A 72089-nucleotide genomic window follows, 5' to 3' on the forward strand; every position below is an offset into this window, starting at 1 on the left:
AATGGAAATGTTTTATTTATTACAATTCTAAATCGAGTCATAATTTTCGAGAATCAATTCAGCAAAAAACTCTTAGTTTTTGCAAATTAAAAAAAAATAGAGTGCTTCACAAAAATCGATTTATATTCAAATTGAAATGTTTTCGAGTCATAATTTTCGAGAATCATTTAAAAAAAAAATAATAATAATTTTGCCAATTTTTACCAAAAAATTTGTGTACTCCCAAAAATCGTTTCATATCCAAATTGAAATGTTTTATTTATTTCAATTCTAAATCGAGTCATAATTTTCAAGAATCAATTCAGCAAAAAAAATGTTTTTTTTGCCAATTAAAAAATAAAAATTGTGTGCTCACAAAAATCGATTCTTATCCAAATTGAAATGTTTTACTTATTTCAATTCTAAATTGAGTCATAATTTTCGAGAATCAATTCGGCAAAAAATAATTTTTTGGCCAATTTAAAAAATAAAAATTAGTGTGCTCACAAAAATCAATGCATATCCAAATGTATTTTATTTTATTTTATTTCCATTCTAAATCGAGTCATAATTTTCGAGAAGCATTTCAGAAAAAAATAATAATAATTTTGCCAATTTTTACCAAAAAATTTGTGTACTCCCAAAAATCGTTTCATATCCAAATTGAAATGTTTTATTTATTTCAATTCCAAATCAAGTCATAATTTTCAAGAATCAATTCAGCAAAAAAAAAAAAAAGTTTTTATTATTGAAATTGAAATGTTTTACTTATTTCAATTCTAAATTGAGTCATAATTTTCGAGAATCAATTCGGCAAAAAATTATTTTTTTGGCCAATTTAAAAAATAAAAATTAGTGTGCTCACAAAAATCAATGCATATTCAAATGTATTTTATTTTATTTTATTTCAATTCTAAATCGAGTCATAATTTTCGAGAAGCATTTCAGAAAAAAATAATAATAATTTTGCCAATTTTTACCAAAAAATTTGTGTACTCCCAAAAATCGTTTCATATCCAAATTGAAATGTTTTATTTATTTAAATTCTAAATCAAGTCATAATTTTCAAGAATCAATTCAGCAAAAAAATTAAAAAAAATTGCCAATTAAAAAATAAAAAATAGTGTGCTCACAAAAATCAATGCATATCCAAATGTATTTTATTTTATTTTATTTCCATTCTAAATCGAGTCATAATTTTCAAGAATCAATTCAGCAAAAACTTCTTTTTTTTTCCAATTTAAAAAAAAAATAAAATGTGTGCTTACAAAAATCGATTCATATCCAAATTGAAATGTTTTATTTGTTTCAATTCTAAATCGAGTCATAATTTTGGAGAATCAATTCAGTAAAAAACTTTTCTCCAGCAACTCAAAGCGCTTTACAAAGTGAAACCCATGATCTAAGTTCCATTTAAAGCAGTGTGGGTGGCACTGGGAGCAGGTGGCTAAGTGTCTTGCCCAAGGACACAACGGCAGTGACTAGGATGGCGGAAGCTGGGATTAAAACTGAAACCCTCAGGTTGCTGGCACGGCCACTCTACCAACTGACAGAGGTGGGACCAAGTCATTGTTTTGCAAGTCACAAGTAAGTCTCAAGTCTTTGCCCTCAAGTCCCGAGTCAAGACAGGCAAGCCCCGAGTCAAGTCCAAAGTCAAGACTGGAAAGTCTCAAGTCAAGTCCTAAGTCCTGCATTTTGAGTTTCGAGTCCTTTCAAGTCCTTTTAACCACAGACTAATATATTAACACAGATTGTGTATGCTTTTCAAACGCTGTATTTATTTATTAAAACAAGTGCATTTTAAATTGCAGGAAAGAAAATTGTGCTGACATTGCACTTTATAATAGCACTATTAACCAGTCATTTTAAACATTAACTCATTCCTTTACAGAACAAACACATTGAAAAATAAAGTGCAAATGTACTTATTTGTACAAAAGTGTTAACATTGAAAAAACATGACATATACGTGAACATAACAAAAAAGTTGTACTTTTTATATGTCAGGGCCCTATGCTGCATTGCATTTGCAAAAGACCAAATTAGCCAAGAGTCTGTCAGTCATTTGTGCACGATGGGGGCGTAGTATGATGCCACCATGGCTGAAAACTCGCTCCACTGGAGCACTGGAGGCAGGCACTGCCAAGACTCTCATGGCCACTCGGAACAGTGAAGGAAGAGTCTTCATGTTCAATGCCCAGAACAAAAGGGGGGAGAGAGTTGTTTTGGGTTGGTGCACTACTTGTAAGTGTATCTTGTGTTTTTTATGTTGATTTAATTAAAAAAAGAAAAAAAAAAGAAAAAATTCTTGTGTGGCCCGATACCAATCGATCCACGGACCAGTACCGGGCCGCGGCCCGGTGGTTGGGGACCACTGAGGTAAACAACCAACAGTATGTCAGAAAGCTAGCTAAAACGGTACACATATTCATAATATAGTATACATTTTAACTGACCTTTATTTGACTATTTTTGTCTTTTTTTAGGTGGCTAAAATACGCGGTGCTGCTGACCGCCGTCTAACGTTACGTGTGATATATTGACTAACGTAACCCTGCTTAAAAAAAAATCACTGAACAAAAAGTATGAATAAGGTAGTGAACTGCAACAGATTCCCGTGTTTGCAATAACGTTATAACGTTAGCAGTGAGTTTACAGCCTCACTGATTTAACTACACAGCAAATAAAAGTCACGTTACTTAGCCAATAAACGTTATCTTACATTCAAAACTTACCGTTCTTTGTGCAACTTCAAATGCCGGACGAAGTTGGAAGTTGTTGCCTCTCCATCAGTCATTTTCGAACCGCATGTGTTGCATACTGCAAACCGTTTTGTGTTGACCACCTCGTAATTTTTATACCCAAACAAAATTATTTTAGGTATCATTTTTTGTTCACTGGCGTGTGGTTTGGACATGTCTTCTTCGTTGGTTGTCCTGCAATTTGATTGGATGAATGCTGTGTGATGAAAACAAAGTAGATCTAATTTGATTGGCTGTTGTACTGAGAGCACACCAGCTGACACACGCAACGCTGATAGACAAGTACACAATGAAAAATACGGAGCGCTCCCGAATAACTTTTTCATCTTTGGGTTTTGGGGAAAGTAGCAAGTCATGTCAAGTCATGTCAAGTCAAAAGGCTCAAGTCCAAGTGAAGTCACAAGTCATTGATGTTCAAGTCTAAGTCGAGTTGCAAGTCTTTTTACATTTTGTCAAGTCGAGTCTAAAGTCATCAAATTCATGACTCGAGTCCAAGTCATGTGACTCGAGTCCACACCTCTGCCAACTGAGCCACAACCAGTTTTCTTTGAAGTAACACCGAGAGTCATGTTGAATTGAGATTGGATTCCGGGCCGAATTGTCGCCTCAACAATCGAATGGAATCTTAAGGTGCCCAAAGATTTCAACCTCGACTAAAAAACCTCCCAACATGCGTACTGGAGCTAATCTACCTGCTTCTCTATTTACCTTTGCAGTATCTTATCAAGGTAACTGCTCTGAAGGGACTATTGTGTACGTCAACTGAGAGTGTGAGCCTATGACCAGGAGCTAACCGTGTGTGTGTGTGTGTGTGTGTGTGTGTGTGTGTGAGGGCCAGAAAAACACTTGTAAGTCACTGCAGCAACAGGTCAGGTGACCATGTTCTGTGACATCAAGAAGCATTGATCAAGACTGGAAGAAAGCTGAGAGGTGCTGGACATTGAGGCCGAAGGATTGTCGTATTGTGAGGAAGAGATTGTGTTTTGTTAGGTTGTGTTGCAGAACAAAAAGGCTTTTCTCGCTGGCACTCATCGAAGGCGGACGCTTTCCCTTCCCCTCTCCTTTAATATGTGTATGTGCTTTGCAATGGTTTTTTTTTCCTGGTCTCTAACTAACCCCCCAACAATTATCGTTATGGCAAACCAGAGTACAATTTCCCGAAGGTTAGTACTCTTTTAAATTGTAATTATCGTGAAACCGCACTTTGATAAAACTTTTGGGGATATTGCTCATTTACTTAAGGAAGCAATTTAGCGCGCTAATCGCTAGCTAGCTTAAATGCTATTATGAATTACATTCATACGTTACGTGTATCCCCATTCCAAAATGCAGCCCGTGGCTAATTTTTTAACGTTATAAAGATACCATTACGAATAAAATATTTAAAAAAAAGTGGAATACAAGAGAAAATAGGTGAAATGTAACGAGAAAAAGCGATTCACATTCACATTTATTTTTGTATTTATTACGATAATAAACCAACTAATTTTTGATAATCGAAAAAGAAACTTTTATTTTTGCTAAAAAAAATTTTTTAAGAATTACGGCCCGCAAAAATTCTATTCGCATCCAAATGGAAAGTTTTATTTATTTTGATTCTAAATCGAGTCATTATTTTTTAGAATTGATATTACAAAAATAACTTTTTCTGGCCCAATTTAAATGTTGTTTTTTTTATTATTAAGGTGCCCATAAAAATCGATTCACATCCAAATGGAAATTTGTATTTATTCCGATTCTAAATCGAGTCATAATTTTTTAGAATTGATATTACAAAAATAACTATTTTTGGCCCAATTTAAATGTTGTTGTTTTTTTTAATTATTATTAGGGTGCCCATAAAAATCGATTCACATCCAAATGGAAATTTGTATTTATTCCGATTCTAAATCGAGTCATAATTTTTTAGAATTGATATAACAAAAATAACTTTTTCTGGCCCAATTTAAATGTTGTTGTTTTTTTTTATTATTAGGGTGCCCATAAAAATTTATTCACATCCAAATGGAAATTTGTATTTATTCCGATTCTAAATCGAGTCATAATTTTCGAGAATGGATTTTACGAAAAAAACGTTTTTTATTTTATTTTTATTTTTTTAAGATAGGGTGCTAACAAAAATCGGAATAAATATACATTTTAATTTGTATTCATTCCGATTTCAAATGGAGTCATACATTTTGAGAATCGATTTTTAAAAAGCCATTATTTTTGCTAAATACAAAAAAGTGGAATAATACAGAAAACAGGTGAAATGAAACGAGAAAAAGCAATTCACATTCAAATTTATTTTTGTATTTATTACGATAATAAACCAACTCATAATTTTCGATAATCGAAAAAGAAACTTTTATTTTTTCTTTTTTTTTTTTAAAGAATTACGGCCCTCACAAATTCGATTTGCACCCAAATGGAAATTTGTATTTATTTTTATTCTAAATCGAGTCATAATTTTTTAGAATTGATATTACAAAAATAACTATTTTTGGCCCAATTTAAATGTTGTTGTTTTTTTTTTTATTATTAGGGTGCCCATAAAAATCGATTCACATCCAAATGGAAATTTGTATTTATTCCGATTCTAAATCGAGTCATAATTTTCGAGAATGGATTTTACGAAAAAAAGTTTTTAATTTTTTTTAAGATAGGGTGCTGACAAAAATCGAAATAAATATACATTTTAATTTGTATTCATTCCGATTTCAAATGGAGTCATACATTTTGAGAATCGATTTTTAAAAAGCCATTATTTTTGCTAAGTAGTTATTGTTTTTAAAACAATAAAGGTAACAAAAAGCTGCCATGCAGGCTGTTTTTTTTTCTTTAAAACTGTCATTGCCCAAAAAATAATAATGAATCAAAATCAATGTTTTTATTCATTATTGACATATTGAATGATAAACTTTGAAATATTTTTGGGAGCAAATATTGCATATTTCTTGTTTGCTTTAAAAACACTATGTTTTATTTGACGAAAAGTGCATAAAATTAACAAACAAAAAAATCTTTAAAAAATGTAAAGATGTATAATCGACAGATAGATCTGAAGTTGATCTACGTATTTAAGTGTTGAAAAATAATAATAATGTATGACCTATTTTTAACACTTTTATGAAAATGTGTTGATTTTTGTTTTTGCCGTAAAAAAACTGGATTTTCTTTAACAAAATGGCATCAAACATAAAAAAAACTATTAATAAAACGCTATAACAACAACTCGATATGAAGTTGATCTAAAAAATTTAACCTGGGACAAAAAAAAAATTACTATATGACTTATTTTTACCATTTTTATGATTGAGACATTTCGGGGATCAAACTGGATTATGCAGTGCTAAAATAAATGCATTACAATTCATTAATTATAAATATGTTTCTTAAATCAATAAAATTGAAGTGCCAATGAAAATACAGCTTTATCACATTAGTCATATTTTTGGCGCTTAAGAAGTTTCTCTATGACTTCCAGACTTCTTCTGTATGTTTGAGAATGTCATTACTGCCACAAGTGGTGGACAAGTGTATTACAGCTGAGTACAACGGCCCTCTAGGGGGCGCTCGCGGCCCAATAATGGTTAAGAAACACATTTAATTTGGACATATTTGTTCATGTTTATATATTTTTATGTGTGTATAAATGTTTATGTTTATTAGGGCCCGCATGGCCCATTGTATAAGGACTCCCAAAGGGAGTCCTTATGCAATGGGACATAAGGACCTATTGAATTTGTAAGGTTTTATTCTTTATTCTTTATTCTTCCGCCGGCACATTAAACTGTAATTTGACCCACTTAACATGCTTCAAAACTCACCATATTTGACCCACACATCAGGACCTGCGAAAATTACCTTTTTAAAAAAAAAACAAAAAAAACTCAAAACTCAAAATTGCGCTCTAGCGCCCCCTAGGAAAAAAAAAAAACTAGACTGCCTATATCTCCCACTAGGAAGATCGGAGAGAGATGAAACAAAAACCTGTATGTAGGTCTGACTTAGACCATCATAATTGTACATCATCGGGCAAAAATCAACAGGAAGTTGGCAATTCCCCCTTCAAAACAAAAAAGTACTAAAAACAGTCACTTTTGCCTCTTTGAGCTGTAATTTGACCCCCTTAACATGCTTCAAAACTCACCGAACTGAACACACACATCAGGACTGGCAAAAAATTGCGATCTAATAAAAAAACCTAACCCCAAATCTCAAAATTGTGCTCTAGCGCAATTTTTTAATGAAACGCACAAAAAACTGCTCCTCGGATGAAAAAACTGACAAAACTGCCTGTAACTCCCACTGGGAAGGTCGGAGAGACATGAAACAAAAACCTCTATGTAGGGCTCATTTAGACCTACATTTCATAAATTGACAACCCCCAGCAAAAATCAACAGGAAGTTTGCTATTCCCCCTTCAAAACAAAAAAGTACTAAAAACAGTCACTTTTGCCTCTTTGAGCTGTCATTTGACCCCCTTAACATGCTTCAAAACTCACCGAACTGAACGCACACATCAGGACTGGCAAAAATTGCGATCTAATAAAAAAAACCTAACCCCAAATCTCAAAATTGTGCTCTAGCGCAATTTTTTAATGAAACGCACAAAAAACTGCTCCTCGGATGAAAAAAATGACAAAACTGCCTGTAACTCCCACTGGGAAGGTCGGAGAGACATGAAACAAAAACCTCTATGTAGGGCTCATTTAGACCTACATTTCATAAATTGACAACCCCCAGCAAAAATCAACAGGAAGTTTGCTATTCCCCCTTCAAAACAAAAAAGTACTAAAAACAGTCACTTTTGCCTCTTTGAGCTGTAATTTGACCCCCTTAACACGCTTCAAAACTCACCGAACTGAACACACACATCAGGACTAGCAAAAATTGCGATCTAATAAAAAACCTAACCCCAAATCTTAAAATTGTGCTCTAGCACAATTTTTTAATGAAACGCACAAAAAACTGCTCCTCGGATGAAAAAACTGACAAAACTGCCTGTAACTCCCACTGGGAAGGTCGGAGAGACATGAAACAAAAACCTCTATGTAGGGCTCACTTAGACCTACATTTCATAAATTGACAACCCCCAGCAAAAATCAACAGGAAGTTTGCTATTCCTCCTTCAAAACAAAAAAGTACTAAAAACAGTCACTTTTGCCTCTTTGAGCTGTAATTTGACCCCCTTAACATGCTTCAAAACTCACCGAACTGAACACACACATCAGGACTGGCAAAAAATTGCGATCTAATAAAAAAACCTAACCCCAAATCTCAAAATTGTGCTCTAGCGCAATTTTTTAATGAAACGCACAAAAAACTGCTCCTCGGATGAAAAAACTGACAAAACTGCCTGTAACTCCCACTGGGAAGGTCGGAGAGACATGAAACAAAAACCTCTATGTAGGGCTCATTTAGACCTACATTTCATAAATTGACAACCCCCAGCAAAAATCAACAGGAAGTTTGCTATTCCCCCTTCAAAACAAAAAAGTACTAAAAACAGTCACTTTTGCCTCTTTGAGCTGTCATTTGACCCCCTTAACATGCTTCAAAACTCACCGAACTGAACACACACATCAGGACTGGCAAAAATTGCGATCTAATAAAAAAAAAAACTAACCCCAAATCTCAAAATTGTGCTCTAGCGCAATTTTTTAATGAAACGCACAAAAAAACTGCTCCTCGGATGAAAAAACTGACAAAACTGCCTGTAACTCCCACTGGGAAGGTCGGAGAGACATGAAACAAAAACCTCTATGTAGGGCTCATTTAGACCTACATTTCATAAATTGACAACCCCCAGCAAAAATCAACAGGAAGTTTGCTATTCCCCCTTCAAAACAAAAAAGTACTAAAAACAGTCACTTTTGCCTCTTTGAGCTGTAATTTGACCCCCTTAACATGCTTCAAAACTCACCGAACTGAACACACACATTAGGACTGGCAAAAATTGCGATCTAATAAAAAAACCTAACCCCAAATCTCAAAACTGTGCTCTAGCGCAATTTTTTAATGAAACGCACAAAAAACTGACAAAACTGCCTGTACCTCCCACTGGGAAGGTCGTAGAGACATCAAACAAAAACCTCTATGTAGGTCTAACTTAGACCTACATTTCATAAATTGACAACCCCCAGCAAAAATCAACAGGAAGTTTGCTATTCCCCCTTCAAAACAAATTTTTTGTAAAAACCGGTCACCTTCCTTCAAAAACGATCTCCTCTGAGCGCGTTTGTCATTTCGGCTTCAAACTAACACAGGAGAGAGATTAAACCCTTGTGTATAAAATAACAGAACAGCATTTTAATACCTGCTCCGGTTTTGATTTTATGACCCTTCAAAGACCCGCTGCGCTGATGCTGCTGTTTTTTTAAGATGGCTGCTTAAAAGTAGGAAGCACCAGCGTGCCCACACAATGCAGACAAGGTAGGTACACTAGACTAAAGTCTTGGGACACTTCAGACTAAAAGTAGACAAAAGTATTGGGACACTTAGGCCGAAAACTGGACAAAAGTATTGGGACACTTAGGCCGAAAACTGGACAAAAGTATTGGGACACTTGGGACTACAACTTGACAAAAGTATGGGGACACTTAGGACTACAACTTGCCAAAAGTATTGGGACACTTGGGACTAAAACTGGACAAAAGTATTGGGACACTTAGGACTAAAACTGGACAAAAGTATTGGGACACTTGGGACTAAAACTGGACAAAAGTATTGGGACACTTAGGCCGAAAACTGGACAAAAGTATTGGGACACTTGGGACTACAACTTGACAAAAGTATTGGGACACTTAGGACTACAACTTGCCAAAAGTATTGGGACACTTGGGACTAAAACTGGACAAAAGTATTGGGACACTTAGGCCGAAAACTGGACAAAAGTATTGGGACACTTGGGACTACAACTTGACAAAAGTATTGGGACACTTGGGACTACAACTTGACAAAAGTATTGGGACACTTGGGACTAAAACTGGACAAAAGTATTGGGACACTTAGGACTAGCACCTGCCAAATACGCGGGCCCGACCAACGCTGTTGTCCCATTACTTGTCATTTTTTTTTCTCTTCACCTATTTTTTAAAATAATTATTGTTAATTTCTTTAAGGAAAACAAGGAGAAACATTAAAGGAAAATATATTGTATCATTTCATGAAACCATTGCAATAAATTAATTTTAAAAAAGGGTAGTATCAATACATAGTTGATACTAGAGTAATTGGACTGATATTGTTCATTTTTGCAAAATCATTTTTTTCTACCTATTTCTTAATGTTGACATATTTTCAAGGCACAAAATTATTTAAATGAGTTTTGTTTATTTAAACTTAGAGAATAGTACAAATAATGTCATTTAAATATTGAAGTGTGATTGGAATGTACTGTTTGGGATCGATATCGGCCAATCTCACCGTATCGGCACATAAAACCGGATCGGAACCCCCCCCCCCCTAGGAATATTTGGATGGTGTTGGGAGCTGATTGGTCGCTGCTGGCAGACGCTCAGAGGAGACAAAACCAAAACCAACAGAATTCTTTGTTGACTCGGGGGTCAGGCCGGGGTCGGGAGCCGGGGCGGCGGTGTGGTCTCTCAGCGCGAGCACGCCGCCGACGGCCCGCGCCGAGGTGCCCTTTGAGGCTCTCAGTGTGGGGCGGCCGTGTTTAGTCTGCGAGCGCCGTCGCACACCGCGTCCATTTGTTTCGACAAGACGCCACCAGCTGCCCGGCCCACCAATTAGACCGCCTTGGCGGCCATTTAAATATTAACCCTCTATCTTCATTTCTTTGGACGATTGTTTGCTTCCGACTTTGTGGGAACACTTTGGGGAAAGCCTCTCTGTTCCCGGGAAGTCTCGCAAAAAAATATTTTGGGGTGAATAAGTTATCGTCTTCTTCGTCTGTTTGTTGAACCGATACCAAAATGTATTCCGATACTTTTTCAAATAAAGGGGATGACTAAAATATATATCACTATTGGTTGTATTTTAATAGAAAATCTAATGATACATTAAACATAAGTTTCTTTTTGCAATCCAAGTACCAACATTTAAAATATAGTAGCATAGTGTGCTTAAGTATTCATTAAAAACAAGGCAGATGTTTTATTTAACAAGGATATTTAATATTTTGACCATTGTAACATCACACGCAGTTTGAACAGTAACACTGTGTTTGAATATTTGATTATTGATTCTATGGCGTACCACTAGTGGTCCACGTACCACAGTTTGAGAATCTCTGAACTAGACAATGTCAATTTTTTCGGGGTTACAAAGGCTCCTAATTTCCCTGCCCACGTATGCAGTAACATATTGTTATTTCATATTCTATTATTTTGTCAAAATTATGAGGGACAAATGGTAGAAAATGGGAAAAAAATGGGCCCTCCAAGTACCACCATAATGACCAACATTTATTTAAAATATAGTAGCATAGTAGGCTTAAGTATTCATTAAAAACAAGGCAGATGTTTTATTTAACAAGGATATTTCATATTTTGACCATTGTAACATCACACGCAGTTTGAACAGTAACACTGTGTTTGAATATTTGATTATTGATTCTTTGGCGTACCGCTCGTGGTCCACGTACCACAGTTTGAGAATCTCTGAACCAGACAATGTCAATTTTTTCGGGGTTAAAAAGGCTCCTAATTTCCCTGCCCACGTATGCAGTAACATATTGTTATTTCATATTCTATTATTTTGTCAAAATTATGAGGGACAAATGGTAGAAAATGGAAAAAAAATGGGCCCTCCAAGTACCAACATTTAAAATATAGTAGCATAGTGTGCTTAAGTATTCATTAAAAACAAGGCAGATGTTTTATTTAACGAGGATATTTAATATTTTGACCATTGTAACATCACACGCAGTTTGAACAGTAACACTGTGTTTGAATATTTGATTATTGATTCTATGGCGTACCACTAGTGGTCCACGTACCACAGTTTGAGAATCTCTGAACTAGACAATGTCAATTTTTTCGGGGTTACAAAGGCTCCTAATTTCCCTGCCCACGTATGCAGTAACATATTGTTATTTCATATTCTATTATTTTGTCAAAATTATGAGGGACAAATGGTAGAAAATGGAAAAAACTGGGCCCTCCAAGTACCAATATTTAAAATATAGTAGCATAGTAGGCTTAAGTATTCATTAAAAACAAGGCAGATGTTTTGTTTAACAAGGATATTTCATATTTTGACCATTTTAACATCACACGCAGTTTGAACAGTAACACTGTGTTTGATATTTGATTATTGATTCTTTGGCGTACCACTAGTGGTCCACGTACCACAGTTTGAGAATCTCTGAACCAGACAATGTCAATTTTTTCGGGGTTACAAAGGCTCCTAATTTCCCTGCCCACGTATGCAGTAACATATTGTTATTTCCTATTCTATTATTGTGTCAATATTATGAGGGACAAATGGTAGAAAATGGAAAAAAAATAGGCCCTCCAAGTACCAACATTTAAAATATAGTAGCATAGTGTGCTTAAGTATTCATTAAAAACAAGGCAGATGTTTTATTTAACAAGGATATTTAATATTTTGACCATTGTAACATCACACGCAGTTTGAACAGTAACACTGTGTTTGAATATTTGATTATTGATTCTTTGGCGTACCGCTAGTGGTCCACGTACCACAGTTTGAGAATCTCTGAACTAGACAATGTCAATTTTTTCGGGTTAAAAAGGCTCCTAATTTGTCTAACCACGTATGCAGTAACATATTGTTATTTCCTATTCTATTATTTTGTCAAAATTATGAGGGACAAATGGTAGAAAATGGAAAAAACTGAGCCCTCCAAGTACCAACATTTAAAATATAGTAGCATAGTGTGCTTAAGTATTCATTAAAAACAAGGCAGATGTTTTATTTAACGAGGATATTTAATATTTTGACCATTGTAACATCACACGCAGTTTGAACAGTAACACTGTGTTTGAATATTTGATTATTGATTCTATGGCGTACCACTAGTGGTCCACGTACCACAGTTTGAGAATCTCTGAACCAGACAATGTCTCTTTTTTCGGGTTAAAAAGGCTCCTAATTTTCCTGCCCACGTATGCAGTAACATTGTTATTGCTTATTCTATTATTTTGTCCAAAGGATGAGGGACAAATGGTAGAAAATGGAAAAAAACTGGGCCCTCCAAGTACCAACATTTAAAATATAGTAGCATAGTATGCTTAAGTATTCATTAAAAACAAGGCAGATGTTTTATTTAACAAGGATATTTAATATTTTGACCATTGTAACATCACACGAAGTTTGAACAGTAACACCGTGTTTGAATATTTGATTATTGATTCTTTGGCGTACCGCTAGTGGTCCACGTACCACAGTTTGAGAATCCCTGAACCAGACAATGTCTCTTTTTTCGGGTTAAAAAGGCTCCCTAATTTTCCTGCCCACGTATGCAGTAACATATTGTTATTTCCTATTCTATTATTTTGTCAAAATTATGAGGGACAAATGGTAGAAAATGGAAAAAAAATGGGCCCTCCAAGTACCAACATTTAAAATATAGTAGCATAGTGTGCTTAAGTATTCATTAAAAACAACGCAGATGTTTTATTTAATCAGGATATTTAATATTTTGACCATTGTAACATCACACGAAGTTTGAACAGTAACACCGTGTTTGAATATTTGATTATTGATTCTTTGGCGTACCACTAGTGGTCCACGTACCACAGTTTGAGAATCTCTGAACTAGACAATGTCTCTTTTTTCGGGTTAAAAAGGCTCCTAATTTGCCTGCCCACGTATGCAGTAACATATTGTTATTTCATATTCTATTATTTTGTCAATATTATGAGGGACAAATGGTAGAAAATGGAAAAAAATGGGCCCTCCAAGTACCAACATTTTAAAATATAGTAGCATAGTGTGCTTAAGTATTCATTAAAAACAAGGCAGATGTTTTATTTAACAAGGATTTTTAATATTTTGACCATTGTAACATCACACGCAGTTTGAACAGTAACACTGTGTTTGAATATTTGATTATTGATTCTTTGGCGTACCGCTAGTGGTCCACGTACCACAGTTTGAGAATCTCTGAACTAGACAATGTCTCTTTTGTTGGGTTACAAAGGCTCCTAATTTGTCTGCCCACGTATGCAGTAACATATTGTTATTTCCTATTCTATTATTTTGTCAAAATTATGAGGGACAAACGGTAGAAAATGGAAAAAACTGGGCCCTCCAAGTACCAACATTTAAAATATAGTAGCATAGTGTGCTTGAGTATTCATTAAAAACAAGGCAGATGTTTTATTTAACAAGGATATTGAATATTTTGACCATTGTAACATCACACGCAGTTTGAACAGTAACACTGTGTTTGAATATTTGATTATTGATTCTTTGGCGTACCACTAGTGGTCCACGTACCACAGTTTGAGAATCTCTGAACTAGACAATGTCAATTTTTTCGGGTTACAAAGGCTCCTAGTTTGCCTGCCCACGTATGCAGTAACATATTGTTATTTCCTATTCTATTATTTTGTCAATATTATGAGGGACAAATGGTAGAAAATGGAAAAAAACTGGGCCCTCCAAGTACCAACATTTAAAATATAGTAGCATAGTATGCTTAAGTATTCATTAAAAACAAGGCAGATGTTTTATTTAACAAGGATATTTAATATTTTGACCATTGTAACATCACACACAGTTTGAACAGTAACACAGTGTTTGAATATTTGATTATTGATTCTATGGCGTACCACTAGTGGTCCACGTACCACAGTTTGAGAATCTCTGAACTAGACAATGTCTCTTTTTTCGGGTTAAAAAAGCTCCTAATTTTCCTGCCCACGTATGCAGTAACATATTGTTATTTCATATTCTATTATTTTGTCAAAATTATGAGGGACAAATGGTAGAAAATGGAAAAAAATGGGCCCTCCAAGTACCAACATTTAAAATATAGTAGCATAGTGTGCTTAAGTATTCATTAAAAACAAGACAGATGTTTTATTTAACAAGGATATTTAATATTTTGACCATTGTAACATCACACGCAGTTTGAACAGTAACACTGTGTTTGAATATTTGATTATTGATTCTTTGGCGTACCGCTAGTGGTCCACGTACCACAGTTTGAGAATCACTGAACCAGACAATGTCAATTTTTTTCGGGGTTACAAAGGCTCCTAATTTCCCTGCCCACGTATACAGTAACATATTGTTATTTCCTATTCTATTATTTTGTCAAAATTATGAGGGACAAACGGTAGAAAATGGAAAAAACTGGGCCCTCCAAGTACCAACATTTAAAATATAGTAGCATAGTGTGCTTAAGTATTCATTAAAAACAAGGCAGATGTTTTATTTAACAAGGATATTTAATATTTTGACCATTGTAACATCACACGCAGTTTGAACAGTAACACTGTGTTTGAATATTTGATTATTGATTCTATGGCGTACCACTAGTGGTCCACGTACCACAGTTTGAGAATCTCTGAACCAGACAATGTCAATTTTTTCGGGGTTAAAAAGGCTCCTAATTTTCCTGCCCACGTATGCAGTAACATATTGTTATTTCCTATTCTATTATTTTGTCAATATTATGTGGGACAAATGGTAGAAAATGGAAAAAACTGGGCCCTCCAAGTACCAACATTTAAAATATAGTAGCATAGTGTGCTTAAGTATTCATTAAAAACAAGGCAGATGTTTTATTTAACGAGGATATTTAATATTTTGACCATTGTAACATCACACGCAGTTTGAACAGTAACACTGTGTTTGAATATTTGATTATTGATTCTATGGCGTACCGCTAGTGGTCCACGTACCACAGTTTGAGAATCTCTGAACCAGACAATGTCAATTTTTTCGGGTTAAAAAGGCTCCTAATTTTCCTGCCCACGTATGCAGTAACATATTGTTATTTCATATTCTATTATTTTGTCAAAATTATGAGGGACAAATGGTAGAAAATGGAAAAAAATGGGCCCTCCAAGTACCAACATTTAAAATATAGTAGCATAGTGTGCTTAAGTATTCATTAAAAACAAGGCAGATGTTTTATTTAACAAGGATATTTAATATTTTGACCATTGTAACATCACACGCAGTTTGAACAGTAACACTGTGTTTGAATATTTGATTATTGATTCTTTGGCGTACCACTAGTGGTCCACGTACCACAGTTTGAGAATCCCTGAACCAGACAATGTCAATTTTTTCGGGGTTACAAAGGCTCCTAATTTCCCTGCCCACGTATGCAGTAACATATTGTTATTTCCTATTCTATTATTTTGTCAAAATTATGAGGGACAAATGGTAGAAAATGGAAAAAAATGGGCCCTCCAAGTACCAACATTTAAAATATAGTAGCATAGTATGCTTAAGTATTCATTAAAAACAAGGCAGATGTTTTATTTAACAAGGATATTTCATATTTTGACCATTGTAACATCACACGCAGTTTGAACAGTAACACTGTGTTTGAATATTTGATTATTGATTCTATGACGTACCGCTAGTGGTCCACGTACCACAGTTTGAGAATCTCTGAACTAGACAATGTCAATTTTTTCGGGTTACAAAGGATCCTAATTTCCCTGCCCACGTATGCAGTAACATATTGTTATTTCCTATTCTATTATTTTGTCAAAATTATGAGGGACAAATGGTAGAAAATGGAAAAAAAATGGGCCCTCCAAGTACCAACATTTAAAATATAGTAGCATAGTGTGCTTAAGTATTCATTAAAAACAAGGCAGATGTTTTATTTAACAAGGATATTTAATATTTTGACCATTGTTACATCACACGCAGTTTGAACAGTAACACTGTGTTTGAATATTTGATTATTGATTCTTTGGCGTACCACTAGTGGTCCACGTACCACAGTTTGAGAATCTCTGAACCAGACAATGTCTCTTTTTTCGGGTTAAAAAGGCTCCTAATTTTCCTGCCCACGTATGCAGTAACATATTGTTATTTCCTATTCTATTATTTTGTCAAAATTATGAGGGACAAATGGTAGAAAATGGAAAAAAAATGGGCCCTCCAAGTACCAACATTTAAAATATAGTAGCATAGTGTGCTTAAGTATTCATTAAAAACAAGGCAGATGTTTTATTTAACAAGGATATTGAATATTTTGACCATTGTAACATCACACGCAGTTTGAACAGTAACACTGTGTTTGAATATTTGATTATTGATTCTTTGGCGTACCACTAGTGGTCCACGTACCACAGTTTGAGAATCTCTGAACTAGACAATGTCTCTTTTTTCGGGTTACAAAGGCTCCTAGTTTGCCTGCCCACGTATGCAGTAACATATTGTTATTTCCTATTCTATTATTTTGACAAAAGTATGAGGGGAAAATGGTAGAAAATGGAAAAAAAATGGGCCCTCCAAGTACCAACATTAAATACAAAATTAATAAAAAGTACCGGCATTTTTCAAAAGCAGCATCGCACCTTTTTTCCTTTGTGATGTACCTCTGCAGCATCGCGTGGACATCGGGGGCGGTGCCTCTGGATTGGCAGACCGGGGTGGTGGTTCCTCTCTTTAAGAAGGGGAACCGGAGGGTGTGTTCTAACTATCGTGGGATCACACTCCTCAGCCTTCCCGGTAAGGTCTATTCAGGTGTACTGGAGAGGAGGCTACGCCGGATAGTCCAACCTCGGATTCAGGAGGAACAGTGTGGTTTTCGTCCTGGTCGTGGAACTGTGGACCAGCTCTATACTCTGGGCAGGGTCCTTGAGGGTGCATGGGAGTTTGCCCAACCAGTCTACATGTGTTTTGTGGACTTGGAGAAGGCATTCGACCGTGTCCCTCGGGAAGTCCTGTGGGGAGTGCTCAGAGAGTATCGGGTATCGGACTGTCTGATTGTGGCAGTCCGCTCCCTGTATGCTCAGTGCCAGAGCTTGGTCCGCATTGCCGGCAGTAAGTCGGACACGTTTCCAGTGAGGGTTGGACTCCGCCAAGGCTGCCCTTTGTCACCGATTCTGTTCATAACTTTTATGGACAGAATTTCTAGGCGCAGTCAAGGCGTTGAGGGGATCTGGTTTGGTGGCTGCAGGATTAGGTCTCTGCTTTTTGCAGATGATGTGGTCCTGATGGCTTCATCTGGCCAGGATCTTCAGCTCTCGCTGGATCGGTTCGCAGCCCAGTGTGAAGCGACTGGGATGAGAATCAGCACCTCCAAGTCCGAGTCCATGGTTCTCGCCCGGAAAAGGGTGGAGTGCCATCTCCGGGTTGGGGAGGAGATCTTGCCCCAAGTGGAGGAGTTCAAGTACCTCGGAGTCTTGTTCACGAGTGGGGGAAGAGTGGATCGCGAGATCGACAGGCGGATCGGTGCGGCGTCTTCAGTAATGCGGACGCTGTATCGATCCGTTGTGGTGAAGAAGGAGCTGAGCCGGAAGGCAAAGCTCTCAATTTACCGGTCGATCTACGTTCCCATCCTCACCTATGGTCATGAGCTTTGGGTTATGACCGAAAGGACAAGATCACGGGTACAAGCGGCCCAAATGAGTTTCCTCCGCCGGGTGGCGGGGCTCTCCCTTAGAGATAGGGTGAGAAGCTCTGTCATCCGGGAGGAACTCAAAGTAAAGCCGCTGCTCCTCCACATCGAGAGGAGCCAGATGAGGTGGTTCGGGCATCTGGTCAGGATGCCACCCGAACGCCTCCCTAGGAAGGTGTTTCGGGCACGTCCGACCGGTAGGAGGCCGCGGGGAAGACCCAGGACACGTTGGGAAGACTATGTCTCCCGGCTGGCCTGGGAACGCCTCGGGGTCCCCCGGGAGGAGCTGGACGAAGTGGCTGGGGAGAGGGAAGTCTGGGCTTCCCTGCTTAGGCTGCTGCCCCCGCGACCCGACCTCGGATAAGCGGAAGAAGATGGATGGATGGATGGATGGATGTACCGCACAGGAAGCACAACATGCAGCATTTTCCCCTTTTTGAACCTTTTTATTAGGAAAAGTCAAAGACGTAATCACATTGAAACCAACAAACAATATATCAGAAGGACACGCTGCGTTGTTTTTTTTTTTTTTGTTTTTTTTTTAACTTTGAAAAGCGACCTAATAAACGAGACCCTCCTCTTCTGTCATGTGACCTGCAAGTCTTTATCGTCCCTCAGTGTGTGGACAACTGATGGTGTTGGACAGAAGAATGACCGCCGTGCCACACCTTTTTGAGAGACCTCCGACGCTCTTTTTTTCTGTAACACCCGCACACTATCGGCCCACCGGTGGGAGCGCCATAGTGCAAAGTACCGTACGTGAATCTCCCATAGTGCATCTCTCCTCTCGTGCAAAGCGTTCACCTGTCCAGGTAACAACACGGCCGGTCTTTAGGGGGGGAGAACCTCCCCCCCCCAAGTGTGAGGTTGTAACATGAATGAAGCAGAAACTGGTGAAGCTTGTAACTTGTCCACAAAGCAGAATATATGATATATTAAAATGTATTCCCTTTATAAATAAATGCAAATAAACCCCCCCTCTAACCCCCCCCTCCCTCCACGCACGCACTCACATTGCTGCTATTTACATTTTGTACAAAGTCCACGGTCGTCAGGCTCGTGTGTGCGTGGTGTAACCAGAGAGTCTCCATGGGAAAAGAATAACCTTCTTTGGTCCATCGAACATGGCGGCCAGTCTCTTCCGCCGGACAGGAAGTCCATTAGGAGGCGTTGAGGACCGAGCGGCTGTACAGAGTCTGGTAGTAGGCACCGGAGTCCATGGCTGCCGGGCCGGGGCTGTCGTAGATCTGCTTGGCGGCCACGGGCGACCCGGCGGCGTAGTTGTTGTACGCCATCACCTGGTCCTGGTAGGACTTGAGGTCCATCTTCTGCTCGTTGGACATGAGGTTGGTGATGGAGAAGGGGTGGTTGAAGTTGTAGTGGGGGTCCAGGGACTTGAGGGCGTCGCTCTGCAGGTCCATGTGCTGGTGCATGGCGCCGGGCAGGAGGTGGGCGCCGCCCGCCAAGGACTGGGAGTGGAAGACGGGGTTCATGGCGGCGGTGGCGGAGAGGGACAAGGAGGACGGGGGGATGGAGGAGGAGGAGGTGGACGGCGGCTGGGACGGAGGCGGGCTGTGGAGGTGGGTGGAGAGCGGGGGACAGTCCAACGGAACCAGCGAGTTCCTGGAAAGCGGCTGGTCGTCGGAAGAACCCGGGTGGGAGCTGTCCGAGTGGGCGGAGTCCGCTTCCTCCGAGCCCCCCGTGGGGCTTCTGTCCCCCAACATGGCGTCGCCGCCGTGGACCCCTTTGCCGCCGTCCTTGCTGGCCTTCTTGGCCATCTTGTCTTCGATCTTGAAGCGCTTCTGGCGCCGCAGGTAGCAGCCGTTCTCGAACATGTTCCCGGACTGCGGGTGCAGGGTCCAGTAGGAACCCTTGCCCGGCTTGTCGGGCGAGCGGGCCACCTTGACGAAGCAGTCGTTGAAGGACAGCGAGTGGCGGATGGAGTTCTGCCAGCGCTGCTGGTTCTCACGGTAGTACGGGAACAGGTCCATGATCCACTGGTAGATCTCGTTGAGGGTGAGCATCTTGCTGCCGCTCTGCTGGATGGCCATGGTGATGAGCGAGATGTAGGAGTACGGCGGCTTGGCGTGGGTCAGCGAGCGCCGGTACGGCTTCGGCGGGATCTCCTTGGGCCCCGCCCGGCTCAGGGAGGCGCCCGACGAGTATCCCAGCTGGCCCATGGACTGGCCGTGCATGTTCTGGTAGTGGGACAGGGAGCCCAGGGAGCCCGCAGCGGCCGGGCCCAGCTGGGTGAGCGAGCCTGAGCTGAGGGAGGGCGCCACCGGGGAGAGCGGCATGTGAGCCGCCCCGGAGCCCATGGAGGCCAGCGGCGAGGTGCTGAGGCCCGAGCCGGGGTACGCCATGTTCATGCCCGCCGGGCCAGAGCCGGCCGGGTTGAGGTTGATGTAACTGTTGATGGTGCCCATGGGGCCCACGGAACCCAGGGCCGAGTTCATGCTGCTGGGAGAGGAATACATCTGCAACACACAAACACACACACACACGATAACTTTGACAAGAACACACACAATAACTTTACACTTCAACTTGAATAATAACACTCTTCAATTTTAATAACACACTTTAACTTCATTCAAAACACACTTTTATTGTTGTAATAACACACTCTAACTTTAATATAAACACATTTTAACTTTAATAGTAACAAACTTTAACTTTAATAACACACTTTAACTTCATCAATAACACACTTTAACTTTAAAAACACACTTTCATTTTAATAATAATACACTTTAACTTTATTAGTAACAAACTTTAACTTCCATCCATCCATCCAATTTTCTACCGCTTGTCCCTTATAAAACACTTATAATAACACACTAACTTTAATAGTAACACACTTCAATTTTAGTAACGCATTTTAACTCCATTAATAACACACTTTTAACTTTAAGAGCACACTTTCATTTTAATAATAACACATGTTGATATTAACAAAATGGAACTTGAATAACACTTTTTTAATTAATAACATTAATAACACTTTTTAATTAATTAATAACACATTTTAATTAATTTAATTAATGAATAACACTTTTTAATTAATTTCATTAATTAATAACATTTTTTAATTAATTTCATTAATTAATAACACACTTTGACTTTATTAATAACAAACTTTAACTTTAATAACACATTTTAACTTTATTAATACCACACTTTGCCCTTTAATAATAACAAACTTTAACTTTAAAAAACACACTTTCATTTTAATAATAAAACACTTTAACTTTATTAGTAACAAACTTTAACTTCCATCCATCCATCCATTTTTCTACCGCTTGTCCCTTATAAAACACTTATAACAACACACTAACTTTAATAGTAACAAACTTCAATTTTAATAACACATTTTAACTCCATTAATAACACACTTTTAACTTGGCAATATTATTATAATAATAATTGTAACTTTACTTAAGTCAAAAGTCATAATTTTACAAAAAAGGGTTTACTATTATACAAGAACAAGGAGGAAGATTGCCAATGTTGTGGTGGAAGTCCGAATTTTGTATGACGGATGTCACCATTTTGCATTGGAGAGTAATAATTTTACATAAAAAAGTAATAATTTTACGAGAAAATATTGCAATATTACAGAAACAGAAAGAATATGAGATATTGTTCCCAACTTTGTAAGAAAAAGTTGACACATTGTGAGAAAAAGACTGCTTTTAGTTTTTTTTTTAAGTTTGTAATCTTCATTATTTACTTCAAGTGTTGGCCCTGTGATGAGGTGGCGACTTGTCCAGGGTGTACCCCGCCTTCCGCCCGAATGTAGCTGAGATAGGCTCCAGCGCCCCCGCGACCCCAAAGGGAATAAGCGGTAGAAAAATGGATGGATGGACATGTTGAAAATGTAACTTGAATAACACTTTTTAATTAATAACATTAATAACACTTTTTAATTAATTCCATTCATTAATAACACTTTTAATTCATTTCATTAATTAAGATAGGCTCCAGCGCCCCCCGCGACCCCGAAGGGAATAAGCGGTAGGAAAATGGATGGATGGATGGAATTAATTTCATTAATAACACGCTTTGACTTTATTAATAACACTTTAACTTCAATAACACGCTTTAACTTGAATAATAACAAACTTTAACTGTAATAACACATTTTAACTGTATTAATACCACACTCTGCACTTTAATAATAACAAACTTTAACTCCAATAACACACTTTGCACTTTAATAATAACCCACTTTAACTTTAACAACACACTCTAGCTAATTCCATTAATTAATAACACTTTTAATTAATTTCATTAATTAAGATAGGCTCCAGCGCCCCCCGCGACCCCGAAGGGAATAAGCGGTAGAAAAATGGATGGATGGATGGAATTAATTTCATTAATAACACACTTTGACTTTATTAATAACACTTTAACTTCCATAACACACTTTAACTTGAATAATAACAAACTTTAACTTTATTAATAACACTTTAACTTCAATAACACACTTTAACTTGAATAATAACAAACTTTAACTTTAATAACGCATTTTAACTTTATTAATAACACACTTTGACTTTATTAATAACACTTTAACTTCAATAACACGCTTTAACTTGAATAATAACACACTTTGACTTTATTAATAACACTTTAACTTCAATAACACGCTTTAACTTGAATAATAACAAACTTTGACTTTAATAACACATTTTAACTTTATTAATACCACACTTTGCACTTTAATAATAACAAACTTTAACTCCAATAACACACTTTGACTTTAATAATAACCCACTTTAACTTTATTAATAACACACTTTAGCTCCTTTACTCTTAATAACACACATTTTACCTGAACACACTCTAGCTTCTTTAGTAACACACTTAAACCTTCACAACCACACACTTTAATATTACCACACTTAAAAATCACACGCTTTTTCACCTTTAAAAAAAAAAAAAAAAAAAATTTTAACCTTGCCATTCATTCGCAGGAGCAACAAGTTGTTCTCCTGAGGCGCGCGGCGGTGCAAAAAGTGCGTGTCGGCGTGAAAGGAGGCTTCTGACTGACTTCTTATCAATGCACAATGAAGCTCTCAGTGCACGCGGATTTCACACTCACACGTGAACGTGGAAATGCGTAAAAAAAAAAAAAAAGTTAAAAAAAAAAAAAAAAAAAAAGCGCGTCACAGTCCTCGCTGGCCTCTCCGTGGAAAAACAACCAGCACTGAAAAAAAAAAAAAATCTCCCCCAAAAAACTTAGCAAAACTGCACCGATTGACACGTGCCGTGGGAATATTCAATCCAATCCAATCCAATCCACTTTATTTATATAGCACATTTAAACAACAAAATGTTTCCAAAGTGCTGCACAACAATATTAAACACAGTTAAAAACAATATAAAATAAATGTGATTAAAAACAATATTAAATATCATTATTTAATATTTAATAATATATTTATTATTAAATTACAATATTAAAACACGACGCCTAATTCCCTGAGGTGACGTGGAGGTGTGGATTATTATCACGCGTTAATTTCATCAAACTGATCGAATTAACTCCGATTCAATTAGCAAGTGTCCTCACATTGATCATTCATTCTGGAATTTATTTATTTATATTTATTATTTATTTTTGCATGATAAAACTTATTTTGTTGTTGTTTTGTTATTCCTGAGAAGAAGAATAATAATAGCATATTATCCACTTGGGCCTTTTCTCTTGCACGAGGCCCTCTTCTGAACACGCATTTATCTAAAAGGGACAAGCGGTAGGAAAATGGATGGACAAACATATAAATTGTACTAATTCGTATTTATTATTTGCTTATTTTTATTTTTTTTTATTGTTTTTTTATGTTAAGTCCACATTTAAACACTTGTTACTCAACCAATTAAAAGTGACTTAAAAAGGTTTTAAAAAATAACATAAAATACATATTAATATTAGTTTGATGTGAACATTTAGGAATATTTCAGTTATTATTTTTGTATTACCTCGCTGGCTTCGCTGTAGAAAGTATTCCACTCAGGTAGGTCGTGGGCTTCCATCTTCACAGAGCTCAACATCCCCACTTAAAAAAAAAAAAAAAAAAAGTTAATTATCTACGCACTAAACTTTCAAATATGAGATAATTCTTTAAAAAAAAAAAAAAAAAAAAGTTTTAAATCCTCTGGTAAAAAAAAAAAGTTGGTCCTGAGTTGTGGGGGAAAAGTCACGCAATCTCAGTCCTCCATGTTTCCCACGACCCGCTGGTTCTGGTTCTGATCCGACGATACGGTGCTGGAGGCCCGCTGGAGGCTGCTGTGTGCCGGCCTAGGACGCTCCGTGACAGGCAGGGGAGGAGAGAGTCTCGCAGAACGGCGTGGAGCCCGCAGACGGACGTCCTCTTATAAGGTACCGGGCGCAGGAGCCGCCCCGCCTCCGCTGAATAGGATGAAGGTCCTGCAGGAAAGGCCGATGTGGCCCCCTGGTGTGCTGTTTATTGGCCCCCACCACACTCAAACTTCAAAATAATTATATTTCCTTTTTTTTTTTTGGACTTTTAAGTTATATTTGCCTCTTGAAAACAACTAATATAACTATATTAATAATAAAAACAAGTGTTTATAGCCGGGGGCGCGAAAATGGTGCGTTTGTGTACCCAAAAAAAAAAAAAAAAAATTGCGCTTTTACTTAATAAAATGAAGACTAAAATATTAACTCGCACTCGGACTTTAATGCGTTTTTCTTCTTTTTTTTTTAAATATATTTTTTTGCACTTGAAAGCGGCCTCGCGTCCTGCAGGTGCGCCGCCGGAATACACAAGACGGAGTGAGGCGTGTGCATGTCAATGGTCATGTAATGACGCGCACGCGGGAGGTCGTCGGGATTAAATCGTCACGAAATGACACAAAAAAAACAGGAATGCGCGTGCGTGTGAGAGGAGGAGGGGGGGGGGGGGCATGCACGCGCACTGTGAGGAGGGGCGGGATCCCGACGGAGTGACACCTCTGTGTGCTTGTGATGATGCAATTAGGGGGGAGGGCAGGTAATCCACTTAGTGACGTCACGGCACCTGGATCATGCCACCCTGAGCTGTGATTAAAAGTGGGTAATCATTAATAACTGCCACTTCCGGGACACTTGATTAGGCACACCGTGTAATCAGATCCCATATAAAAAATAGATAACTTTGCAAAGTTGATTTGTTTATTTGTTGCTTTATTTTGAAATCCGCCACACAACTGAACTAATGTTATGACAACAATATGTTTTTGTTTGATTGCCACTTTATAGAAATATATTTTTTTAAAAAGGGGGTAAATTTGGGATGTCCGATAATGGCTTTTTTTTGCCGATATTGTCCAACTCTTTATTACCGATACGGATATCAACCGATACCGATATATACAGTCGTGGAATTAACACATTATTATGCCTAATTTGGACAACCAGGTATGATGAAGATAAATTAATAAAATAAAATAAGATAAATAAATTAAAAACATTTTCTTGAATAAAAAAAGAAAGTAAAACAATATAAAAACAGTTACATAAAAATGAGTAATTAATGAAAATGAGTAAAATGAAGTGTTAAAGGTTAGTACTATTAGTGGACCACAATCATGTGTGCTTACGGACTGTATCCCTTGCAGACTGTATTGATATATATTGATATATAATGTAGGAACCACAATATTAATAACAGAAAGAAACAATCCTTTTGTGTGAATGAGGGAGGTTTTTTGGGTTGGTGCACTAATTGTAAGTGTATCTTGTGTTTTTTATGTTGATTTAATTTTTAAAAAAAACAAAAAAAAAACTGATACCGATAATAATAAAAAAACAATACCGATAATTTCCGATATTACATTTTAAAGCATTTATCGGACATCTCTAGGAAAAATAGAACAAAACAAGACCAGATAAAGAGAAAACGCTGTAATAGCGATATATAATAACTAACAACACAAAGGGCTGTACGTGTATCCTTTTTTACAAAATTAAAATAGTATATATAAACATGCTCTTAAAATGTGCGTCCCTTGGCGAAAAAAGTTTTGACCACCCATAAAGTAAAATATGATATCCTCCCTGACCTTATAACAATACTTTCAGGCAGGGCCGGCCCGTGGCATAGGCCGTATAGGCAAATGCTAAGGGCGCCGTCCATCAGGGGGGCGCCACGCCAGTGCCACAAATGTTGGAGAAAAAGAAAAAAGAAAAAAAAAAGTTGGTACTATTATTTCTAAATACAAAAAATAATCCCACGTTAATTAAAATGCAAAGTAAAGCCTATTTAATAGAAATATTATTTGTTACAACATTACGCCCCTTCCCCCGCACGGTGCGCCCCCTCCCTTCCCGTATCATGACTCTTTTTGGACGTCACCACATCAAAAAATCAACACAAGATGTCAAAACGGCCAAAACTGTCAGGTGCCCAGGGAAGAAAAAAGAGAAAAGAAGAGGAGAAACGAGAAAAAGACAGTTAGCAGGTAGGTAACGTTAGCCTACATGAAATGATTTGTCTGTTACAGAATGTGATAGTAACCTGGCTTTTTAGCATTAAGCTAATTTTACATGATTCGGCAATTGCTAATCAATAAATAGCTAGTTCTGTTTTAACGTCGGGTTAATATTGTGGAGGGGGCTAAATTGTTATGGAAAATAATAATGTAACGTTAGGTAATTACAGTACTCCCACCTTACATTCCTCAGGGACATTTGTATTAGATCTTTTAAGCAGGTGTTTTTTGTTTACATTGTTATTGCCTTCTGGTTAGCTAATGTTTGCCCTGCAGGTAATAGTCACTTTTCCACCCCTTTATATATTAGGTATAGTTGTAAGTAAAAAAAAAAAGGTCAAAGACAAAGCTATTCGGTTTCTTGTGAGTATATACACTTCACTGCCGATGTGGGGGGGCGCCACCTAAAATCTTGCCTAGGGCGCCAGATTGGTTAGGGCCGGGCCTGCATGTAAATATACATAACTTTGCAAAAAAAAAAAAATAATGATCATGTTCATGCACATGGCTTTGATTTGTTTATTTGTTGCTTTATTTTGAAATTCGCCACACAACTGAACTAATGTTATGACAACAATATGTTTTTGTTTGATTGCCACTTTATAGAAATATATTTTTTTTAAAAAGGGGGGAAATTTGGGATGTCCGATAATGGCTTTTTTTTGCCGATATTGTCCAACTCTTAATTACCGATACCGATATATACAGTCGTGGAATTAACACATTATTATGCCTAATTTGGACAACCAGGTTTGGTGAAGATAAGGTCCTTTTTTAGAAAAATAAGATAAATAAATTAAAAAAAAATTCTTGAATAAAAAAGAAAGTAAAACAATATAAAAACAGTTACATAAAAATGAGTAATTAATGAAAATGAGTAAAATTACCGTATTTTCCGCACTATTAGCCGCACCTAAAAAGCACAAATTTACTCAAAAGCTGACAGTGCGGCGTATAACCCGGTGCGCTTTATATATGGATTAATATTAAGATTCATTTTCATAAAGTTTCGGTCTCGCAACTACGGTAAACAGCCGCCATCTTTTTTCCCCGTAGAAGAGGAAGTGCTTCTTCTTCTACGCAAGCAACCGCCAAGGTAAGCACCCGCCCCCATAGAACAGGAAGCGCTTCTTCTTCTACTGTAAGCAACCACCCGCCCGCGTAGAAGAAGAAGAAGCGCGCGGATATTACGTTTCATTTCCTTTGTGTGTTTACATCTGTAAAGACCACAAAATGGCTCCTACTAAGCGACAGGTTTCCGGTTCATGAAAAGACGCAATCTCTCCATCCGCACACGGACTACTATTTCACAGCAACTGCCTAAAGACTTTCAAGAAAAGCTGGCTACTTTCCGTGCATATTGTAAAAACAAGATAGCTGAAAAAAAGATCCGGCCAGAGAACATTATCAACATGGACGAGGTTCCACTGACTTTTGATATTCCTGTGAACCGCACTGTGGATACAACGGGAGCACGTACGGTGAATATTCGCACCACAGGGAATGAGAAGTCATCCTTCACTGTGGTTCTAGCTTGCCATGCTAATGGCCAGAAACTTCCACCCATGGTGATATTCAAAAGGAAGACCTTGCCAAAAGAGACCTTTCCAGCCGGCGTCATCATAAAAGCTAACTCGAAGGGATGGATGGATGAAGAAAAGATGAGCGAGTGGTTAAGGGAAGTTTACGCGAAGAGGCCGGGTGGCTTTTTTCACGCAGCTCCGTCCATGTTGATATACGACTCCATGCGCGCCCACATCACGCTGGTTTTTAATATATTATTAAAGTTTGACTGACCTTTCTGACTGTTTTTTTGACATTCCTTTAGCGCAGTTAGATGCGGCTTATAACACGGGGCGGCTTATGGTGCGGAAAATACGGTAAATGTTAAAGGTTAGTACTATTAGTGGACCACAATCATGTGTGCTTACGGACTGTGTCCCTTGCAGACTGTATTGATATATATTGATATATAATGTAGGAACCACAATATTAATAACAGAAAGAAACAACCCTTTTGTGTGAATGAGTGTAAATGGGGGAGGGAAGTTTTTTGGGTTGGTGCACTAATTGTAAGTGTATCTTGTGTTTTTTATGTTGATTTAATAAAAAAAATAATAATAAAAAAAAACGATACCGATAATAAAAAAAAAAACGATACCGATAAATTTCGATATTACATTTTAAAGCATTTATCGGACATCTCTAGGAAAAATAGAACAAAACAAGACCAGATAAAGAGAAAACGCTGTAATAGCGATATATAATCAGAGGTGGGTAGTAACGCGCTACATTTACTCCGTTACATCTACTTGAGTAACTTTTGGGATAAATTGTACTTCTAAGAGTAGTTTTAATGCAACATACTTTTACTTTTACTTGAGTATATTTATAGAGAAGAAACGCTACTTTTACTCCGCTACTTTTATCTACATTCAGCTCGCTACTCGCTACTAATTTTTATCGATCTGTTAATGCACGCTTTGTTTGTTTTGGTCTGTCAGACAGACCTTCATAGTGCCTGCGTTTCAACAAATACAGTCACTGGTGACGTTCACTCCGTTCCACCAATCAGATGCAGTCACTGGTGACGTTGGACCAATCAAACAGAGCCAGGCGGTCACATGACCTGACTTAAACAAGTTGAAAAACTTATTGGGGTGTTACCATTTAGTGGTCAATTGTACGGAATATGTACTGTACTGTGCAATCTACTAATAAAAGTTCCAATCAATCAATCAAAAGTGTGAAGGAAAAAATACCCTTTTTTATTTCAACCGTACATCCCGTCAAAAGCCTAAAGACTGACTGCACAGTTCCTGTCTTCACAATAAAAGTGCCGCTCCATCGCGCCTGCGCTTTCAAAACAAGAGTCTCCGAAAGCCAGCGCAAACAAGCTAGCAAGCTACGGAGTTTGCCGCCAATGTATTTCTTGTAAAGTGTATAAAAACGAATATGGAAGCTGGACAAATAAGATGCCAAAAACCCACCACTTTCATGTGGTATTAGACAGAAAGGAGGAACTTTTTTTCTCCTCCATTTGAAAACGAGGACGTTATCATCACTACTGTCTGATTACAATCAATGCAAGTCATCAGAATCAGGTAATACACCAACTTATATTCTTGTCTTCATGAAAGAAAGGAATCTATATGTGTTAAACATGCATGTATATTCATTAAAACACCTTAAACATGTAAACAAAAACGGCAAAATAAATAAATATAAATTATATACTGTATATATATATATATATATATATATATATATATATATATATATATATATATATATATATATATATATATAAATGTGTGTGTGTATATATATATATATATATATGTATATATATATATATATATATATATATATATATATATATATATATATATATATATATATATGTATATATATATATATGATGTGTGTGTGTATGTTACTCATCAGTTACTCAGTACTTGAGTAGTTTTTTCACAACATACTTTTTACTTTTACTCAAGTAAATATTTGGGTGACTACTCCTTACTTTTACTTGAGTAATACATCTCTAAAGTAACAGTACTCTTACTTGAGTACAATTTCAGGCTACTCTACCCACCTCTGTATATAATAACTAACAACACAAAGGGCTGTACGTGTATCCTTTTTACAAAATTACAATAATATATATAAACATGCTCTTAAAATGTGCGTCCCTTGGCGAAAAAAGTTTTGACCACCCATAAAGTAAAATATAATATCCTCCCTGACCTTATACTTACTTACTTACTTTCAGGTAAGAATGTAATACTTTCAGTATTTTTAAATACACGTGAGAATTATTACATTTTTTTACACAGTAAATTGTGTATGCAATAAAGTAATATATATACAGGTCAAACAAGATGACTTATGATTAAAAGTGGATAATTATTAATATCTGTCAATCATTCAAAAGGAGGGCATGAGCCACTTCCTGGACACTTGATTAGGCACACCGTCAATGTAAAAATATTTACCTTGTGATAATGTTTTGCTTTATTTTGAAATTTGCCATTCAAGTAAGCTAATATTACGACAATAAACCAGGGGAATTTGTGTGTGTTTTGTTGTTTGTTTAATTGGCACATTATGAAAATAAAATTTAAAAAAGGGATAGAGCAACCAAAAAAAAAAAAGACAATATACAGAGAGAATGCTGTAATAGCGACACTAGTAATGACTAATAACATGAAGTTTTTTCTTTGAATACTTTTATCACAATGATGTATAAATATGCTATCAAAGTTGTACGTTTTGGCACCCCTGCTATAAAGTAAAATAAGAAATCCTCCTTGACCTTATAACAGGCCCGGCCCTAACCAATCTGGCGCCCTAGGCAAGATTTTAGGTGGCGCCCCCCCCACATCGGCAGTGAAGTGTATATACTCACAAGAAACCGAATAGCTTTGTCTTTGACCTTTTTTTTTACTTAAAGAAAGCAAATTAACAATCAGAATAGTTAACAAGATAAAAAAAAATATGAATAAATAAATGAATGCAAAAAATAAAAAATGAATATATGAAATACAATATTTTTTACATACATATTGCTTAATTTACATTAATGATGTGCACTTTAACAACTAGGCTTACAACTATACCTAATATATAAAGGGGTGGAAAAGTGACTATTACCTGCAGGGCAAACATTAGCTAACCAGAAGGCAATAATGTAAACAAAAAACAGCTGCTTAAAAGATCTAATACAAATGTCCCTGAGGAATGTAAGGTGGGAGTACTGTAATTACCTAACGTTACATTATTATTTTCCATAACAATTTAGCCCCCTCCACAATATTAACCCGACGTTAAAACAGAACTAGCTATTTATTGATTAGCAATTGCCGAATCATGTGACATTAGCTTAATGCTAAAAAGCCGGGTTGCTATCACATTCTGTAACAGACAAATAATTTCATGTAGGCTAACGTTACCTACCTGCTACCTCTTGTCTTTTTCTCGTTTCTCCTCCTCTTCTTTTCTCTTTTTTCTTCCCTGGGCACCTGACAGTTTTGGCCGTTTTGACATCTTGTGTTGATTTTTTGATGTGGTGACGTCCAAAAAGAGTCATGATACGGGAAGGGAGGGGGCGGGCGTAATGTTGTAACAAATAATATTTCTATTATATAGGCTTTACTTTGCATTTTAATTAACGTGGGATTATTTTTTGTATTTAGAAATAATAGTACCAACTTTTTTTTTTCTTTCTCCGACATTTGTGGCACTGGCGTGGCGCCCCCTGATGGACGGCGCCCTTAGCATTTGCCTATACGGCCTATGCCACGGGCCGGCCCTGCCTTATAACAATACTTTCAGGTGAATACTACCAGTATTGTTAAATACAATTGGGAGCTATTATCTTTTTTTTTTATTGTATATTATTAAATTGTGTATGTATTAAAGTGAACACTTTGTCTTTTATTACAAGTCAAACAAGATGATTAAAAGTGGATAGTCATTAATATCTGCAATTAATTCACTCCCTGGACACTTGATTAGGCACACCTTCAATATAAAAACCTATACCTTGACAAAAAAAAATAATAATGATCATGTTTATCTACACTGCTTTTTTTATGCTCTATTTTGAAATTTGCCACACAACTGAAGTAATATTACGGCAATAATCCAGGGGAATTTACGTTTTTTTGTTTGTGTTATTGGCACATTATAGGAATAAAATAAGGGAAAAATCGAGCAAAAAAGGACAGTATAAAGATACAGCGATACTAGTAATGACTAACAACACAAAAGGGGTGTCTTTGAATACACTTTTATCATTCTTACAAAATATATACAACACTATTAAAAAGGTGCGTCCTTGATTGGTGAAAAAAAAGTCATGAAGTAAAATATAAAATCATCCCTGACCTTAATACTTACACTATTATATTGTGCATGTAATGAAGTCACAGTGACGTCACCGACTGGCTGTGTGGTTCTGACCTGCTCCTTTAATACGCATCTTGTTTTGTGGAGTGCTGCAGCTTCCCCAGCTGGCCTCCCTGTGGGACCTTTTTTTTTTTTTGAATGCCAATGAGCCTGCATCGTCCATTAACACCTCTATAATTGGCTCAACAATGGCTGTAATGACTTGACACTAATGGAGGAAGCCACACATCCACCACCCCCCATTTTTTTCTACAAATTAAAGTATTTACATCACTTTGCTCGCCAGGATTTCTCACCTGGCTGCAGCTACACCATCCACATGTTTAGTTCTAGGACAATTATCTACATGTGCAGCACCACTGCGCCCTCGTGTGGACAAATATACAGGTAAAAGCCAGTAAATTAGAATATTTTGAAAAACTTGATTTATTTCAGTAATTGCATTCAAAAGGTGTAACTTGTACATTATATTTATTCATTGCACACAGACTGATGCATTCAAATGTTTATTTCATTTAATTTTGATGATTTGAAGTGGCAACAAATGAAAATCCAAAATTCCGTGTGTCACAAAATTAGAATATTACTTAAGGCTAATACAAAAAAGGGATTTTTAGAAATGTTGGCCAACTGAAAAGTATGAAAATGAAAAATATGAGCATGTACAATACTCAATACTTGGTTGGAGCTCCTTTTGCCTCAATTACTGCGTTAATGCGGCGTGGCATGGAGTCGATGAGTTTCTGGCACTGCTCAGGTGTTATGAGAGCCCAGGTTGCTCTGATAGTGGCCTTCAACTCTTCTGCGTTTTTGGGTCTGGCATTCTGCATCTTCCTTTTCTCAATACCCCACAGATTTTCTATGGGGCTAAGGTCAGGAGAGTTGGCGGGCCAATTTAGAACAGAAATACCATGGTCCGTAAACCAGGCACGGGGGTAGATTTTGCGCTGTGTGCAGGCGCCAAGTCCTGTTGGAACTTGAAATCTCCATCTCCATAGAGCAGGTCAGCAGCAGGAAGCATGAAGTGCTCTAAAACTTGCTGGTAGACGGCTGCGTTGACCCTGGATCTCAGGAAACAGAGTGGACCGACACCAGCAGATCACATGGCACCCCAAACCATCACTGATGGTGGAAACTTTACACTAGACTTCAGGCAACGTGGATCCTGTGCCTCTCCTGTCTTCCTCCAGACTCTGGGACCTCGATTTCCAAAGGAAATGCAAAATTTGCATGGTTGGGTGATGGTTTGGGGTGCCATGTCATCTGCTGGTGTCGGTCCACTCTGTTTCCTGAGATCCAGGGTCAATGCAGCCGTCTACCAGCAAGTTTTAGAGCACTTCATGCTTCCTGCTGCTGACCTGCTCTATAGAGATGGAGATTTCAAGTTCCAACAGGACTTGGCGCCTGCACACAGCGCAAAATCTACCCGTGCCTGGTTTACGGACCATGGTATTTCTGTTCTAAATTGGCCCGCCAACTCCCCTGACCTTAGCCCCATAGAAAATCTGTGGGGTATTGTGAAAAGGAAGATGCAGAATGCCAGACCCAAAAACGCAGAAGAGTTGAAGGCCACTATCAGAGCAACCTGGGCTCTCATAACACCTGAGCAGTGCCAGAAACTCATCGACTCCATGCCACGCCGCATTAACGCAGTAATCGAGGCAAAAGGAGCTCCAACCAAGTATTGAGTATTGTACATGCTCATATTTTTCATTTTCATACTTTTCAGTTGGCCAACATTTCTAAAAAATCCCTTTTTTGTATTAGCCTTAAGTAATATTCTAATTTTGTGACACACGGAATTTTGGATTTTCATTTGTTGCCACTTCAAATCATCAAAATTAAATGAAATAAACATTTGAATGCATCAGTCTGTGTGCAATGAATAAATATAATGTACAAGTTACACCTTTTGAATGCAATTACTGAAATAAATCAAGTTTTTCAAAATATTCTAATTTACTGGCTTTTACCTGTATTTGCAGAACTGAATTGTTCCTCTTTGAGTGAAGTAGTCATTCCAAGGAACAAAAGGGAAGCAGGAGACGTGACAAGAGTATCCATCGTGTTTATTCCTGCTTGGCTGTTTGTACATGAAAGCTGCGGTCAAGAAACACAAAAACAGGTTTGTCATCGCCGCGGCGACACTTCTGCGCAAGGCACTTGTGTTACACGGTGTTTGAAAGCGCTTCCTGACGACTACAGAGTGCGACCTAGCAGATATAGAGCGATATAGATTCTGTACACGTAGACGGGCTTTAGCTTTGGTTGGTCTGTGAGGACATTCTTCTTCGTGATCGTGACTCGCTGCTCCTAAAACGACTTTCTTTACGAACAAAACGACAACAAAAAAGGTTAGGAAACGACGCACATTCATTTCAATTAGAGCTTCTAAATGTTGCATAACATGACTGACCATTGCGCGTGAACAAACCAGGTAGAAAACTACATTCACCCGGCCGCTCACGTGTGTGTGTGTCTTTAAAGTGTACATTTTATGGTCATTTTACGCTGCTATACACCAAATAGTGTGTGTGGAGGTCCAATAGATGTCGGCGCTGGTTCTGGTGTGTCTGAACTAAGTGTGTCAAAAGAGTGGGCCGGCCTGCCTTTGTCCAAGGTTGCCACGGAAACCGCCATCACGTCTCCCTCTCTTTCTTGACGGTGACGTCGCCGCCCTGGGCGCCGGCTCCGTTGGCGGCGCCGGGCCCGGATCCCGGGGGGGCCGCCGGCGGGGCACCCGCCGCGCCCGCCCCGAGAATGGTGGACACCTCCCCCTGCATGAAGGCCCAGGGCGGGCTGTTGGCCGAATTGTCCAACGGACAGCGCTCGCCGCTGGGACAGTAGACTTCGCCGTTGCCCCGGCGGCTCTGAATGTACACTCTGGTGCACGGGAAGCAGAACCTGCATAAGGACGACACTCAGGATCATCAATTTGTTTGAAAAAAAAAAAATGGTACAATGCAGCCTTGTAATTCATACCCCTCAAGTACTGTACATTTTAGAGCAATGACTCTCAAACTCTAGTGGTCATTAAATATTCACTTAATCAAATATTACAGGTAAAAGCCAGTAAATTAGAATATTTTGAAAAACTTGATTTATTTCAGTAATTGCATTCAAAAGGTGTAACTTGTACATTATATTTATTCATTGCACACAGACTGATGCATTCAAATGTTTATTTCATTTAATTTTGATGATTTGAAGTGGCAACAAATGAAAATCCAAAATTCCGTGTGTCACAAAATTAGAATATTACTTAAGGCTAATACAAAAAAGGGATTTTTAGAAATGTTGGCCAACTGAAAAGTATGAAAATGAAAAATATGAGCATGTACAATACTCAATACTTGGTTGGAGCTCCTTTTGCCTCAATTACTGCGTTAATGCGGCGTGGCATGGAGTCGATGAGTTTCTGGCACTGCTCAGGTGTTATGAGAGCCCAGGTTGCTCTGATAGTGGCCTTCAACTCTTCTGCGTTTTTGGGTCTGGCATTCTGCATCTTCCTTTTCACAATACCCCACAGATTTTCTATGGGGCTAAGGTCAGGGGAGTTGGCGGGCCAATTTAGAACAGAAATACCATGGTCCGTAAACCAGGCACGGGTAGATTTTGCGCTGTGTGCAGGCGCCAAGTCCTGTTGGAACTTGAAATCTCCATCTCCATAGAGCAGGTCAGCAGCAGGAAGCATGAAGTGCTCTAAAACTTGCTGGTAGACGGCTGCGTTGACCCTGGATCTCAGGAAACAGAGTGGACCGACACCAGCAGATGACATGGCACCCCAAACCATCACCCAACCATGCAAATTTTGCATTTCCTTTGGAAATCGAGGTCCCAGAGTCTGGAGGAAGACAGGAGAGGCACAGGATCCACGTTGCCTGAAGTCTAGTGTAAAGTTTCCACCATCAGTGATGGTTTGGGGTGCCATGTCATCTGCTGGTGTCGGTCCACTCTGTTTCCTGAGATCCAGGGTCAACGCAGCCGTCTACCAGCAAGTTTTAGAGCACTTCATGCTTCCTGCTGCTGACCTGCTCTATGGAGATGGAGATTTCAAGTTCCAACAGGACTTGGCGCCTGCACACAGCGCAAAATCTACCCGTGCCTGGTTTACGGACCATGGTATTTCTGTTCTAAATTGGCCCGCCAACTCCCCTGACCTTAGCCCCATAGAAAATCTGTGGGGTATTGTGAAAAGGAAGATGCAGAATGCCAGACCCAAAAACGCAGAAGAGTTGAAGGCCACTATCAGAGCAACCTGGGCTCTCATAACACCTGAGCAGTGCCAGAAACTCATCGACTCCATGCCACGCCGCATTAACGCAGTAATTGAGGCAAAAGGAGCTCCAACCAAGTATTGAGTATTGTACATGCTCATATTTTTCATTTTCATACTTTTCAGTTGGCCAACATTTCTAAAAATCCCTTTTTTGTATTAGCCTTAAGTAATATTCTAATTTTGTGACACACGGAATTTTGGATTTTCATTTGTTGCCACTTCAAATCATCAAAATTAAATGAAATAAACATTTGAATGAATCAGTCTGTGTGCAATGAATAAATATAATGTACAAGTTACACCTTTTGAATGCAATTACTGAAATAAATCAAGTTTTTCAAAATATTCTAATTTACTGGCTTTTACCTGTATATGTCTGCCTAGTTTTTAATAAATACTTAGGCCTACTACGCTACTGTATTCTAGTGTTGGCCATTATGGAATATGTGAGGTGGTACTTGGTGGAAAAAAAAGTTTGAGAACTGATCCACAAACCTGTGTCCTGGCACGGACGGACATTGGACAAAGTGTGTGTCCTCCAGCCTCTCATGACACAGCGTGCAGGACAGAGTGGTTCCAGTCAGGCTGCTGTTGGCCGGAGCGGACCCCAGCTCTGAGGCGCCACTGTGGGGCAGAGCCGCGGCAGTGGGGGCGGCCTCTGACGAGCTGCTGGACGCCAGAGGCTCTCCTCCGGACCTGGCGGCGAGGGGGCGTGGCTGCCTCGCCGGAGACGAAGCAGGCTTGGGGCTCGTCTGGCTCATCCCCCCGGCCGCCATGGAGGACGACGAAGCCGGGAGGCCCGCGCTCTTGCTGCCGGAGACCGAGCCCGCGTGACCGAGCGGCTTGGGCTGGGAGGAGCTCAGCTCCCGCTCCAGCTCCGGTGTGATGAAGGGCGCCATGCCCATGCCGATGCCCAACTGTCTGCGGTTCATCTCAGCCAGCACCGGCGCCGGGAAGATCATCGGGCTGCTCATGGGGGCGGTCCTGGCTGTCAATGGCATGCCCGCCAGTAGCCCGTGCGGGATCCCCGCGATGCTTTGAGTCACTAAGTTCGGGGGAATCGCCGCTCCTATCATCGGTCTCCGATTTCCGCTCGGACTCTGACGGTTCACCTCTTGGGGCGGCTGGCCGTCGCGGTGCAGCCCGTTGGGCGGCACGCGAGCCGCCGAAACGGTGTTCTCTCCCCGGCCTCCCCGCTCAAAACGCTCGCTATGCGGCCTTCCGCCGTCCGCAGCCGCCTCTCCCCGGGCCGACGAGGCGTGCTTGTTGGGAGAAGGACCGGGCGAGCGGACGTTGCCGTCCTGCATCCCGTGTGTCCGTTTCAGCTGCCGGGCGCTCGCTATGAGGAACTCGATCTGATTAGCGCCCTCGTAGTTGACGCAGCCGCGGCACACCACCTCGCTGAAGTCCCACACCACCGTCCAGGGCATCTTGGGCAGGTCGCACAGGTAGCACCATTGGCGCCTGGAGGCGGAGGAAGGCGACGACATGATGGGACGACTAGCCCGGCTAGCTAGCGAGCACACGTTGGCTAACTTCACCTACTTATCTCAAACAAGTGTCTTTCTCATTTAACTCCCTCCGATATGTTTTATAACAACAATTGACATATTCTCGACACCAACGCCTCGATATTTGAACGATTATTTCTTCCGTTTCTCGTTTGTTTACCCTCATCGGCCTGCTCTTCACGGCTGTCAACCGCTCTCGAGGAGAACGCTGGAGCGTTACGTAACCCGAAGAGGTGCATTGTGGGTGATGTAGTTTCTTTATAACGGACTCCAACACAAACCGCCGTTTAATGGACTACTAACATGGCTGACACCGGAAGTGAGGCAATCTAAGCGGGGGCGATTGTGCTGTGCACACATGTGCGTGTTCTCCAACAAAACTGCTCTAAAAGTGAACAATTACAGCATTTGGCGATAGTTTGACTACAAAATAGAAATGCCCAGAGACGTGTCAGCCTCGTCGAGTGAAGATGAAACGGACACATCGACGGAGGAAGTCCCGTTACCGCAAAAGGAGCTCGGTAAGTTAGCTAGAAACACTTATTGTCTTAAAGTAGGTAGCATAGCACCAGAGGTGGGTAGAGTAGCCAGAAATTGTACTCAAGTAAGAGTACTGTTACTTTAGAGATTTATTATTGAATGAATTAAATAAGTTTATTTCGGTCATATAATCAACCATTAACCATTTAGTGTGACCAGTTTAAAAGTACAGACTATACATATCAATAGTGATGGGTTGATGAGGCGTCATGAAGCGTTTCGACACATTGCAAAACTGTATTGATACTGTGTCGATACTGTGTCACTAAATACTGACATCTGCTGGACATTAAAAATCCCTACAGGCAACCTATGGACCGACTCAACTGACACTGATTTTATGACCTGGTACAGTGGTTCTCAAATGGGGGTACGCGTACCCCTGGGGGTACTTGAAGGTATGCCAAGGGGTACGTGAGATTTTTTTTAAATATTCTAAAAATAGCAACAATTCAAAAATCCTTTATAAATATATTTATTGAATAATACTTCAACAAAATATGAATGTAAGTTCGTTCATAAACTCAGTGAAGCACAAGCTCAGGTTTGTCACTAAAATGTCCGTCAAAAAGAACTGTGAAAAGAAATGCAACAATGCAATATTCAGTGTTGACAGATTTTTTGTGGACATGTTCCATAAATATTGATGTTAAAGATTTTTTTTTTTGTGAAGAAATGTTTAGAATGTTCATGAATCCAGATGGATCTCCATTACAATCCCCAAAGAGGGCACTTTAAGTTGATGATTACTTCTATGTGTAGAAATCTTTATTTATAATTGAAAATCACTTGTTTATTTAAGTTTTTTGTTATTTTTAGATCTTTTTTTCCAAATAGTTCAAGAAAGACCACTACAAATGAGCAATATGTTGCACTGTTATACAATTTAATAAATCAGAAACTGATGACATAGTGCTGTATTTTACTTCTTTATCTTTTTTTTTTTTTCAACCAAAAATGCTCTGATTAGGGGGTACTTGAATTAAAAAAAAATTCACAGGGGGTACATTGCTGAAAAAAGGTTGAGAACCACTGACCTAGTATATACAATAATATAAACCAAGTCATTGTATTTCATTTAGGATTATTTCATATCTTCATTTAAATAAAAATATATTTTTTGTCTTTTTTAGATACAGTCAATAAATAATGTGAACATGTATCATAACATGGAAATCTAAGAGAACGTGTTGTGAATGAGGATGCTTGTGGATCTGGAAATAATTATTTTTTTACACATTTCTATTTTTAAAAACACAGTTTTTCCAACGTATTCCATTTTAGACGCTTTCTCTTCTTAGTTATTATTTCTGCGGCTGTAGAAAAGAGCCGCTCACAGGGCACAGAGGAGGCGTCAGTGCGACACAGTTGGCGTATCGGTCACGTGACCAAAACAGCTCATGATCGGTCACGTGACTTTCCAAAAGCGGTACGCGCACCGACACAGGGTTTTGCTCTATGAGCTCGACGCATGTGCCGATGCATCGGTGTTGCCGGACCCATCACTACATATCAATCAATCAATGTTTATTTATATAGCCCTAAATCACAAGTGTCTCAAAGGGCTGCACAAGCCACAACGACATCCTCGGTATAGCCCACATAAGGGCAAGGAAAAACTCACCCCAGTGGGACGTCGATGTGAATGACTATGAGAAACCTTGGAGAGGACCGCATATGTGGGTAACCCCCCCCCCCTCTAGGGAGACCGAATGCAATGGATGTCGAGTGGGTCTAACATAATATTGTGAGAGTCCAGTCCATTGTGGATCCAGCATAACAGTAAGAGTCCAGTCCACAGTGGGGTCAGCAGGAAACCATCCCGAGCGGAGACGGGTCAGCAGCGCAGAGATGTTCCCAACCGATATACAGGCGAGCGGTCCACCCCGGGTCCCGACCCCGGACAGCCAGCACCCCATCCATGGCCACCGGATCTGTGTGTCTCCCCTTCCACAAGGGATAGGGGGGAGCAGAGGAGAAAAGAAAAGAAACGGCAGATCAACTGGTCTAAAAAAAAAAGGGGGGCTATTCAAAGGCTAGAGTATACAAATGAGTTTTGAGATGGGACTTAAATGTTTCTACTGAGGTAGCATCTCTAATTGTTACCGGGAGGGCATTCCATAGTGCTGGAGCCCGAATAGAAAACGCTCTACAGCCCGCAGACTTTTTTTGGGCTCTGGGAATCACTAATAAGCCGGAGTTCTTTGAACGCAGATTTCTTGCCGGGACATATGGTACAATACAATCGGCAAGATAGGATGGAGCTAGACCGTGTAGTATTTTATACGTAAGTAGTAAAACCTTAAAGTCACATCTTAAGTGCACAGGAAGCCAGTGCAGGTGAGCCAGTATAGGTATATATATATGTATATATGTATATAAAGGTATATACAGTATAGGCGTAATATGATCAAACTTTCTTGTTCTTGTCAAAAGTCTAGCAGCCGCATTTTGTACCAACTGTAATCTTTTAATGCTAGACATAGGGAGACCCGAAAATAATACGTTACAGTAATCGAGACGAGACGTAACGAACGCATGAATAATGATCTCAGCGTCGCTAGTGGACAAAATGGAACAAATTTTAGCGATATTACGGAGATGAAAGAAGGCCATACAGTATAACAATCATACACATTTACACACAAAAGGAAAAGAAAAGAAAAGAAAAAGCATGACCGAAAAAGGAATAGGCTGAAGCCAAAGCTTATATTTGCCTATCCTATACCTTCACTGAAAATAAGATTACCTGGAACATCAATGTTAAAAAAAAAAAAAAAAAAAATCAATGGGATGAAAGTAATTGTTACTATATTTTATAATTTTCAATTATCTCACCTTTCAATGTTTTCTTAAACCTTAACAAAGAAGTACATGTCTTCAACTCATCACTGAGCTTGTTCCACCATTTTAAGGCTGCAGCTAACGATTATCTTTCTATCGATTAATCTATAGATTTTTTTCGATTAATCGGTTAATCTATAGATTATTTTTTTTCGATTAATCTATAGATTATTTTTCCTTTTACCGATTATTTTTTTTATTTAAAATGAAGATGAAAAAATAAATTTAGGCCAGTTTTTTCAAAAGGCATGACTTATTTACAAAAAAAAAGTATGGCCACTCAGTCAACATTGACAACAACATGACAAAATATTCTGTAACAATGTAAACATTTAAAACTTTTAACATTTAACAAAATTAAAAGTAGCTTATTTGCTTTTTAATGTGCAAATATAAAAGTAAACATCCAGTGCAAATCTTAATATTCTGCAATAGTATAAGCATTTCAAAAGTAAAAGTATTGCTTATTTTGCTTTAAAATGTACAAAAATAAAGATAAACATCCAATACAAAAAAGTGCAAAACGAAATATTCTGTAACAGTGTAAACATTTCAACAAAAGTACAATTATTGCTTATTTTGCTTAATAACACAATAATGATAGTATGATTAAAGTGAAAGTTAATTGTTCGTTTGTACATAGTATATGTAACTGTTAATGTTGTAAAAGGTATTTGCACAACTAATTAACGTTAGCGTCTTTGTAAACACTGAACAGGCACGCCAAACGCGCCTCTCAGAGCGAAACGGTGTTTTAGTTTATGAATTTACAACGCAGATACAAATGACACATTCATGTTTTTGTGTAATGATGACAACGTATACTCACGCGGACGATTGACTAGTTGATGGTGATGGCAAGAACGCTGTCGGGTGTTTTCTTTTCAAATGTTCGTTCATAGCCGTTGTGCTGCTATGATAGGCCATTTCCGCTCGACACAGTGTGCATACAACAACTGTCAAGTGTTTTGCTTTTTTCGCTGTGCTTATCCCACACTTGAAGGGATGTACCAATGCTAAATGTGGCTTCTGGATTCCACTCAAAAGACCAAACCGTAGTTACTTTTTCCTTTTATTTTCCTTTAGTTTGCAATAGTTTTTCCAACGAAGAAACAGCTTCTTTTTTCTTCTTTAGTCTTTTTAGGAGTCTTTAGCAGTGTTAGTAGACTTTAGTAGACTTTAGTTTCTTTAGCTGTCATTAGCTGTCTTTAGTAGCCTTTAGTAGCCTTTATCTTCTTTAGTAGCCTTTAGCTTCTTTAGTAGGTGAAAAACCTTTAAGGACAAAACACCACAAGATTAACATGCTGTAAAAAACCAATCAATTATCAATCCCATAATTTACAATTATTAATTAGGCAATCAAACTCTTAACCATTAAACAAGTGCAAGAAAATGGACACATCTTTTCCCTTTAAGTTAAAACAGATTTTAAATAAATTGTCTCAACATAAATGCACCAAGATACATATAAAATACATTTAAACCCAGAAACACAATAGATAAATGCAACAGAAAACCCAATATGCAAATACATAAATACCTAACCAATTAACTACCTATTTAGATACATATTTAAAATCCATATTCAGTATAAATATATTATTAAATTAGCAGTGAAACACTCAATCTTAAACGCCATCTACTGGTAGAAAAATACCCCTTTTTCTATGCCTTACACCATTTAACTCCTAAAACTGAAATACATTTGTATTTAATATTCGTTCTTGCTTTACCTATTTCAAAAATCAATACCCGGCGTAAATTATGGGTTTCTCCTCTTAATTGAAATAAGCTAAGAATACAAGCTGGAAGGCTGTTGTTCATTACTCGAAACATAATTTCCATTGTTTTTAAAAACACAATATCTGAAAATTTTAACACATTAGAACTTATAAATAATGGATTGGTATGTTCATAGTAACACACTTTGTGTATTATTCTAATTACCCTTTTTTGAAGTTTAATTATTGGGTCTATGTTTGTTCTATAAACATTTCCCCAAACTTCAACACAATATGTTAAATATGGAAAAATAAAAGAATAATATAACATATGCAGACATTTCTTATTCAGCATGTTTTTTACTTTATAAAGAATAGCAATGGATTTGGATATTTTTCCCTTTATATATTCAATATGCGGTTTCCAACATAATTTACGATCAATTATTATTCCCAAGAATTTAGTTTCATATACTCTATCAATTTCCACTTGATTTAATTTTAGTTTTACTTCACGATTTGTTCTTGCACCACTAAACACCATAAATTTAATTTTCTTATCATTTAATGATAACTTATTGATATCAAACCATTTTTTTAGCTGAATCAACTCAACCTCTATTACCCTCAACACTTCCTTCAAGTCTTCTCCTGAACAATATACATTTGTATCATCTGCAAACATAATAAATTTCAATTTATTAGATACTGAACAAATATCATTTAAATATACCGTATTTTCCGCACCATAAGGCGCCCTGGGTTATAAGCCGCGCCTTCAATGAACGGCATATTTCAAAACTTTGTCCACCTATAAGCCGCCCCGTGTTGTAAGCCGCATCTAACTGCGCTAAAGGAATGTAAAAAAAACAGTCAAATAGGTCAGTCAAACTTTAATAATATATTAAAACCAGCGTGATGTGGGCGCGCATGGAATCGTATATCAACATGGACGAAGCTGCGTGAAAAAAGCCACCCGGCCTCTTCGCGTAAACTTAAACTTACCTTAACCACTCGCTCATCTTTTCTTCATCCATCCCTTCGAGTTAGCTTTTATGATGACGCCGGCTGGAAAGGTCTCTTTTGGCAAGGTCTTCCTTTTGAATATCACCATGGGTGGAAGTTTCTGGCCATTAGCATGGCAAGCTAGAACCACAGTGAAGGATGACTTCTCATTCCCTGTGGTGCGAATATTCACCATACGTGCTCCCGTTGTATCCACAGTGCGGTTCACAGGAATATAAGTTGCTGTGAAATAGTAATCCGTGTGCGGATGGAGACATTGCGTCTTTTCATGAACCGGATCCCTGTCGCTTTGTAGGAGCCATTTTGTGGTCTTTACAGATGTAAACACACAAAGGAAATGATAATATCCGCGCGCTTTTTCTTCTTCTACGCGGGCGGGTGGTTGCTTACAGTAGAAGAAGAAGCGCTTCCTGTTCTATGGGGGCAGGTGCTTACCTTGGCGGTTGCTTGCGTAGAAGAAGAAGCGCTTCCTGTTCTACCGGGAAAAAAGATGGCGGCTGTTTACCGAAGTTGCGAGACCGAAACTTTATGAAAATGAATCTTAATATTTATCCATATATAAAGCGCACCGGGTTATAAGGCGCACTGTCAGCTTTTGAGAAAATTTGTGGTTTTTAGGTGCGCCTTATAGTGCGGAAAATACGGTAGTATAAATAACTTAGGTCCCAATACCGAGCCTTGTGGAAGCCCACAAGTTACTCTTCTTGGCTGTGATTTAGTCTTATTGATTTCCACATATTGAGATCTATTACTTAAATAACTACTTAACCACTCTTGTGAAACACCTCTTATGCCATAGTTTTCCAATTTTTGTTTGTTTATTGTTTATTCAAGTAAAAGTAAGGAGTAGTCACCCAAATATTTACTTGAGTAAAAGTATGTTGTGAAAAAACTACTCAAGTACTGAGTAACTGATGAGTAACATCCATCCATCCATCCATCCATCCATCCCATCTTCTTCCGCTTATCCGAGGTCGGGTCGCGGGGGCAGCAGCCTAAGCAGGGAAGCCCAGACTTCCCTCTCCCCAGCCACTTCGTCCAGCTCTTCCTGTGGGACCCCGAGGCGTTCCCAGGCCAGCCGGGAGACATAGTCTTCCCAACGTGTCCTGGGTCTTCCTTGCGGCCTCCTACCGGTCGGACGTGCCCTAAACACCTCCCTAGGGAGGCGTTCGGGTGGCATCCTGACCAGATGCCCGAACCACCTCATCTGGCTCCTCTCCATGTGGAGGAGCAGCGGCTTTACTTTGAGCTCCTCCCGGATGGCAGAGCTTCTCATCCTATCTCTAAGGGAGAGCCCCGCCACCCGGCGGAGGAAACTCATTTGGGCCGCTTGTACCCGTGATCTTGTCCTTTCGGTCATAACCCAAAGCTCATGACCATAGGTGAGGATGGGAACGTAGATCGACCGGTAAATTGAGAGCTTTGCCTTCCGGCTCAGCTCCTTCTTCACCACAACGGACCGATACAGCGTCCGCATTACTGAAGACGCCGCACCGATCCGCCTGTCGATCTCACGATTCACTCTTCCCTCACTCGTGAACAAGACTCCGAGGTACTTGAACTCCTCCACTTGGGGCAAGATCTCCTCCCCAACCCGGAGATGGGGAGTAACATACACACTCATATTATATATATATATATATATATATATATATATATATATATATATATATATATATATATATATATATATATATATATATATATATATATATATACACATACATACATATACATTGATATATACAGTATATAATGTATATGTATTTATTTTGCTGTTTTTGTTTACATGTTAAAGGTGTTTTAATGAATATACATGCATGTTTAACATATAGATTCCTTTCTTTAATGAAGACAAGAATATAAGTTGGTGTATTACCTGATTCTGATGACTTGCGTTGATTGTAATCAGACAGTCGTGATAACGTCCACGTTTTCAAATGGAGGAGAAGAAAAGTTCCTCCTTTCTGTCTAATACCACATGAAAGTGGTTGGTTTTTGGCACCTTATTTGTCCAGCTGCCACATTCGTTTTTGTACACTTTACAAGAAATATATTGGCGTCAAACTCCGTAGCTTGCTAGCTTGTTTGCGCTGGCTTTCGGAGACTCTTGTTTTGAAAGCGCAGGCGCGATGGAGCGGCACTTTTATTGTGAAGACAGGAACGTCCTCATGTGCGGTCAGTCTTGAGGCTTTTGACGGGATGTACGGTTGAAATAAAAAAGTATCTTTTTTCCTTCACACTTTTGGTTGATTGATTGGAACTTTTATTATTAGATTGCACAGTACAGTACATATTCCGTACAATTGACCACTAAATGGTAACACCCCAATAAGTTTTTCAACTTGTTTAAGTCAGGTCATGTGATCACCTGGCTCTGTTTGATTGGTCCAACGTCACCAGTGACTGCATCTGATTGGTGGAACGAAGTGAAACGTCACCAGTAAGGCAGGCACTTTGAAGGTCTGTCTGACAAACCAAAACAAACAAAGCGTGCATTAACAGATCGATAAAAAATTAGTAGCGAGTAGCGAGCTGAATGTAGATAAAAGTAGCGGAGTAAAAGTAGCGTTCCTTCTCTATAAATATACTTAAGTAAAAGTAAAAGTATGTTGCATTAAAACTACTCTTAGAAGTACAATTTATCCCAAAAGTTACTCAAGTAGATGTAACGGAGTAAATGTAGCGCGTTACTACCCACCTCTGCATAGCACCTAGCTAGGAATTGTAATGATAACACTTAAATGTATTTATTATGTTTTACAGAGACGAGGACGAGCAGGTACCAATGTCCTAATGACTTCGTGTCATCCAGACACAAAGCTTGCAGCAACACGCTAACAGACAGCCTGAAGAAGAGCAAGAGTGAACTGTGGCTCATTAAAGCTCCTGCCAGCTTTAACCCAGACTGGTAATGCACACATTTAATAGTCTTTATTCCCCAACAACTACATTTGGCAACATGTTCGCCAACCGTGGCCACCAAAAGAAGCTCCCCTAACTAAAGCAAGTCATTCGAACATGTTTGAGTGTCATGAAAGTGTAAAAATAAGTGGAGCAATGACAAATAACTGTGTTCAAGAGCAGAGGTGGGGTAGAGTAGCCAGAAATTGTACTCAAGTAAGAGTACTGTTACTTTAGAGATTTATTACTCAAGTAAAAGTAAGGAGTAGTCACCCAAATATTTACTTGAGTAAAAGTAAAAAGTATGTTGTGAAAAAACTACTTAAGTACTGAGTAACTGATGAGTAACCTGTTCGTTTAACATACCTGCCAACTACCCCGGTTTTCCCGTAATTAGTACGGTTTTCATCAACCTATTCCGGGTTACGGTTGCAGTGATAAAAAATACGTTTTTTCATTAATTAAAAAAAAATTTTTTTTTTAAATGCGCAAGGCTATTTATAGCACCGCTGCCAAGCACGAGGCACCAGTTGCCATTGTTTCCAAACGAGCGAACGATCATGGAATCAGCCGGAGAAAAATCGCAAACGTGTCTTAAACCGAAAAGAAAACTGCAGTCATTCCGTGAAGAATATTCAAAAGCCTATCCGGGAATAATTATCCGTTCCAAAAAGGGTGAAAACTACGCGAATTGCACCTTGTGCAGACAAGATTTTTCGATCGGACACGGAGGAATTAGCGATGTAAAAGACCACGTCGGGACAAAAAAACACAAGTCTAATGCCGTTGCTAGCGATACAAGTGGAAAACTTAAAACGTTTTTCGGATTTTAGCCACAAAAAGGTAATGACACCAATGTTATCTATTGGAATTGTTTAGTACTGTTATACTGTTAAAAGTGTTTATACTATTTATGCTTTCAAGTCCAAGTTGAAGAAATCTTGTTAAATGTTGACAGCATAACTACCAAAATACAGAAGTATGTCCTTAATATTTTTGCAGTGCTATTTCTGTTGAAAAGTTCAAATGATTACATTAGAGATGTGATGTGCCACTTTTCAAGTGTCTGATGGCTTCAATTAATTTTCATTCATTTTTCATATTTTGAATTCTTTTGAAAGGCTTACAAAAAAACTACATTTGAATTGTAATTCCATGCTATTGACAGGACTATTAATTTTAATGAAGTTAGCTTACCATGTTTACAGTATGATAATTGTGATAGAAATGTGAATTTTAGGCACAGAATATTTTTTACAATTGAACAAGGCAGTAGATTATACAAGCTTGGACAGAAAGTTAATAATGACACCATTTTTTTTTTTTAATGGAATTGTTTAGTACTGTTTTACCATTTGTTTACTGTAAAAAGTGTTTATACTGTTTTTACTTTCAATGAACAAATTAAAGTCTTGTGAAAGGTTGACAGGATAACTGGCATTAACTGTCAAAATAATTTCAAACTATTGAAGTTAGTTTACAGAATAAACATGTCAATCAACCCATATGATTTTTGCTGTAATATTTTTGTTTTGAAAAGTCACTGTGACTGATAGAAAAGTGATGGTTTTAGCAACATTTTAACCTGTCTGAATGCTAATAATCATTTTGCGTCGGGGGGGGCGAAGCTGAACCCCCCACCAGGACTTTGTCCTGGACCTACCGGGGCCTGCGGCCCCTGGACCCTGGCTACTAGGTTTTTCTGATTTCAAAAGTTGGCAGGTATGGTTTAATGATGACTGCAACAAATAATGCACAAAAACATAAAAATAGCAATGAGCAAATTCAGAGCCAGGAATATCTCTTAAGCAACTAAAACAATAATATATATTAAATAATAATACATTAACATAAAAAATGAAGGCAAATTGAGCCACAATAACGTAACAGCACCATAGGCTCAGTAGGCAGAGATTACAAAGGGAAATAACAAGTTAGCCTTTACGCAAACCATAAACTGATAGATGTGGGCTGCACCTGGGAACACACTGTGCATTTTTGATTGGTGTTTGTATGCATGTGTGTGTGTGTCTTGTCTGGTTATGAGTCTGCAGTGCGTTAATAAATGTCCCCACACGATGTACATTTGACAGTGATTCATAGTAGGGAAGCCAACATCAGCCTACGGTGACAGCCAAAATATCTACTAACGTTACTTACCGCCATGTGCTTCCTCAAATTTGACGTTGAGTTCATGTAAGCTTAAGCTTGTTGTAGTTTTTCAGCAGGCGGTCACATGACCGCCTGGCTCTGTTTGATTGGTGAAACGGAGTCAAACGTCACCAGTGACTGTATTTGATTGGCGAAACGCAGGCATGCTATAGATCCTACTTTGAAGGTCTGTCTAACAAACCAAAACAAACACAGCGTGCATTAACAGATCGATAAAAGTGAGTAGCGAGCTGAATGTAGATAAATGGAGAGTAGTAAAAGTAGCGTTTCTTCTCTATAAATATACTCAAGTAAAAGTATGTTGCATTAAAACTACTCTTAGAAGTACAATATTTCCCAAAAGTTACGCAAGTAGATGTAACGGAGTAAATGTCGCGCGTTACTACCCACCTCTGTTCAAGAGTCTTTTAGTTGAACAGTGGAAAGTATGTTTCACAACCCACCAAATATCTGGCCACCCTTTTATTACTAAAAATAGACAAAGTAACGACTGCTTTTCTCAAAATGTCGTGTTTGTTGACATGTGTTGTAAGTAGGGCTGTTACGATATCACGGTTACCGTAACCAAAATTATTGTGGTTATCATTATTGTGGTAGTGTTGAATGTGCTCAAAAAGCACTTGTTCACCAGGCATGTGATTTTTCCGTCTATAGTCGGGAAATCCGTCTTTTATCGCTGTAAAAATATATTTTCAGTTTTTCTTAGTTTTTTCCGACCTATAATGTGTGTTCAAATCTTGATCCGTCATTTTGCCATACCTGCCAACAACTAAACAAGTAGCGATTTCCGTAGCTTGGCTATTTTCAGACCCATGTAGTGGTTAGCTAAGCTACGTGCTACATTAGAAGAGAGAGGGAGTAGAGAAAGAGAGAAGTGGACAAGTGTAACTCGACGGGCGGGGGTCAAAATATACGTATACGTATATTATACGTAAATATATATATATCTGAATGCGATCAATCATTTTGCGTCGGGGGGGTTCAGACGCAAAATGATTGATTGCATTCAGACAGGTTAAAATGTTGCTAAAACCATCACTTTTCTATCAGTCACAGTGACTTTTCAAAACAAAAATATTACAGCAAAAATCATATGGGTTGATTGACATGTTTATTCTGTAAGCTAACTTCAATAGTTTGAAATTATTTGACCCTGGACCCTGGCTACTAGGTTTTTCTGATTTCAAAAGTTGGCAGGTATGTAATTATATAATTATTATAAATATAATTCACTTCACACTTAAGCGCCAAACTTAATTTGGTTTGTGTGAAGTGTATTACAACTGAGTACCTTTTTTTTCTTCTTCTGGCGTCTCAACAATGGCCCTATGGTTAAGAAACACTGCTGTAAACGTTTTCAGTAAGACACTTTAAATGTGAGACTTCTATCTTGGTCTGGCTCTGAGCAAGTAAACACTGCTGCCCCCTATTGACCAACCTCTGAATCACATCTTTGTAAGTCGGCTTACTTTATGTCACTTCCTTGACTTTCAAAGCATACAGGTAAAAGCCAGTAAATTAGAATATTTTGAAAAACTTGATTTATTTCAGTAATTGCATTCAAAAGGTGTAACTTGTACATTATATTTATTCATTGCACACAGACTGATGCATTCAAATGTTTATTTCATTTAATTTTGATGATTTGAAGTGGCAACAAATGAAAATCCAAAATTCCGTGTGTCACAAAATTAGAATATTACTTAAGGCTAATACAAAAAAGTGATTTTTAGAAATGTTGGCCAACTGAAAAGTATGAAAGTGAAAAATATGAGCATGTACAATACTCAATACTTGGTTGGAGCTCCTTTTGCCTCAATTACTGCGTTAATGCGGCGTGGCATGGAGTCGATGAGTTTCTGGCACTGCTCAGGTGTTATGAGAGCCCAGGTTGCTCTGATAGTGGCCTTCAACTCTTCTGCGTTTTTGGGTCTGGCATTCTGCATCTTCCTTTTCACAATACCCCACAGATTTTCTATGGGGCTAAGGTCAGGGGAGTTGGCGGGCCAATTTAGAACAGAAATACCATGGTCCGTAAACCAGGCACGGGTAGATTTTGCGCTGTGTGCAGGCGCCAAGTCCTGTTGGAACTTGAAATCTCCATCTCCATAGAGCAGGTCAGCAGCAGGAAGCATGAAGTGCTCTAAAACTTGCTGGTAGACTGCTGCGTTGACCCTGGATCTCAGGAAACAGAGTGGACCGACACCAGCAGATGACATGGCACCCCAAACCATCACTGATGGTGGAAACTTTACACTAGACTTCAGGAAACGTGGATCCTGTGCCTCTCCTGTCTTCCTCCAGACTCTGGGACCTCGATTTCCAAAGGAAATGCAAAATTTGCATGGTTGGGTGATGGTTTGGGGTGCCATGTCATCTGCTGGTGTCGGTCCACTCTGTTTCCTGAGATCCAGGGTCAACGCAGCCGTCTACCAGCAAGTTTTAGAGCACTTCATGCTTCCTGCTGCTGACCTGCTCTATGGAGATGGAGATTTCAAGTTCCAACAGGACTTGGCGCCTGCACACAGTGCAAAATCTACCCGTGCCTGGTTTACGGACTATGGTATTTCTGTTCTAAATTGGCCCGCCAACTCCCCTGACCTTAGCCCCATAGAAAATCTGTGGGGTATTGTGAAAAGGAAGATGCAGAATGCCAGACCCAAAAACACAGAAGAGTTGAAGGCCACTATCAGAGCAACCTGGGCTCTCATAACACCTGAGCAGTGCCAGAAACTCATCGACTCCATGCCACGCCGCATTAACGCAGTAATTGAGGCAAAAGGAGCTCCAACCAAGTATTGAGTATTGTACATGCTCATATTTTTCATTTTCATACTTTTCAGTTGGCCAACATTTCTAAAAATCCCTTTTTTGTATTAGCCTTAAGTAATATTCTAATTTTGTGACACACGGAATTTTGGATTTTCATTTGTTGCCACTTCAAATCATCAAAATTAAATGAAATAAACATTTGAATGCATCAGTCTGTGTGCAATGAATAAATATAATGTACAAGTTACACATTTTGAATGCAATTACTGAAATAAATCAAGTTTTTCAAAATATTCTAATTTACTGGCTTTTACCTGTATGTCACTTCCTTGACTTTCAAAGCATATTACTTGGAAAAAAAACAACAGGTTCCTCTTCTGGATGAATCCTACCTCGTCTTCCTCCTCGTTACAGCATGCGAGGCGTCCAGTTGAGCCTTTCAGGCCTTCAGACGCTGAATCTTCCTGTGGACAAAGGCGAGAGTGGGCTGGGCCAACAGATGTACAACATCCTCGGCTCCTCCCTCGGCCCCTCCGAGCTCCACCTCCTCACGGGTGACAGTCGTACGTCGCAAGCGATGGTGATGGGTCCAGATTTCTCCGGCCTGTTGAGCGTGAGCGAGAGCTGCTGCGGCGACCAGCGGCTCCCGCAGATCCTCCCCGCCACACCCGCGCCCGCCATCCCGCCCGGCCTCAAACAGCGGTTCCATCCCTTCGGCAGCAAGGCGCCCACTCAGGGAGAGAGCGAGGTGGACGCCGCCCCCCCGGAGTTTGCGAGCCTCCACCCTCCAGGGGTCTCGCAGGCCAATGAAGAGGAGGGGAGAAAGAGGAAGAAAAAGAAGATGAAGAAAGAACGGACAGAGCGAGAGGATGAGGAGGTGACAGTCAAATCGGAAGTGGGCGTGGACATCTTCTTCCAGGAGGTCGGAGCGCCTGAGGAAAAGAGGAAGAAGAAGAAGAAGAAAAAGGACAGAGACGCAGAAGACGAGTCGCCGCCGCCCGCCGCCACGGTGATGATCAAAAAGGAAGTGAAACTTGAACCAGTGGACGTTTTGTACGATTACCAAGTTGACGACTCGGCGAAGAAGAAGAAAAAGAAGAAGAAAAACAAAAGTGATGACTAGTCTGACGCTTGCATCAATTCCCTGATGGACTTTTATTGTGAAAACTTCCTCTGGTGGTCAGGAAGTTGTCGCCTGTCCCTCTCAGGTGGACTCCATCGTCCGCCTTCTTGACGCCGACGGAGGAAGACCAGATGATGGAAAGATGGACGACCATCAGATGCACACACAAACTACGCAAACTTTGTAATAAAACTTATTTTTGTCTTATTTTTGTCTGTTTTGTGCCTCTTCAGAGACAAAAAGCTAGTAGCGTGGATCAATATATTAGAATGAAGAATTGATTTGAGTAACCAGAAGTGGATTTTATTACATAACATTTTATCACCAACCTGAATAAATACTTCTTGCCTGAGTAGTCCTGAGTTCAATCCCGGGCTCGGGATCTTTCTGTATGGAGTTTGCATGTTCTACTCCGGGTACTCCGGCTTCCTCCCACCTCCAAAGACATGCACCTGGGGATAGGCTCCTCCCACCTCCAAAAACATGCACCTGGGGATAGGCTCCTCCCACCTCCAAAAACATGCACCTGGGGATAGGCCCCTCCCACCTCCAAAGACATGCACCTGGGGATAAGCTCCTCCCACCTCCAAAGACATGCACCTGGGGATAGGTTGATTGGCCACACTAAATTGGCCCTAGTGTGTGAATGTGAGCGTGAATGTTGTCTATCTGTGATGGCCCTGTGATGAGGTGGTGACTTGTCCAGCCTTCCGCCCGAATGCAGCTGAGACATTATACTATTGAAGAATATCAGTTATGCATGTACTAATGATCATTTATTGAAATGGAGATGTATTGAAAACCCACAATGATCCAATTAAGTCTAGAAAAACAATAACAAATGACTTAATATGCACTTTTGTCTTTTTAACAAAACAAAATAGGTTTGCAACAAGTCAGCTCGTGTTAGAACACAAAGTAAATTCCGATCACGTGACGTCTTTAGTCCCTTGTTTTTTTAGCTTTAACATGTAGCTGAATGTTTTTCAGTTTTAGCACGTTGTAGCTGAATGTTCTTTAGCTTTAGCACGTTGTAGCTGAATGTTCTTTAGTCTTAGCACGTTGTAGCTGAATGTTCTTTAGCTTTAGTACGTTGTAGCTGAATGTTCTTTAGCTTTAGCACGTTGTAACTGAACGTTCTTTAGCTTTAGCACGTTGTAACTGAACGTTCTTTAGCTTTAGCACGTTGTAACTGAATGTTATTTAGCTTTAGCATGTTGTAGCTGAATGTTCAAGCACGTTGTAGCTGAATGTTCTTTAGCTTTAGCACGTTGTAACTGAACGTTCTTTAGCTTTAGCACGTTGTAACTGAATGTTCTTTAGCTTTAGCATGTTGTAGCTGAATGTTATTTAGCTTTAACATGTTGTAACTGAACGTTCTTTAGCTTTAGCACGTTGTAACTGAATGTTATTTAGCTTTAGCATGTTGTAGCTGAATGTTCTTTAGCTTTAGCACGTTGTAACAGAACGTTCTTTAGCTTTAGCACGTTGTAACTGAATGTTCTTTAGCTTTAGCATGTTGTAGCTGAATGTTATTTAGCTTTAGCATGTTGTAGCTGAATGTTCTTTAAGCACGTTGTAGCTGAATGTTCTTTAGCTTTAGCATGTTGTAGCTGAATGTTATTTAGCTTTAGCATGTTGTAGCTAAATGTTCTTTAAGCACGTTGTAGCTGAATGTTCTTTAGCTTCAGCACATTGTGGCTCAATATTCTTTAGCTTTAGCACGTTGTAACTGAACGTTCTTTAGCTTTAGCACGTTGTAGCTGAACGTTCTTTAGCTTTAGCACATTGTAGCTGAATGTTCTTTGGCTTTAGCACATAGTAGCTGAATGTTATTTAGCTTTAGCACGTTGTAACTGAACGTTCTTTAGCTTCAGCACATTGTACTGAGTGTTCTTTAGCACGTTGTAGCTGAACGTTCTTTAGCTTCAGCACGTTGTAGCTGAATGTTTTTTAGCTTTAGCTTTTTGTAGCTGAATGTTCTTCAAGTGGAAGTGTTAATGTTGCCACACACTTACAGTACATTCATAAACGCCTCAGTGGAATATTAGTGTAGGTATTGTCTGAGGTGTGTATGCTGCAATGTCCAGCCTTGTGAAATAGTACACAGAAAATGCTTTAATCTCTCCAAGCCCATAACAATATGCTGTATTTTGTTCATTGTTGGAACTGAACAGAACATGTTTGCCCATCAAGGATAAACCAAAAGTGCCAAGAGCACGTGTTTGCCACCTGAGTTTATCCAGCAGGTGGCGCCACACTCCACTCTTTCCTCCCTTTTACACCGCAGCTTCACTCATCTAATGTCTTTGTTTCTCCTCCTCCTTCTAGAATGTTCTCCTAAGCTCCAAAAAGTGACCTTTTTTTTCCCCCACGTGACATTTTCGCACATTTGCAGCAGCGCAGTCCGTCTCTTCATCACCTCGTCTCCTCCTCATCCTCCTCCTCCGGGCGCTCCGCCGCACCCGAGCGTGGTCCTGACTCCTAATGAGCATCTCTTGTGTAATGTACACTCATCAACATTTCCCTTTGAAATAAGATGTCGTTCATGAAACATGTCATCTTGATCTTGATTACAGAGGAAGAGTTGATGGTTCAACACCACTGCTGCATTCTCTGCATTCATTGATTGATTGGAACTTTTATTAGTAGATTCATACTTGCCAACCTTGAGACCTCCGATTTCGGGAGGTGGGGGGGTGGTAGGTCGGGGGTGGGGCGGGGGGCGTGGTTAATATATATATATATATATATATATATATATATATATAAGAAATACTTGACTTTCAGTGAATTCTAGCTATATACAGTGGGGCAAAAAAGTATTTAGTCAGCCACAATTGTGCAAGTTCTCCCACTTAAAATGACGACAGAGGTCTGTAATTTTCATCATAGGTACACTTCAACTGTGAGAGACAGAATGTGAAAGAAAATCCAGGAATTCGCATTGTAGGAATTTTAAAGAATTTATTTGTAAATTATGGTGGAAAATAAGTATTTGGTCAATAACAAAAATTCAACTCAATACTTTGTAATATAACCTTTGTTGGCAATAACAGAGGTCAAACGATTACTATAGGTCTTTACCAGGTTTGCACACACAGTAGCTGGTATTTTGGCCCATTCCTCCATGCAGATCTTCTCGAGAGCAGTGATGTTTTGGGGCTGTCGCCAAGCAACACGGACTTTCAACTCCCTCCACAGATTTTCTATGGGGTTGAGGTCTGGAGACTGGCTAGGCCACTCCAGGACTTTCAAATGCTTCTTACGGAGCCACTCCTTCGTTGCCCAGGCGGTGTGTTTTGGATCATTGTCATACTGGAAGCTTTCATCTTCAAAGCTCTCACTGATGGAAGGAGGTTTTGGCTCAAAATCTCACGATACATGGCCCCATTCATTCTTTCCTTAACACGGATCAGTCGGCCTGTCCCCTTAGCAGAAAAACAGCCGCAAAGCATGATGTTTCCACCCCCATGCTTCACAGTAGGTATGGTGTTCTTGGGATGCAACTCAGTATTCTTCTTCCTCCAAACACGACGAGTTGAGTTTATACCAAAAAGTTCTATTTTGGTTTCATCTGACCACATGACATTCTCCCAATCATCCATGTGCTCTCTGGCAAACTTCAGACGGGCCTGGACATGCACTGGCTTAAGCAGGGGGACACGTCTGGCCCTGCAGGATTTGATTCCCTGTCGGCGTAGTGTGTTACTGATGGTAACCTTTGTTACTTTGGTCCCAGCTCTCTGCAGGTCATTCACCAGGTCTCCCCGTGTGGTTCTGGGATTTTTGCTCACCGTTCTCATGATCATTTTGACCCCACGGGATGAGATCTTGCGTGGAGCCCCAGATCGAGGGAGATTATTAGTGGTCTTGTATGTCTTCCATTTTCTGATAATTGCTCCCACAGTTGATTTTTTCACACCAAGCTGCTTGCCTATTGTAGATTCACTCTTCACAGTCTGGTGCAGGTCTACAATTATTTTCCTGGTGTCCTTTGACAGCTCTTTGGTCTTGGCCATAGTGGAGTTTGGAGTCTGACTGTTTGAGGCTGTGGACAGGTGTCTTTTATACAGATAACGAGTTCAAACAGGTGCCATTAATACAGGTAACAAGTGGAGGACAGAAGAGCTTCTTAAAGAAGAAGTTACAGGTCTGTGAGAGCCAGAGATCTTCCTTGTTTGAAGTGACCAAATACTTATTTTCCACCATAATTTACAAATAAATTCTTTAAAATTCCTACAATGTGAATTCCTGGATTTTCTTTCACATTCTGTCTCTCACAGTTGAAGTGTACCTATGATGAAAATTACAGACCTCTGTCATCATTTTAAGTGGGAGAACTTGCACAATTGGTGGCTGACTAAATACTTTTTTGCCCCACTGTATATATATATATATATATATACATATATTTTATTACATATATATATATATATATATATATATATATAAAGAAATACTTGAATTTCAGTGTTCATTTATTTACACATATACACACACAACACTCATCTACTCACTGTTGAGTTAAGGGTTGAATTGGCCATCCTTGTTCTATTCTCTGTCACTATTTCAGAACACACACATTATACAAATATACATTATAAAATCAATAAGAAAACGGGAGCTCTAATTTGGGAGTCTGAATTAGGATCAGAAGTTCCTATATAAACATTGCGCACTCACGTCGCCTTTTTGTATTGATTACTGCAGCTGTGCACTGGATTCATTCACAAATACAAACTACAACTCACAAACACTTTAGAGTTAGGCTCCACCATCAGAATGTGTACTTAAACTTATAAAGATCACATGGATATTATTCAGTGAGTTGATTCACCAAAACTAACCTGTTATACAGGAGGAAAAAGCACACAGGACGTTTCAATTGTTCACAGACCGGTCGCGCTCATCAGAATGACAAGACACTTCCGGTCTGCAGGTGATAGCATTCAATTGGGAAGAAACGCCCTACTGCCCCCTACTGACCAATGTGAATACTGATAAATGTGTAATGACAGCTCCAAAAACGAATTCAAACCACAAAATAAAATAAAATAAATAAATCAACACAAAAATGTGACACATTATGGGTGGGTCACATATGCATGTACAGTAGATGGCAGTATTGTCCTGTTTAAAAGTGTCACAACATTGCTGTTTACGGCAGACCAACTGCTTTAGGGTAGACACTGTTGTTGTGTGTTGTCAACACATCACTCAGGTCCGCCTGAATTTCGGGAGTTTTTCGGGAGAAAATTTGTCTCGGGAGAGGCGCTGAATTTCGGGAGTCTCCCGGAAAATCCGGGAGGGTTGGCAAGTATGGTGGGTGTTAGTTTAGGGTTTAAGCTGCCTGGAGGTGTTCTTTTAGTGCGGTTTTGAAGGAGGGAGTGCATTCCATATTGATGTGGCATAGAAGGAGAATGAGTTAAGACCTTTGTTGGATGGGAATCTGGGTTTAACGTGGTTTGTGGAGCTCCCCCTGGTGTTGTGGTTATGGCGGTCATTTACGTTAAGGAAGTAGTTTGACATGTACGTCAGTATCAGGGAGGTGTAGCGGATTTTATAGACTAGGCCAGGGGACGGCAACCCGCGGCTCTAGAGCCGCATGCGGCTCTTTAGCGCCGCCCTAGTGGCTCTCTGGAGCTTTTTCAAAAATGTATGGAAAATCATACTTGCCAACCTTGAGACCTCCGATTTCGGGAGGTGGGGCGTGGTTGGGGGCGTGGTTAAGAGGGGAGGAGTATATTGACAGCTAGAATTCACCAAGTCAAGTATTTCATACATATATATATATTAGAGATGCGCGGATAGGCAATTATTTCATCCGCAACCGCATCAGAAAGTCGTCAACCATCCGCCATCCACCCGATGTAACATTTGATCAGAACCGCACCCGCCCGCCATCCGCCCGCACCCACCCGTTGTTATATATCTAATATAGACGATGCAAGGCATTAGTGAGGTTATAAAGCTTTTGCCTGTTAAAGAAAGGAGACTGATCCAATGCAGCACAGACATTCGCGTGCCACGCTGTCACGACCCAGACGCACACCAGTGCGCAATCATATGGGAGCCGCGCTGAGCGCACCTCCAAGCGCGTCTCACTGCCGGCGACGGCCGGGTATGGGCCCAACGCTCCAGCGCCATCCATTTTCAGGGCTAGTTGATTCGGCAGGTGGGTTGTTACACACTCCTTAGCGGGTTCCGACGTCCATGGCCACCGTCCTAGCTGCTGTCTATATCAACCAGGGTGAGCCCCACCCCTTTCGTGAGCGCACTGCGCGCGGAGTGACCCCTGTTACGCGCCCCCAGCAACAGGGGTGGCGGGCAGGTAAGCTGCGCGGGCGGAGCGCGCGGAGTGACCCCTGTTACGAGCCCCCGGCCACGGGGGTGGCGGGCAGGTAAGCTGCTTACCTGCTGCGCGTGACGCCGGCCGCGGCGAAGGCGGACGAGGCGGGGTGTCGGTGCGGTGGGCGCGGTGGTGACCCTGGAGGTGACCCTGGACGTGCGTCGGGCCCTTCTCGCGGATCGCCTCAGCTACGGCTCCCGGTGGGGCCCTCTCGGGGGAAGGGGCCTCGGTCCCGGACCTCCGTAAAAGTGTCCATCTCTTTTTTTTTCTTCTTCTGTTGTGGCATATGCTGCAGGTGCCTGCTCGTTTTTCGTATGTGGGTAACAACATTTAACTATGTATATATATTTACCAATTGGTTTAACTGCCACCCGCCTGAATCTATTTAAAATCTAATTTTTTTTTATTTCAACCGCCCGACCCGACCCGACCCGCGGATAAAATCTAATTTTTTTAAATTTCATCCGCCCGATCCGCGGATAATCCGCGGACTCCGCGGTTGTGCCCGCAAACCGCGCATCTCTAATATATATATATATATATATATATATATATCTACATCCTGAAAATATGCAAACAAAACTGTGTTCAGGTCATTGATACTTCAAATTTGCATAAATATAACATGAATATAACATAACTTGGCTTCTGAGAGCTTCAAAATGTAATAAATAAAATGCTAGAGTTTTTGATAAACAAACAATTATTTTAATAAATAAATATGGTCATTTTAAATGAATTATTATGATAATTTAAAATTAATTATTTCAAATATGTTTATTTTAATGTACCGGTATAATTCTATGGCTTGATGTAATGAGTCAGGAAAAAAATACAATTAATGTTGATGTTTTTAGCAAAATATAGTAAACATTTATTTAGTTGTTTTTAAAAAATTAATAAATATATTTATTTTTTAGGTAAGATAAACATAATAATACAATGTATCTTTAGTCTGGATGATTTAGTTCTTGTCACCCTGTTGTCCTCCCGTCGTGAAAAAAGGCTGTCCTCACTCAGGTCCGCATGGAGCTGGAGGAAAATCGGGAGATTTTCGGGAGAATATTTGTCCCAGGAGGTTTTCGGGTGAGGCGCTGAATTTCGGGAGTCTCCCGGAAAATTCGGGAGGGTTGGCAAGCATGATGGAAAATGGAAAAAGATGAGGGGGAAAAAAAAAATGTTTTGTGTTAATATAGTTTCTGTAGCAGGACAAACATGACACAAACCTCCCTAATTGTTATAAAGCACACTGTTTATATTAAACATGCTTCACTGATTCGAGTATTTGGCGAGCGCCGTTTTGTCCTACTAATTTTGGCGGTCCTTGAACTCACCTTAGTTTGTTTACATGTCCAACTTTCTCCGACTTTCTAGGACGTGTTTTATGCCACTTCTTTTTCTGTCTCATTTTGTCCACCAAACTTTTAACGTTGTGCATGAATGCACAAAGGTGAGTTTTGTTGACGTTATTGACTTGTGTGGAGTGCTAATCACTTAGACATATTTGGTCACTGCAAGCTAATCGATGCTAACATGCTATTTAGGCTAGCCCATCCATCCATCCATCCATCTTCTTCCGCTTATCCGAGGTCGGGTCGCGGGGGCAGCAGCCTAAGCAGGGAAGCCCAGACTTCCCTCTCCCCAGCCACTTCGTCCAGCTCCTCCCGGGGGATCCCGAGGCGTTCCCAGGCCAGCCGGGAGAGATAGTCTTCCCAGCGTGTCCTGGGTCTTCCCCGTGGCCTCCTACCGGTCGGACGTGCCCGAAACACCTTCCTAGGGAGGCGTTCGGGTGGCATCCTGACCAGATGCCCGAACCACCTCATCTGGCTCCTCTCCATGTGGAGGAGCAGCGGCTTTACTTTGAGCTCCTCCCGGATGACAGAGCTTCTCACCCTATCTCTAAGGGAGAGCCCCGCCACCCGGCGGAGGAAACTCATTTGGGCCGCTTGTACCCGTGATCTTGTCCTTTCGGTCATGACCCAAAGCTCATGACCATAGGTGAGGATGGGAACGTAGATCGACCGGTAAATCGAGAGCTTTGCCTTCCGGCTCAGCTCCTTCTTCACCACAACGGATCGATACAGCGTCCGCATTACTGAAGACGCCGCACCGATCCGCCTGTCGATCTCACGATCCACTCTTCCCCCACTCGTGAACAAGACTCCGAGGTACTTGAACTCCTCCACTTGGGGCAAGATCTCCTCCCCAACCCGGAGATGGCACTCCACCCTTTTCCGGGAGAGAACCATGGACTCGGACTTGGAGGTGCTGATTCCCATCCCAGTCGCTTCACACTCTGCTGCGAACCGATCCAGTGAGAGCTGAAGATCTTGGCCGGAGGAAGCCATCAGGACCACATCATCTGCAAATAGCAGTGACCTAATCCTGCAGCCACCAAACCAGATCCCCTCAACGCCTTGACTGCGCCTAGAAATTCTGTCCATAAAGGTTATGAACAGAATGGGTGACAAAGGGCAGCCTTGGCGGAGTCCAACCCTCACTGGAAACGTGTCCGACTTACTGCCGGCAATGCGGACCAAGCTCTGACACTGATTATACAGGGAGCGAACTGCCACAATAAGACAGTCCGTTACCCCATACTCTCTGAGCACTCCCCACAGGACTTCCCGGGGTACACGGTCGAATGCCTTCTCCAAGTCCACAAAGCACATGTAGACTGGTTGGGCAAACTCCCATGCACCCTCAAGGACCCTGCCGAGAGTATAGAGCTGGTCCACAGTTCCACGACCAGGACGAAAACCACACTGTTCCTCCTGAATCCGAGGTTCGACTATCCGGCGTAGCCTCCTCTCCAGTACACCTGAATAGACCTTACCGGGAAGGCTGAGGAGTGTGATCCCACGATAGTTGGAACACACCCTCCGGTTCCCCTTCTTAAAGAGAGGAACCACCACCCCGGTCTGCCAATCCAGAGGTACCGCCTCCGATGTCCACGCGATGTTGCAGAGTCTTGTCAACCAAGACAGCCCCACAACATCCAGAGCCTTAAGGAACTCCGGGCGGATCTCATCCACCCCCGGGGCCTTGCCACCGAGGAGCTTTTTAACTACCTCGGCAACCTCAGCCCCAGAAATAGGAGAGCCCAATATAGCTAGCCTAATTTAGGCTAGCTATATGTACATATTTGTAGGTATATTTGAGCTCATTTAGTTTCCTTTAAGTCCTTTTAATTCAATTTATATCTCATGACACACTATCTGTATGTAATATGGCTTTTATTTTTTTGTGGCTCCAGACAGACTTGTTTTTGTATTTTTGGTCCAATATGGCTCTTTCACCATTTTGGGTTGCCGACCCCTGGACTAGGCTCAGTGCAAGTTCTTTGACTCTGTCCTCCACCCTGAGCCAGCCCACTTTGGAGAAGTGCAGGTATTATCATTTTACGAGCCCTCGACATGTCAAAATAAAATGAAAGCATTATTAATCAAGTACAGAACATGCTAGCTTTTTAGCTAACTTTACGTTTCTTTCTCTACTTCGACAGCCATACACCTTACAGTCATATAACTTGGTATGTGACACATGTAAACTGTTAGCATGCAAACATTAAAGTGCAAACTTTTTTTTTTGCTCAATGAACTTTTTGTTTCTCTAATAGGCAACCGGTCGCCATATTGAATTCGTTGAAAACAAACCAGCTCACAGCGAACACAGCATTGACAGAAAAGGCATTTAACGAGGTTTCACGGCATTTTAAACTGTTCTAAATGGCGTATGATTATGTAAATAGTCTTTCCAGTGAGGCTAGGTTAAGATACGAGTTAAAATGTTCTGTAGTTGGATTAAACGACTGCCCTTACCGCCTTCCAGCAGATGCGTGGACTGATAATCCTACGGAATCCTATGGAATTTGGAAATCTTTATGTCTACCTCACAAGCGCACCAGGTCGGTTGTTAGCTTCGGTTGTTATATAACGAATAAATCACATAAAAATGGTTAAATCACCCAAGGTATGTTGATAAATGATAATAAGGATGACACGGTGGCTACCAGTATCTGTATATTTATTATATCTGTAGAGAGCTCATTCAAATTCAGTTCAGTATTATGATTTATTAGTTGCTGAATTACTGGAAATAGCCTTTATACCGTATGTTATTGTTGTGCAACAACAACAACTTCAGCTGTCCAACGTTATTCAGTAAAAATTCAACGGGTTCAACATTAGCATGGACTTTTCTACTTATTGCCCCATATTATGTATTGCCCCATATTTCTACACAATAACTCTGATAAGGTAACACTGACTAGCAGTAGAGAATATGGAGTCATTTTTGGTCCAGAACATCCATCCATCCATCCATCCATATTGTTCCGCTTATCCGAGGTCGGGTCGCGGGGGCAGCAGCCTAAGCAGGGAAGCCCAGACTTCCCTCTCCCCAGAACATAGTTTGCTTTATTTATTATTGACATATTTCCTGCCACCTTATGTTGTATATTTTTTTGATCAGATTATCAGTCAGATTCTCATCTATAATTTCACCCAAAATGGTTTATTTTACTCTTTCCCCTTTATATTTTCTTTTTTTTGTATTTGTGTTTGACGTTTTCTTCTACTGTTTGCCATACCTGCCAACTACTCTGGTTTTCCCGTAATTAGTACGGTTTTCATCAACCTATTCCGGGTTACGGTTGCAGTGATAAAAAATACGGTTTTTCATTCATTAAAATTTTTTTTTTTTTTTTAAGTTTTATTCACGAAATCGCGTAACAACAATGACAATCGACACTGCTTCCCGTAACTTCCTATCGAGTCATTCCGAATGCCATGCGCGAGGCTATTTATAGCACCGCTGCCAAGCACGAGGCACCAGTTGCCATTGTTTCCAAACGAGCGAACGATCATGGAATCAGCCGGAGGAAAAATCGCAAACGAGTCTTAAACCGAAAAGAAAACCGCAGTCATTCCGTGAAGAATATTCAAAAGCCTATCCGGGAATAATTATCCGTTCCAAAAAGGGTGAAAACTACGCGAATTGCACCTTGTGCAGACAAGATTTTTCAATCGGACACGGAGGAATTAGCGATGTAAAAGACCACGTCGGGACAAAAAAACACAAGTCTAATGCCGTTGCTAGCGATACAAGTGGAAAACTTTCAACGTTTTTTCGTCGCCCAAACAGATTCTTTGGATGTGATAAATGCCGAAGTTTTATTTACGGAGGCAATAATTGAGCAAACAAAAAGGTAATGACACCAATGTTATCTATTGGAATTGTTTAGTACTGTTATACTGTTAAAAGTGTTTATACTATTTATGCTTTCAAGTCCAAGTTGAAGAAATCTTGTTAAATGTTGACAGCATAACTACCAAAATACAGAAGTATGTCCTTAATATTTTTGCAGTGCTATTTCTGTTGAAAAGTTCAAATGATTACATTAGAGATGTGATGTGCCACTTTTCAAGTGTCTGATGGCTTCAATTAATTTTCATTAATTTTTCATATTTTGAATTCTTTTGAAAGGCTTACAAAAAAACGACATTTGAATTGTAATTCCATGCTATTGACAGGACTATTAATTTTAATGAAGTTAGCTTACCATGTTTACAGTATGATAATTGTGATAGAAATGTGAATTTTAGGCACAGAATATTTTTTACAATTGAACAAGGCAGTAGATTATACAAGCTTGGACAGAAAGTTAATAATGACACCAATTTTTTTTTTAATGGAATTGTTTAGTACTGTTTTACCATTTGTTTACTGTAAAAAGTGTTTATACTTTCAATTAACAAATGGAAGTCTTGTGAAAGGTTGACAGGATAACTGGCATTAACTGTCAAAATAATTTCAAACTATTGAAGTTAGCTTACAGAATAAACATGTCAATCAACCCATATGATTTTTGCTGTAATATTTTTGTTTTGAAAAGTCACTGTGACTGATAGAAAAGTGATGGTTTTAGCAACATTTTAACCTGTCTGAATGCTAATAATCATTTTGCGTCGGGGGGGGCGAAGCCTGAACCCCCCCACCAGGACTTTGTCCTGGACCTACCGGGGCCTGCGGCCCCTGGACCCCGGCTACTAGGTTTTTCTGATTTCAAAAGTTGGCAGGTATGATGGCGCTCTGTAGTCACGCGAATGCCTTTTTCAAAAGTGTATTACAACTGAGTACCAGCTGAGACATAGCTATTTTTCGTGGTTTTATGGTTAAGAAACACTGATTTATATTATTATTGTTATTATTATTACTTCACCCAAAAGTGACGGGAAATGTACAGGTAAAAGCCAGTAAATTAGAATATTTTGAAAAACTTGATTTATTTCAGTAATTGCATTCAAAAGGTGTAACTTGTACATTATATTTATTCATTGCACACAGACTGATGCATTCAAATGTTTATTTCATTTAATTTTGATGATTTGAAGTGGCAACAAATGAAAATCCAAAATTCCGTGTGTCACAAAATTAGAATATTACTTAAGGCTAATACAAAAAAGGGATTTTTAGAAATGTTGGCCAACTGAAAAGTATGAAAATGAAAAATATGAGCATGTACAATACTCAATACTTGGTTGGAGCTCCTTTTGCCTCAATTACTGCGTTAATGCGGCGTGGCATGGAGTCGATGAGTTTCTGGCACTGCTCAGGTGTTATGAGAGCCCAGGTTGCTCTGATAGTGGCCTTCAACTCTTCTGCGTTTTTGGGTCTGGCATTCTGCATCTTCCTTTTCACAATACCCCACAGATTTTCTATGGGGCTAAGGTCAGGGGAGTTGGCGGGCCAATTTAGAACAGAAATACCATGGTCCGTAAACCAGGCACGGGTAGATTTTGCGCTGTGTGCAGGCGCCAAGTCCTGTTGGAACTTGAAATCTCCATCTCCATAGAGCAGGTCAGCAGTAGGAAGCATGAAGTGCTCTAAAACTTGCTGGTAGACGGGTGCGTTGACCCTGGATCTCAGGAAACAGAGTGGACCGACACCAGCAGATGACATGGCACCCCAAACCATCACTGATGGTGGAAACTTTACACTAGACTTCAGGCAACGTGGATCCTGTGCCTCTCCTGTCTTCCTCCAGACTCTGGGACCTCGATTTCCAAAGGAAATGCAAAATTTGCATGGTTGGGTGATGGTTTGGGGTGCCATGTCATCTGCTGGTGTCGGTCCACTCTGTTTCCTGAGATCCAGGGTCAACGCAGCCGTCTACCAGCAAGTTTTAGAGCACTTCATGCTTCCTGCTGCTGACCTGCTCTATGGAGATGGAGATTTCAAGTTCCAACAGGACTTGGCGCCTGCACACAGCGCAAAATCTACCCGTGCCTGGTTTACGGACCATGGTATTTCTGTTCTAAATTGGCCCGCCAACTCCCCTGACCTTAGCCCCATAGAAAATCTGTGGGGTATTGTGAAAAGGAAGATGCAGAATGCCAGACCCAAAAACGCAGAAGAGTTGAAGGCCACTATCAGAGCAACCTGGGCTCTCATAACACCTGAGCAGTGCCAGAAACTCATCGACTCCATGCCACACCGCATTAACGCAGTAATTGAGGCAAAAGGAGCTCCAACCAAGTATTGCGTATTGTACATGCTCATATTTTTCATTTTCATACTTTTCAGTTGGCCAACATTTCTAAAAATCCCTTTTTTGTATTAGCCTTAAGTAATATTCTAATTTTTGGATTTTCATTTGTTGCCACTTCAAATCATCAAAATTAAATGAAATAAACATTTGAATGCATCAGTCTGTGTGCAATGAATAAATATAATGTACAAGTTACACCTTTTGAATGCAATTACTGAAATAAATCAAGTTTTTCCAAAATATTCTAATTTACTGGCTTTTACCTGTATTTGCATCAGAGCATGAGCGTGATGCAAAGCGTGTGTGTGTGTGTGTGTGTGTGTGTGTGTGTGTGTGTGTGTGTGTGTGTGTGTGTGTGTGTGTGTGTGTGTGTGTGTGTGTGTGTGAGAGAGAGAGAAGATGGGGGCAGAATAATAAAAGCAGCATGAAGTTTGTCTGCGACGTGTTCAGACTGCTGAGCGCCACTGAGGCCTTGACGGGGCTCAGCTGATGCTTGTGATGGGATGTTGGCGGGGGGGCTGTTATAGAGGTAATGAATTGAGGAGCCCCCCCCCACTATACCACCACCACCCCCACCTCCTACCCTCTCTCGCCCCTCCTCCCTCTCACGTTCCCTTTTTTTTTTTTTTTTCTGTTTCCAAACAGCACACAACCCTCCAGCCAGCCTGCGGCAAAGGGAGCGTTGCCATGGCAACGTGGAGCTGCCATGGACCAGTGTGTTGGTAAGTGCGGGGGTGGGGGTGCTACTCATGAATGTCTTGCACCCCCCTTTACCAAAAATACTCTTGTGTACAATACATCCATAACACAAAGTGTCGCTTTGCACCTTTCTGTGAGTGTGTGTGTGTTTTTATGTGTGTGTGTATTTTATACGTGTCTTTGTGTGTGTGTTTTTTTATGTGTGTGTGTGTGTGTGTGTGTGTGTGTGTGTGTGTGGGTGCGAGACTGCAGCCGACATTAGTAGACAATCCTTGCTGCTGCAGCAACTTGATGGCCAACGAATGTTGTCAAGCCCCACCCGTAATTCCTGCCCCACCATCAAGCTGCCTCTGACCACCAGCGGACCCCCACCCCACATTTGATGCTTTAGATGAGCCTAAAAACTGCATGATCTAACCTGGATTGATTGAAGTTTTTAAAGGGGAACTGATTTTTTTGTTGTTTTGCCTTTCGTTGACAATCCCAATTTTTAATGCATTCTAATTCCTAAATACATGCCAGCGAAAGTCAGCTAACAATGTAGCCAATGAGAGGACTTTATTGTGCCCAATAGGCCTCTAAAAAAGGTGCAAAAAGCGTCAACAATTCTCCATTTACATGTCGTGACCTGAATATTTGACGGAGTATTAGCAATATTGTTATTATAAGCGCTAACGCCGAGGAACTACTTTTAGTGGCGCCGTGATCACAGAGAGCCTATATTATATATCCATCCATCCATCCATCTTCTTCCGCTTATCCGAGGTCGGGTCGCGGGGGCAGCAGCCTAAGCAGGGAAGCCCCGACTTCCCTCTCCCCAGCCACTTCGTCCAGCTCTTCCTGTGGGACCCCGAGGCGTTCCCAGGCCAGCCGGGAGACATAGTCTTCCCAACGTGTCCTGGGTCTTCCCCGCGGCCTCCTACCAGTCGGACGTGCCCTAAACCCCTCCCTAGGGAGGTGTGGCATCCTGACCAGATGCCCGAACCACCTCATCTGGCTCCTCTCCATGTGGAGGAGCAGCGGCTTTACTTTGAGCTCCCCCCGGATGGCAGAGCTTCTCACCCTATCTCTAAGGGAGAGCCCCGCCACCCGGCGGAGGAAACTCATTTCGGCCGCTTGTACCCGTGATCTTGTCCTTTCGGTCATAACCCAAAGCTCATGACCATAGGTGAGGATGGGAACGTAGATCGACCGGTAAATTGAGAGCTTTGCCTTCCGGCTCAGCTCCTTCTTCACCACAACGGATCGATACAGCGTCCGCATTACTGAAGACGCAGCACCGATCCGCCTGTCGATCTCACGATCCACTCTTCCCTCACTCGTGAACAAGACTCCGAGGTACTTGAACTCCTCCACTTGGGGCAAGATCTCCTCCCCAACCCGGAGATGGCACCCCACCCTTTTCCGGGCAAGAACCATGGACTCGGACTTGGAGGTGCTGATTCTCATCCCAGTCGCTTCACACTCGGCTGCGAACCGATCCAGCGAGAGCTGAAGATCCTGGCCAGATGAAGCCATCAGGACCACATCATGTTTAAAAAGCAGAGACCTAATCCTGCAGCCACCAAACCAGATCCCCTCAACGCCTTGACTGCGCCTAGAAATTCTGTCCATAAAAGTTATGAACAGAATCGGTGACAAAGGGCAGCCTTGGCGGAGTCCAACCCTCACTGGAAACGTGTCCGACTTACTGCCGGCAATGCGGACCAAGCTCTGACACTGATCATACAGGGAGCGGACTGCCACAATCAGACAGTCCGATACCCCGTACTCTCTGAGCACTCCCCACAGGACTTCCCGAGGGACATGGTCGAATGCCTTCTCCAAGTCCACAAAACACATGTAGACTGGTTGGGCAAACTCCCATGCACCCTCAAGGACCCTGCCCAGAGTATAGAGCTGTTCCACGACCAGGACGAAAACCACACTGTTCCTCCTGAATCCGAGGTTCGACTATCCGCCGTAGCCTCCTCTCCAGTACACCTGAATAGACCTTACCGGGAAGGCTGAGGAGTGTGATCCCACGATAGTTAGAACACACCCTCCGGTTCCCCTTCTTAAAGAGAGGAACCACCACCCCGGTCTGCCAATCCAGAGGTACCGCCCCCGATGTCCACGCGATGCTGCAGAGTCTTGTCAACCAAGACAGCCCCACAGCATCCAGAGCCTTAAGGAACTCCGGGCGGATCTCATCCACCCCCGGGGCCTTGCCACCGAGGAGCTTTAGCGCCTCGGAGTTGGTAAAAGTTAATTCTAGACTATAAATCATGCCTCTCACCTGGATAGTAGAAGGTCGGGGAAATAACCCTAGAAGTTGACATCCAACTTAGACCTGGAGATGGTGAGAAAGGCACGAAAAGACGCTCGTTTGTGGTCATCTTTTTTTTTTTTTTCAATTACCCGCATGAGGTCAGCATCCCAGTGAGAGCAGACATTGCACAGTAAGAGATTGTTCTATTATGTTTATAGTTTGTATTTCTTGTTTAGCACTTAGCAATACCGCTACTTGCTGCATCTGCTTACCACTCAGCATCTAAAACGTGTAGTTCATCCTCCTTATATTCAGGCTCAAAAATAGGGTTAGGGTTCTATTATGTTTATAGTTTGTATTTCTTGTTTAGCACTTAGCAATACCGCTACTTGCTGCATCTGCTTATCACTCAGCATCTAAAACGTGTAGTTCATCCTCCTTATATTCAGGCTCAAAAATAGGGTTAGGGTTCTATTATGTTTATAGTTTGTTTTTCTTGTTTAGTACTTAGCAATACCGCTATTTGCTGAATCTGCTTATCACTCAGCATCTAAAACATGTAGTTCATCCTCCTTATATTCAGGCTCAAAAATAGGGTTAGGGTTCTATTATGTTTATAGTTTGTATTTCTTGTTTAGCACTTAGCAATACCGCTACTTGCTGCATCTGCTTATCACTCAGCATCTAAAACGTGTAGTTCATCCTCCTTATATTCAGGCTCAAAAATAGGGTTAGGGTTCTATTATGTTTATAGTTTGTTTTTCTTGTTTAGTACTTAGCAATACCGCTATTTGCTGAATCTGCTTATCACTCAGCATCTAAAACATGTAGTTCATCCTCCTTATATTCAGGCTCAAAAATAGGGTTAGGGTTCTATTATGTTTATAGTTTGTATTTCTTATTTAGCACTTAGCAATACCGCTACTTGCTGGATCTGCTTACCACTCAGCATCTAAAACTTGTAGTTCATCCTCCTTATATTCAGGCTCAAAAATAGGGTTAGGGTTCTATTATGTTTATAGTTTGTATTTCTTGTTTAGCACTTAGCAATACCGCTACTTGCTGGATCTGCTTATCACTCAGCATCTAAAACGTGTAGTTCATCCTCCTTGTATTCAGGCTCAAAAATAGGGTTAGGGTTCTATTATGTTTATAGTTTGTATTTCTTGTTTAGCACTTAGCAATACCGCTACTTGCTGCATCTGCTTATCACTCAGCATCTAAAACGTGTAGTTCATCCTCCTTATATTCAGGCTCAAAAATAGGGTTAGGGTTCTATTATGTTTATAGTTTGTATTTCTTGTTTAGCAATTAGCAATACCGCTACTTGCTGCATCTGCTTACCACTCAGCATCTAAAACTTGTAGTTCATCCTCCTTATATTCAGGCTCAAAAATAGGGTTAGGGTTCTATTATGTTTATAGTTTGTATTTCTTGTTTAGCACTTAGCAATACCGCTACTTGCTGCATCTGCTTACCACTCAGCATCTAAAACTTGTAGTTCATCCTCCTTATATTCAGGCTCAAAAATAGGGTTAGGGTTCTATTATGTTTATAGTTTGTATTTCTTGTTTAGCACTTAGCAATACCGCTACTTGCTGGATCTGCTTATCACTCAGCATCTAAAACGTGTAGTTCATCCTCCTTGTATTCAGGCTCAAAAATAGGGTTAG

General features: G+C 40.1%; 3 protein-coding genes across 3 annotated transcripts; 1 reads left to right on the forward strand and 2 right to left on the reverse strand.

The window, feature by feature from the left end:
• Positions 1-18307: 18307 nt before the first annotated feature.
• foxa3 (forkhead box A3) lies at positions 18308-24817 on the reverse strand. The gene is made up of 2 exons (XM_061971967.2): positions 24244-24817; positions 18308-20732 (listed from the first exon to the last, which is right to left on the reverse strand). Exons 1-2 carry the CDS (start codon positions 24313-24315, stop codon positions 19416-19418), a joined length of 1389 nt encoding a protein of 462 aa, XP_061827951.1. The 5' UTR covers positions 24316-24817; the 3' UTR covers positions 18308-19415.
• Positions 24818-34721: 9904 nt separating this feature from the next.
• On the reverse strand, positions 34722-38698 carry irf2bp1 (interferon regulatory factor 2 binding protein 1). The gene is made up of 2 exons (XM_061972221.1): positions 37445-38698; positions 34722-35574 (listed from the first exon to the last, which is right to left on the reverse strand). Exons 1-2 carry the CDS (start codon positions 38437-38439, stop codon positions 35310-35312), a joined length of 1260 nt encoding a protein of 419 aa, XP_061828205.1. The 5' UTR covers positions 38440-38698; the 3' UTR covers positions 34722-35309.
• A 51-nt stretch (positions 38699-38749) lies between these two features.
• polr1g (RNA polymerase I subunit G) lies at positions 38750-53907 on the forward strand. Its single transcript, XM_061972227.1, has 3 exons — positions 38750-38981; positions 47358-47502; positions 52854-53907. Exons 1-3 carry the CDS (start codon positions 38897-38899, stop codon positions 53560-53562), a joined length of 939 nt encoding a protein of 312 aa, XP_061828211.1. The 5' UTR covers positions 38750-38896; the 3' UTR covers positions 53563-53907.
• The last annotated feature ends 18182 nt before the right edge of the window (positions 53908-72089 follow it).

This window comes from Nerophis lumbriciformis, linkage group LG17 (assembly GCF_033978685.3).
Source record: "Nerophis lumbriciformis linkage group LG17, RoL_Nlum_v2.1, whole genome shotgun sequence".
NCBI classification, from domain to species: Eukaryota; Metazoa; Chordata; class Actinopteri; order Syngnathiformes; family Syngnathidae; genus Nerophis; species Nerophis lumbriciformis.

Excerpts from the sequence above, each read along its gene's own strand:
- foxa3 (XM_061971967.2), bottom strand. The coding sequence starts at position 24,315 with ATGTTGAGCTCTGTGAAGATGGAAGCCCACGACCTACCTGAGTGGAAT. Across the intron at positions 20,733-24,243 it reads TCTACAGCGAAGCCAGCGAG|ATGTATTCCTCTCCCAGCAG; the intron begins GTAATACAAAAA and ends TGTGTGTTGCAG.
- irf2bp1 (XM_061972221.1), bottom strand. The coding sequence starts at position 38,439 with ATGTCGTCGCCTTCCTCCGCCTCCAGGCGCCAATGGTGCTACCTGTGC. Across the intron at positions 35,575-37,444 it reads CCGTCCGTGCCAGGACACAG|GTTCTGCTTCCCGTGCACCA; the intron begins GTTTGTGGATCA and ends GTCCTTATGCAG.
- polr1g (XM_061972227.1), top strand. The coding sequence starts at position 38,897 with ATGCCCAGAGACGTGTCAGCCTCGTCGAGTGAAGATGAAACGGACACA. Across the intron at positions 38,982-47,357 it reads GTTACCGCAAAAGGAGCTCG|AGACGAGGACGAGCAGGTAC; the intron begins GTAAGTTAGCTA and ends TATGTTTTACAG. Across the intron at positions 47,503-52,853 it reads GCCAGCTTTAACCCAGACTG|CATGCGAGGCGTCCAGTTGA; the intron begins GTAATGCACACA and ends TCCTCGTTACAG.